This window comes from Panthera tigris, chromosome C1 (assembly GCF_018350195.1).
Source record: "Panthera tigris isolate Pti1 chromosome C1, P.tigris_Pti1_mat1.1, whole genome shotgun sequence".
NCBI lineage: Eukaryota > Metazoa > Chordata > Mammalia > Carnivora > Felidae > Panthera > Panthera tigris.
In genome coordinates this window covers 188,256,732-188,328,820 of record NC_056667.1, presented here as the reverse complement: position 1 = coordinate 188,328,820, position 72,089 = coordinate 188,256,732, and the positions used below count along the sequence as shown (strand labels likewise).

Here is a 72,089-nt window from a genome sequence, read left to right as displayed (position 1 = left end):
ACATATATGATATATACAAGAAAATTTCAGTATAACAAGACCAACGAAGTACTATTACTATGGGCAATGGAGCATTGGTCAGAGCATAGAAATATTTTCATTGGACTAAATTTTGGGTTTCACTGGTGTTTGTAATAACAGTATTTGTCTTATAATAATAATGTACAACTCCCTGTGGTGTAATAAAAAGCAACATTTCCCAAAGTAGGAACTGAATTGAAAACACAAGCATGAGGTTGCAACACATCAATGATACCAAAAGCTACATGTGTGCATGAGTCAGCTGAGAAAGTTAGTTCTCAATGGTGGATATTCGACAGAGTTCCAGATAATATCTAGGGGTTTCATTTATTTGTCCATTCAAGACATTTATTTAGCAGCTTCTATGTGGTTGGTATCATCCTAGGGTCTAGGGATTCAATAATGAACCAAAAAAGAGCTTATGCCTTTTGTGGAGCTTATGTTCTAGTAAATAACTAGTAAATAAATCTGGAAAATAAACACAACAAATAAGAAACTATATAACATGTTAGAGATCTATAATAAGGAAAGCAGGACTAGAAGGGTTTGGGGGAACAATGATTTTAGAGTGGAAATTTAAGGCTGCCTTTATTTTATTTTAAAAAACAATTTTTTAAGGTTTATTTATTTTTAAGAGACAGAGAGACAGAGTGAGAGCAGGGAAGGAGCAGAGAGAGAGAGGGATACCAAATCTGAAGCAGGCTCCAGGCTCTGAGCTGTCAGCACAGAGCCCGATGCGGGGCTCGAACCCACCAGCCATGAGATCATGACCTGAGCTGAAGTCGGATGCCCAACCGAATGAGCCACCCAGGTGCCCCATATTTTATTTTATTTTATTTTTTAAGGCTGCTTTTAGAATATAACTATTAAACAAACACCTGAAATAAAAAGAGGGAACTAGCAAGGATACTATCTAAGGGAAGAGAATTCCAGGCAGAGAGAAAGGAACAAGGGAAAAGGATCTAAGGTGTGAGCATGCCTGTGTGTCTACAGAAATCAGACCCGTATGACTGGAGCAGAGTGACCAAAAAAGAGAGCTGTAGAAGGCCAGAGGGTGTGGTAGGTCATTGTTAGAGCTCAGAAATCTCTGAGGGGCTTTGAGCAAAAGAAACACCAGGAGCCACAGTCCTCCCCAAGCAGAGGTATGGGCAATGTAATGCACTGTTAGCACAACACTAACCAAGTTATTTACCTTCCTGACTATAGTATGATGATGTATATGAAAGTTATTTTTAAATAATGAAATATCAAGTTTTTATTAAGGAGATTATTGTCTTATTTCTTTTTTTAATTTAAATTCAAGTTAGTTAACATACAGTATAGCCTTGGCTTCAGGAGTAGAACCCAGTGATTCATCTCGTACATAGGACACCCAGTACTCCCCCTGAAAAGTGCCCTCCTTAATGCCCATCACCCATTTAACCCATCCCCACACCCACCTCCCAACCAGCAATCCTCAGTTTGTGCTCTGTATTTAAGAGTCTCTTATGGTTTGCCTCCCTCTCCGTTTTTATCTGATTATTCCTTCTCTTCCCCTGTGTTCATCTCTTGAGTTTCTCAAATTCCACGTATGAGTGAAATCATATGATATTGGTCTTTCTCTGACTTATTTCACTTAGCATAATACCCTCTAGTTCCACCCACATTGTTGCAAATGGAAAGATTTCGTTATTTTTCACCACCAAGTAGTATTCCACTGTATATATATAGATATGGATATGGATATAGATATAGCTATAGATAGATATAGATATGCCACATCTTCTTAACCCATTGTGTCCTATTTCTATTTGAGGCTGAGAATAACCTCTTCTAGAAGCTACAGGATCCTTTAAATTGTTGTTAAACCTAAATTGGTCAGATTATCAGAATTCAAACTAGTTAATCCCAGCTATTAAATGGAAATCATAGGATATAATAAGCATTCATAATGTATTTATGGTACTGTTTCTCTCCTTTCAAGGACATATCTCATTTTCAAATTATAAGCAAGTTAACTGAATAACGGTAGAGTACGTTGGTCAAACTAACTCACAAAAATAGTTATAAAATCTGGAAAACAATATTTAAATACAAACACACCCAACTATTGAAGGCTCAGGAGGGTGACCAAAAGCAAGCAGAAACTAGAGGAATGTCTTCTCTGGAAAGAGGCACTGTGAACGTTCAGATTTGCAGGTGGCATTTTATCTAAAAGTACCACCTAATCTACAAGGGGCTCAAGTGACAGAAAACTGCAGCCTTACAGGTTTTGTGGGTGGCAGAATAACCACATAGAGGGAAATCATGGAAGGGAGGGAGTCTAAGACAGGCTGAGACCTCAAATCCACGTTAAAAAATCTAACCAGGCCCCAGGCTGTAGACTAAAACACTCATTTTTAGAGGAAACCCTGGGGAAGTCTGTAAGAACAACCAGCATCTAGAAGCTAAAAAATTGAGCAGAGATTTCAGCTCCTGCTTGATACAGAGGAGATAGAATTTGGAGTTTGAGTCCAGCAGAGCTAACTGAATTATTTAACAAATTTCACTTTTCGGAGAGAAAAATAAAACCTTGGGTCTCTCCAACATATCGTTTATAATGTCCAGTCTCACTGAATATGTGAGTCACTAAACGTGTGAACAACTAAGAAAATGTGACTCTCAGGTTCTGACACCCACTTCTGACATCCATGGTGTTTTTTTCTGCCACGCCAAATACACGGTGTCTTTTCCAATACCAATCCTCCCGTTCTCAGACATGAACTGTCTGGAGTTGGTGCAGACTCCACAAGCTAAAGGGCTTAGCCTCACAAGCCTGCTCCAACTTCAGATGCCAGTCTTAAGTCTCAGTGGGGGCCAACCACACTTCTGACTGACCAACTATAAATCCAGTTGATAATTCTTCAGAAAGACTCCTAGAACTCAAGAAAGCGCTTTACTTACTACTACCAGTTTGTTATGAAGGCTACAACTCAGAAACAGCCAAATGGAAGAGGTGCATAGGACAAGTAATTGGAGGTGGGAGGTGGGGAGAGAGGGTCATGTCACCCTCCTGGCACTTTCATGTATTCACCAACCTGGGAGCTCTCCAAGCCCTAGGGTTTAGAGGTTTTTATGGAGGTTCCATTATGTAGGCACGATTGATTAAATCATTGGCCATTGGTGGTTGAACTCAATCTCCAGCCCCTCAACCTCCCCAGAGGTCAGAGGGTGGGGCTGAAATTCCCACCCCTCTAATTGAGCTTTGTTTTTCTGGTGACCAGTCTGTACCCTGAAGCTATCTAGGAGGCCCTCAGTTAAGAATCATTTTATTGGCATACCAGACACTCTTATCACTCAAGAGATTCCAAGAGTTTTAGGAACTCTGTGCCAGGAACCGGACAAAGACCAAATATTTTTTATTATATTACATACCAAGGAAAAAAAAGCAGTTATTAGAACCCAACCTTAAAATGATCCAAATGTTATAGTTAAATAGACAAAGACTTCAATGTGGACATAATAAATATGTTCAAAGACAAAGAGGGATGTGTGCAAGTTACATAAACAGATGGGAATCCTGGCAGAGAAACAGAAAATTAAAAAAGAGTCAAAAGGAAAATTTAAAGCTAGCAAATACAATAATGGAAAATTTTAAATTACAAAATGAACTTAAGATTGAAGACAGAAGAAAAAGATTGGTAAACTAGAATGTGGATTTAAAAAATGTATCTAAAGAACACAGAAAAAGATTGGAGAAAGATAAAAAGAACCTTAAAGACCTGTGTTACAATATCAAAAAATTAGAATATGTGTAACTAAAGTTCCAAAAAGAGAGAATAGAGAGAATGAGAAAGAAAAAATACATGAAGAATTAATAGCCTAGAGAAATACCACATGATATCACTCATATGTAGAATCTAAAAACAGATGAACATAGGGGAAGGGAGAAAAAATAAGATAATAACAGAGAGAGGCAAACCATAAAAGACTCTTAAATATAGAAAATAAACTAAGGGCTGCTGGAGGGGAGGTGGGTGGGAGGATGGGCTAAATGGGTGATGGGCATTAAGGAGGACACTTGTGATGAGCACTGGGTATTAAGTAAGTGATGAATCTCTGAATTCTACTCCTGAAACTAACTAACTAATTAATTAATGGCTTGAAACTTCCAAAATTTGGTGAAAGACATCAATTTACAGATCCAAGTAGTTCAATAAACCCAAAGCAGGATAAATGCAAAGAAAATCAGAGAAAAGTATGTCACAGTTAAACTTCTGAAAAACCAATAATAGTGACACAATCTTGAATACATGCCAAAAGCAATGATACACTACATACAGGAGAACCATGATAAGAATGATTTCTAACTTCTCAAAAGAAACAGTGGAAGCCAGAAGACGATGGTACATTTTTGAAGTGCTGAAGTATAAAAACTGTTAACCCAGAATTAAAAAACTATTAAATATCCAGTTAAAATCTTTCAACATTGAAAGCTTATTTTAAGATGAATAAAAACTACCATTTATTACTAACAGATTTACATGTCAAGATATACTGAAGAAAGTTCTACTTGGCTAAAAAGAAATGACACTGTCATTGAAATAAAAAAATGAAGATTTCAAAATAGCACATATGTGGGTAAATCTAATGTATATATATGTATATATATATGTGTGTGTGTGTATATATATATATATATAAAACATATATATTGCAGAAATATATACAGATATATATGTACACACACAGATACAGTGCTTTCAGACAAAACACTATATATTTTGTGTGTGTGTGTGTGTGTGTGTGTATATATATATATATATATATATATTATACGTTTCATATATATAATATAGATATAGTAGATTCTTGTTATTCCCAGTAGTTGTATTCTGTAAACTAGCCATGAACACTAAATTGGCAAGTATGAAATCACTGCTCCTAGGAGAAATGCAGTTGGTTCCAGTGAGCCTCTGCTCAAAACCTTTTCATCAACCAATCAATACGTAATGTTGTTTTATGTGTTTTTGTTTAAAGACAAATTACTGAATATATATTTTTGATCCATTAGCATTGAACTCAACTGACAGCATTATAATTCATCCCTGAATAAAGTTTGTTTATCTAACACACATATTTTCTCATCTCCTTCTTTCTCTTAAGAACACATACAATGGAATGGAGAATCGAGAAATAGACGTACACTTATGTGGCCAATTGGTTTTTGACAAAGAGCCTATATGTAGAATAGTCAAAGAATTCGATTTTTAAAATGCACAGAGGACAGTCACTTCACAATACAAATAATCAAGAAGTACATAAAAAGTATTCATTATCGTTAGCTATAGAGGAAAAGCAATTAAAACCAGAATGAGATCCTACTACACACCCACACAAGGTGTGCAAGAAGACGGGCAAACACCAGATGTGAAACAGGATGGAGCACTCAGAACCTTCCATACACTGCTGGTGGGAATGTAACTTCATATAGCCATTTTGGAAAACCGTTGGGCAGTTTTTTATGAAGTTATGTGTGTACCTATTCTTCGACTCCATGATTCCATCCCTGGTTACTTGTCCAACTGAAATGAAAATAGATGTTCACCAAAAGACATGGTCCAGAGTGTTTATTGTAGTGTTCTCTGCAATAGCCAACAAGTGGAAACAGTCCAAGTGTCCATCAAGAGAAGAATGGATAAACAAACTGTGGTATAGTCATACAATGAAATACTACTCAATAAAGTAATGAACTGCATATATATGTAAGCCTATGGGCAAATCTCATAGACATTATGCAAAGTGAAGAAAAAAGACAGAAAAATACACATTACGTGATCCTGTTAACATGATGTTTTAAAACAGACAGAAATGTCTTTTAAAATAGGAAAAAGTGTCTGAGATGACTTCGTAGTGTCTTGAGGGGACTTTCTGGAGAGATGAAAATGTGGTATTTATGATAGAGGCAAGAGTTGCATGGGTATATCCGTTTGTTAAAGTTGTGCAGCTAATATTTGTGCATCTCAGGATACATTCATTTTAGCAAAACCATACGTAGAAATTATACTCAAGTAAAGGGGAGGAGGAGGTAGAGATATAGACAGAACAAGACTAGCAAAATGTTGACGACTTAACACAGAGTTATGGGTATACAGAGATTCCATATTTAAGTTTATTTGCTTTGTAGATGTTTAAAATTGCTTCTGCAAAATTGTTTCTTAAATGTTTAAAAGCCAGAAAATCCAATAATTTAGAACAGAGACACTAAAATCAGGCCATTGTCCTCAATTTGAAATACTTTATCTATGACTTTCTAAACTTTTTATTTTTAAGTTCTTTTAAAGAAAACAGTGTCCGAGTTGACCTTTTTGTGTGTGTGTGAGGTCTTACCACTAGCGTACCATCAACAAATATCTCAGTGCCCACCATGTCCAGGTTCTCTGCTCAACACCTTTTAGGAAAACCCTCAAAGGTGTGGGTGTCCCTGGGAATGGAGAGCTGAACAGATTTTCTTGGGAAAAGCATTGAAGTATTGGGATTAAGTCACTTAGGGACTTCAAAATGTCTGTTGTCTGAGGGGTTTTACCTGAAATAAGGGCACCCAGGGAATGGGTTCCCCGGAGACATAACCTGCCCCACCTGTTGCCATCCTTGGATTTCCCTGGTGGCACCTGCCCTCACAACCTAACCCAAAGAGAGGGTGTGTGGTTGTTTTTTTTTGTTTTTCTTGGAACTTTATAGACTCCTGTGTTCTTTACCCAAATCCTGTGAGGATATAAAGCGTTCTTTGTCTTGCCAAAGCAATTTTTTAATATTCGTAGGGCTTCCCCTAAGAGATTTTTCTAGAAAAAATAAGGGATGAGGTCTCTTCTGTTGACATGACATGAGCATTAAGTTACAGCTGGTTCCGAGCTCACACTTCTTTCTCATCCACTGTCCCCAGACCTGGTCCTCCTGGAAGAAGGATGCAGCCTGCAGGCCCCACCCTTCCAGGTGCCATCTGGTCCTTGCATAGTAAGAATACAAATGGAAGTAGATAAGGGGACACAGATGGCTGATGTCACATTTCGTGGTGCACAGTTTGGAGACAAAAGCTGTTATTGCCAAAACTACTTCCCTCAGAGGGACAGGGAGAGAAGAAGATTGGAGGGAAAAAAAGAAAAGGGAAAGACTTGACACAGGGTCAGCATAGTAAGTCTTAGGTACATCCATCAGTGGTACCAAAGGCTTATGCACACGTTCAGATGTAATGGAGCAGAGACACTCGCCCTCCCTCCCCAATGGAAAGAACATTTAGCTTTCCTGGGACCTTTGCGTGTCTCTGAATCAACAGGTTACAGCATTTGAGGTGAAGGAGAGAGGGCATTCCTAGCAATGCCCAGAAATCGCTAAAAACAAGGAAGCCTTATCAGTTATGTGGACAGAGATGTGCTTTTTTCTCCGCTCACACACTTCATCTCTGTACCAGCGATTGTGACTTCTGCAGTTTCATTTGGCTTCAAACCATAATTCACTTTATAAAGCAAGAGTTTATCCCTTTTCCGTCGGCTCTCCCTCCACTTCCTCACCACTAAAACCCCAAATATTTAATTAAAATTAAGTTAGCTTTTCTAAGAAGGTTGAGGGAATCAGAGAAGGAAAGGATCTAGGAGAAAGATCTAAACACCAAAAAGAGCAAAGAAAATTGTTTGAAACCAGAGAGAAAACTGTCCCTCTCATTTCCTCTTTCTTTCTCTTTTCTTTCCCCTGCCAAGCAAACGTTTGCCTGATTACAGTAAACACCTTCTTAACAGATCAAAAGGAGCGATTTTAAAGTGAGTTGCTTACTCACAAAATTCATTATGGTAATGCCTCATCATATTTAGCTGAGCCGGCTCCCCAGGCCGCTTCCCTTTGATCTGCCACTGTGGCCTTGTGTCTGTTCCCGCAGTTCATCTACATTTTGTTGGCGTCAGACTTTTTCAGTACTTATGCCTCAGGTTTGTGAACAGCCCGGTAGAATAAGAAGAGCCAGCCTAGAGACAGATTTTTTTTCTCCCAATACCCTCAAAATATATGTATTTTGAAATGTCAGTAACAACACATGTTAGATGTTTAACTCTTCCTTCCCACCCCTGCCCCCAAGAATTCATCCTTTTTACTACTTCCTATGAAATTCACCCCATGGTGGATCTCTTTTTCACCGTAGCTCATGTCTGCAATGCAGGTTTCTTGCAGAGCTTTATTTATTATTAATGATACAACAATTTATGGTGTGCCAGCCTCCTAAACCTCACAGTACCTTACAGATGCATAACGAAGGCACTCAACCCACTAGTCTCTGCACTGAAAGAAGCCACCAGATGTGCAAGAAACTACCTCCAAAACGAGAGTCATTTTGCCTGTGTGGTCCCCTAGGATTGCTCGGGCTGGCATCAGTACCATGGTGGAGACTGCAGACAAGTGACTGGGACTCTAATTTGCAATGACATAACTTGACCTTTGGGAAGGCAGAGCGTTTTGATCTGATTTCTGCAAATGACTTACCTGGGGGTATTTCTCTGTTGCTCAGTGTCCTGCTCAATAAAACGGATGGAAAATAACACGCTTCGTTTTACCATCTACCTACATCCCTCGAGTCACCAGTTGCTCAGCTCGGCCTCCCGGATGCCATTTCTCAGTTCTCACTGCCCTTGATCTGTCTACAGCATTTAGAACTACTGACCATCCTCCTCTCAAAATCTGTAGGAGTCTGAGCTCTCCTGGTTTCTATAATGCTAGACTCTCTGTCTCCTCTCCTCTTGGCCATTTGTTTATTTGTCAACACTTCCCAGTTAGGCTGTCCATTTTCTGGTCCCCCTTTCTTATCCCTCCATGACTGTTAACACAACTCTCCCCTCGCTACCAATGAGGATATGATGGTCAAGTCAATTCCTTTATGGCTAGGTGAGCTTTCTATTTCCAACATTTCCAAGTTATCTCCTCATACGTCACAGAAACCCCCTGAACAAAGGTGGGACACTTCATCACATCTCATTGTTACCACTTATGTAATGTTCCATTTCTCTAGATTGTGTTCTGTGGGGGGTGGGAACCATATCTGTTTTCATTCATTTTGATAACCCACCTGACCCATGGTAGAAGATGAAGGAACAAATGGGTTAATTATTGGCCTTCTTTTATAGATAACACTGTATTTTACACATAACCCCAATATTTAGAGATTTGCCCATAGTCACAAAGCATAGGAATGTCAAATATCATCTAGGTCTCTGACCCCAAGTCCTTTATCTTTATACCTAACCTAAGTTGCAAAATGCAGCAAAATCTGAATTTCTCTCCATCACATTATGTTACTAACAGTCTTCATAAAATCATGGGAGAAAAACTTAGAGTTTCTCTACTACTGTTTCCTGGGTTTACCTGGTCACAAGTGTCCCTTGAAGCGTATGAGAATAATGCCCGTTTCTGGACCCCTCCCAAGTTCTACTGTATATGAATATTCAGAGGAAGGGCCTAGAAAATTGGATGTTTAAACAGCTTTTCCCACTCCATCATTCTGTCCACATCACTCCTCTGGGGCTGCTGGGGCTGGCTTCAACTCCAAAGAGGGGAAATGAAATCTGTGAACCCAAAGGAATCCACTTTACAGCAGAGATAAAGGAAGAGAGACCCAAATCTACATTTGTAGATGATTCTCACCAATAGGAACATTAAGGAAACACGATTCAAAACAGTGACTCTTAAAGTGTGATCCCAAAACCATCAGCATCACTTAGGAACTTGTTAGTAATGCAAATTTTCAGGCCCAACCCAGACCTGTTCTATATGAAGATGAGGGGGTGTGCTTTAACAAGCCCTCTAGGTGATTCTGATGCACCCTAAAATTCAGGAAGGGCATCCTCAAATACCATCTGAAACAGATGAGATTAGTTCTAATTTACAAAAGGACATAACTGCCTCTTCAGTAACTCTTTCCAGGGATTGTCACAAGGGACCTAGCTCCCTCCTGCTCTTCCTGAAGTCCATTTTTGTTGTTGTTGTTCTGAACCCAGCACGTCTAAATTTGGTGTTTATATCTCTTGGGGAATCAGATAGTTCATATTAATATTTCTTTAAAGGTATTTTTAGTACTTAATTGTATTGGTACTCTTGTGAGAATCTCCTCCCAACACGTTAATATCCGATCAAACAATTATGCAGATGTCTTGACCATTTCATTACCATCATATGCAAACATTGTTCAACACTGGAGCTGGAATGGACAAGGAGCTCAACAAGTAATTATTAAATTTAAAAAAAGGGATTATTTGGCTGTGGTATGGTGTTCTGATCAGAGGTTGTCAGGAGGACAGAATTCTTAGGGTCTTACTCTTCTTGATCTGCAGGCCAGTATTGCTGACTCTGTTTTCCTTGTTTCCCATCATGATTATTGCACGTATTTTGTCCTCCCCTGTACCTTCCATTTGCCCCCTGTTGCTTGCTGCAGACTCTAGGACACTGCCTTTTCCTGCCTTTCATTTGGGTCCAATCACTTCAACTCACTTAACAGATTTCTGATTCTGTTTCCCAAAGTATGGGTGAACCCATTCTCTCCAGTTCACTGTTACCTACAGGTGCAAAGAGTTGGGTGTCTCATCCTTTACTCCAAAGTAGAGTCTGTTGGCTCATCCTTCTTTCTCACCCCCTTTGGAGCTTAAGTCAGTTTCAGCAGACTCAGAAAACTCACGTGGATAAAATGGCAAGGAAGGAGAAAAGGGGTACATGCCAAATTGAATCACATGTATGTGGGTAGTCTGTTATTAACATGCATTAAGCACTTGGGCATGCTAAATGCTTATATATGTCACTAGTTATAATAGTAAGGCACATCTTGAGGATGTGGCATTGTGTTTATACCCTCTCTGCCTGGATAGCTATTTAACATGGTCAGTTGGACATCTGGACTCAGGCCAGTTGGTACCCAGTTGATCTTTGCTAAGAAATGACTGCAGCTGCTACAGCCCATGAAACCCTTGTAATGCTGCCCAGTGCCCAGCAGGGAGATGCAATTGTCCAGTGAAAAGATTTAAGAAAAGGGCTAGGAATAGAGTTTCCCAGGCAGCAGTTGAAAAGCTAATCCTTCCCTTTCTAACAACAACTACAAAAGAAAATGAAGAAAAATGCAGTATACTGTGAGAATCAATTGAGATGGGAAATATTCAATAATTTATAGCACTTTTCTACAGCATGTTTTCCTATAAAATAACTAAATTGAATCTTCATTTTTATATCAGAGAATCTTCCTACCACATAACCACATGGCTATTAGGTATGTGCTTAGTTAGCTGGAAGATCGGAAGGAAAAATGATTATTGATGGGTTAGAGCCTTCCCATAGAGAGGGGTGGTACTGAGTCAGTGTATGACATGGGAAGGGAACTTGTTGGCATCAGGACATCAGGGTTTAACCATAGCCTTCCAAAATTACTCGTTTCGTAATATTCAATGGGTCTCAAAAGCTTTCTGAGCTTCATTTGCTTCCTCTGTAAAACGATTCCTCCCACACCTATTTTGAGAAAAATGAGAGATAATACAGACATACAGAAATGGATACTCAGGTCTTTCTCTAATAGTACTGCATAACAAATATCCCCATGATTTTATGGGTTTGGGGTTTGGGAAACCATGGTTACAATTTCCAATAATATTTATTTACATCGTTCTTGTTTCCCATCATGCCTTTTGCACATATTTTGTTCTCCCCTGTAACTTCCATTTGCCCCTGTTGCCTGCTGCCCAGACTCTAGGACACTACCTTGTGGGTTTTTGGAATCAGCTGTGACTCAGCTGAACTTGGCTGAGCATGGATTAACCTCTCATTCCATGAGCCAGGTTGAAGGTGTAATGGCCACTTAAGTCATGCTCTTCTCGTGGCCATGGGCTGTGATGCAAGAGAACAAGCAGAACTTTACTAAGACTGTTAAAGTCTGAACTTGATGGTGACACACTGACTTCAACACACATTCCACTGATCAAAGCAAGTTACACGTCCAGGCCCAATGTCAGTCAGGCAGTAAAGTATCCTCAGCCCATAGAAAAACCGTGGCCTGGGTGGAAAGGAAGAAAGAATTTTGAACAAATATTATAATATATCACAGTGCATGGAATTGTTCTGAAAACTGCAAGATAACATTTGGATGTTGAGACAATAATGATGATTACTTTAGCCTTGGTTGGTTAACAGTTGGAACTTGTCTAACAAAAGATGAGATTTGGAGCTTTGTAGAGAACAAAGCACTCAGGCACATACTTCTACATTTTTTTTTGAGAGAGAGAGAGAGAGAGAGAGAGAGAGAGAGAGAGAATCTTAAGCAGGCTCCACACTCAGCATGGAGCCTGAAGTAGGGCTCGATCCCACAAACCTGGGTTCATGATCTGAACCAAAACCAAGAGTTGGGCATTCAACTGACTGAGCCACCCAGGTGCCCCTATAGTTCTTTTTTTATTTTTTTTATTTAAAAAAAATTTTTTTAACGTTTATTTATTTTTGAGACAGAGAGAGACAGAGCATGAATGGGGGAGGGGCAGAGAGAGAGGGAGACACAGAATCGGAAGCAGGCTCCAAGCTCTGAGCCATCAGCCCAGAGCCCAACATGGGGCTCGAACTCACGGACTGCGAGATCGTGACCTGAGCTGAAGTCGGACGCTCAACCGACTGAGCCACCCAGGCGCCCCTATAGTTCTTTTTTTAAATTTTATTTTATTTGAGTATATTTGACACAAAAGGTTACATTAGTTTTAGGTGTATAACAGTGATTCCTCTTCTCTATACGTTATGCTATGCTCACCACATTACCATCTGTCACCATACAATGCTATTATGATATCATTGACTATATTTCCTATGCTGTGCCTTTTATTCCAGTGACTTATTCATTCTATAACTAGAAGCCTGTATCTCCTACTCCCCTCCAACCATTTTGCCTATACCCTCACCACCTTCCCTCTGGCAACCATCAGTTTGTTCTGTATATTTACAGGTATGATTTTGCATTTTGTTTTTTTATTCATCAGTTTTGTTTTTGAGATTCTGCATATAAGTGAAATCATGTGGCATGATGTCCTTCTCAGACTTATTTCCCTTAGCGTTATACCCTCTAGGTCCATCCGTATTATCACAAATGGCACTGCCTCATCCTTTTGTATGGCTGCATAATATTTAATTGTATATAAATGTTACAGTTCTTGAACATAATCTCAAAGTCTGGATATCCAGCTAACTAAGCATGCAACTAATAGCCAAGCAGATACAGATTGGAATATCCTGATAGAAGGTCTGATCAGTGAACACAGCTTCTTGAGTTTTCTCAATCTTTAACGGAAGATGTGTTAGAGTTGGTGGATTCTGCCTATTCAGGAGAAGGAACTGCCAGGACACAGGATGTTCCAAAGTGAGGCCTTAGCAAGCCTCTTCTATTGCTAGCTATGTCACATGAAAAGGCAGTCTGGGTCCTTCATGTAGTTTTGTGAGCCATGTCACCTGTTGTGTATTTCTACAACAGGTAAATAAGGACTAGCCTTCCCATCTTTCAGTGTACTCACTGCTACCATATGACATCAGCCAAACTGAGGGCGTGAGTGACAAGCCACCTCCTGTGTTAACACGCCCAGGAGGGGCAGGGCACAGACGGTCTGGTCAGGGCTCTCTACCCATTTCACAAATGCTCCTTAAATTTGCAAGTGCTTGCAAACTGGCATAAATGATGGTATCTAGGATCAAAATTATAACTCTACTTGGCAAATCAGGGGAGTGATTGGAAATAAACAGGATAAATTTTGATGGTGACACAGGGTAGTAATCACACAGGGGTGCAAAACAAAACTGAAAATTTCAGAGGCAAGGGTGAGCCAACTATACACAAAGATGACTAGAAAAGACAGGAAGTCCCACGGCAAGGCAAATGCTTACTGTGATTTTCCCAAATGACCATGACCCTACCCTAGAGCAGCATTCAGTTTCCAGCCCAGAGCCAAAATAATAAACACAGAGAGAATGCACCTTTTTTTTAGGAGGATAGAGTACAGAAGGACAGAGATTTTAAAAGAACATTCTGCAATATACACATTATTTATTTAAAATATATTTTATCTGGTATCTATTTTGTTCCTTGCACGGTGCTAGGTGCTGAAGACACCAACATGAGTGACAAGGTCCCTACCCACAAGTATGTAGAGCCCATTACAGCCCAGTCTGTGTGCATGACCATGTGTCCAACATGTGTATGAAATGTGGGAGGTGGACATGAAAACAATCTTGTAAAACACAGTGGTTATGTGCTTGCCTAAAGTTTACCACAGTAATGTCTGTCTTCTCTCTTAGTCATCATTAACCAAGAGGAAACTGGAAAACTGGGCAGATTGGGGGTGGTTAGAGCTAACCCAGAGATTTGGATAGTCTTCAGGTTGGGCTGGGTCTTAGGGCAAACTGGACCACTCTGGATAGTGGACCTAGGGGTCCTAATAAGATTAAAGTGAGCTAAATGGCTAGAATAATCCAGAGGAGAGTTATTGTCACTATAGGAGTCTGTCTGACTTTGGGCAGAGGTCACATTCTCAGCCGGGCCTAACAGAGAATATGAGGATGTGTACAAAGTGCTCCTGCCCTCAAGATGCATATGGTCTGGGGTGGGGAGGGGGGGTTACCCATGTATCTTACCTCCCTAGCAAGCTGTAACAAGCTTGCAGATCCTAAGCTGTGCGTCATTCCTTTTTTACGACTTCCAGCCTCTAGCAGGTACCGAGGTTGGAAAGAAATGGTTAACACAAGAGAATACATGAATAAAAGGCGTTGAAGGTGAGACGAGTATAGATGAATCTGAAAAGTCTGAAATTTAGCTACAATCCTAGGCCAGGGCTGGTTTTGGAAATATGTGCCCCCTGGTGCTTTGGTTCTTGTCCCTAGTGCCTCTGTAACCTGCTGAAACCATGGCGTGGCCACCATACCCTCTCTAGGGTCAGAAATGGAGAGAAGACATTGAAATGGTATCATACGTCCATTTCCTAATCTGTACAATGAATATAAGAATATCTATTTTGTAAAATTGTTATGAGAATTTAATGAGATAATATATGTGGTATTTAGCCCCACGCCTGGTGGATAGTAAGAGCCTAATGTCAGCTCCTTCTCCTTCCACCATAAATAGCGGTGTTCTTCAAGTCCTGAATTTAAACACAGAGACATAAAGTTAATCACACATAATATGTTTCATAAGGAAACTTGCTCTCCAAAAGATTCACTATTAGTTAGCACGTACTCTTTCTGTCCAAACCTACATGCCATATGACAAAAATATCACCAGGAGAAGGATGTGTATCTATAGATGTGTGCATATCTATAAGTCATTAAGAGGATTACATGAGTTAATAAGTGGAAATGGTTTGAACGCTGCCTGGTGCATAGTAAAAGCTCAATTATTGTTGATTATTATTATTATTATTACTTTCACTAGTAGTAGTGGCATCATTATTATTGGCTGAATTGGCCACAGATTTCTTGCAAACAGCTGACTGGTCTCATTACAGATGGATCCCAAGCTTTATAACTCAAAGGCTCAGATGGGTTGAGGGTGTCCAGGAGAGAGAAAGGGAGAAATGACTGTTTTGGCTCTGAACAGCCCTGTTTCTGGTACTGGGGCACTGATCCTCTTTATGGCTACCGGGAAAATTGAACTAATATGACAGTCATTTGTGGACCATTTCCAGGGTGCCTGCACTTGCCTTAGAAGGAGGCACTCTGGCCCATTTCCAGGAAGATTGACAGAAAATCCCGGTTAGTGGTTCAGGTTTGGGATTTAACCCTTCAACTTCTCTGAGAAGGAGGCTTTTTGTTGTTGTTGTTGTTTTAACGTAAGGGCAGGAGAGCTGTAGAAATAAAGCCCAGAAGAAACTTAGAAATGATAAAGCATAATTGCCAATGCTTTAAACACCATTGTTGCTATTTTATTTTTTGACTATGACTCTTTCATTATCAAATGGCCTGTGTGTAGCCCGTTTCTCCACGTTCATGGAATTTGGGAGAATGTCATTGCAAGACTCACTTTCTCACAAATGGAGATAAAGAGGAAAGATCTCTCCATCTCTTTACCTATGCGAGAACCAGGCCTGGAACGATCCTCCTGGTAATATTACATAGCTCCAGTGGCTTTTCAGTCTGTCCTTTTGGTACACTAGCTCATAAGCTGACATGATTCTGAAGGGATTTTAGTTGTAAGGGAAAAGGAAAGGTAGCAGGCCGACAGCTTACATTTTTGTGACCAGTTCTCCACACTGCAGCAAGAATAAACCGGATTCAGGCATAGTAGCTCAGATTCCCTCACAACGTGGGAAAAGCAGTAAGAAATGGAGATAATGGCTCTTGCCCATCTATCCTCCCCATCTTACTTATCTCTACTCCTTCCCAGGAAAGGCGTATCCATCGCTAAAACTCTTTACGTGGGCTCCTAAGTCCCCTTGAGGTAAGAATTTGAGACCAGAGCTTCCTCTCCAGGGTTCACGTGGAAGCAAAGGACTCTGACAGGGGCACACATTCAAAAGCCATTTTAAAAATATATAATTATGTAAAACCTCACAACAGCTTAATTAAGTTTGAGAAAAATTCAGGTTGGACACCAAGAGGTTGACAGTTTAAGTCATAGAAGGGAGTTCTCAGGGGTCTAATGAAGTCACCCCAGTTTTGGAGAGCTTACTTCTGAGCCCCAGTATTGTCCTTGGACGGCAGCTGCCTCAGCTCCAAGCAGCAATGAGCTTTGTGTCATGGCATTAGTAGTGTCTCGGCCAAGGCCATATGGCCAGACAGGAGCCATGTCCCTGGGGAAATGGGGCCCGGTGGGATTGTCAGATGTGGGTCCATTTTCACTGTAACAAATTTTCCTCTCTGCTTCTTCGGCTGTTTGCTCTCTGTCAGCAACTTCACAGGTGGCCTTGACTCCAAAAGCTGGTCATCAAAGACCATGATCAAAGAGAACCCTTAACACAGAGTATGGACCACCTGCCTAGAAAATGCCTCAGTGCGCGTCCTCCCCCTTCCATTCCCAGTGACCAAAGATTCACATGATTTTCGATTCTTCCCTCTGATGCAAGCTCCAGGCATCAGTCTGTGTTATTAGATTTAAGTAGCCAGGTCAACAGCATACATCGCCAGCCCACCTCACATCTGGGAGGACCGTTGCTGAGTCTCTTTTATACTTGATGTTTTCATTTCAGCTCATGGCTTCCTCCTTCCAAGGGCAGTGGCATTAAGGATCATTAGGGTAAGGCAGCTGAGAACATGAAGCAGGGTTGATCACGAAACCAGAGACTAAATCTCCATGCTCACCAGGCCTGGCACGACCTTGTCTACCTCTGGGCTTCTGTGTGCCTGGAAAGGAAGACTCCTGCTTTAAAGCAGTTGTTCCCCAGTGGCAAGGGGCAGTTGCTGCTGAGATCAGATGTGCTGTGGCCTTAATGCTCTGAATTTACAAAAGGCTGTTTGTGAAATGCCCTGCAGCTTTATTTCTCTCCCCTGGATGCATGAAATCCTGGAAGGTCCAAGGATTGGGCTGGTATTAATAGAGTGAAACCTCAACTAATTGCAGAGCATGTACCGCAATACCGTCTGTGACACAGAAACTACGTTAGCAGAAGGAGAAGTAATATAGAGACACATGGAGGCATTTAGGACGTCAGAAAGAGGGAGTTATAAAAATAAATTAGTTAAGCTAGCAACAAATGAGCTGGAAATGTAAAACATGCATCTGAATCTCTTGGGTCAAAGGTAGGGAAGGAAAGGAGATTGTTTCAAGTCTGGTGGAGGCAGGGGGGTACAGCACAAAAAAAGAAAGGAAGAAAGAAAAGAAAAAGGGAAATGGCTGGAGTGTTTGGAGAGCAGAGAGATCTCTCCGAAGGGGAGAAAAAGCTTCAGGACAGAGAGAAAGCTGGATGTGTCAGCTGGCATCTAATAGTCTACGGGGCACCTGGGTGGCTCAGTGGGTTAAGCCTCGGACTCCTGCTTTCAGCTCATGTCATGATCTCGTGATTTGTGAGTTCGAGCCTCACATCACGCTCCTCATTGACAGTGCAGGGGCTGCTTGGGATTCTCTCTCTCTCTCCTTCTATCTATGCCCCTCCCCTGTTTGTGCTCCCTCTTTCTCTCAAAACAAATAAATAAACTTGAAAAAAAACATGCCTAAGACATCAGCATCTGGGAAGAAGCTCCAGAAGCCACACCTTGCCCAAACACTGACCCGTCTTCCACCTGGAAGTGGGAAGAGCTGGGAAAACACATTCTGAACCCAGGGCAAAAGACAGAATTAGCTAGACCTTCAGGGCTGGCTTTGCTGACAGGACTCCCTCTTCCTCTGCTATTCTTATTCCTCATTTTGAAGGTTTAAATGACAAACACATGCACATGTGCACACACACGTACTTACACACAATACCAATGCTCCCCTCAGAAAATAAAAAGAGCCACTTTGGGGGAGGGGCAAGCGGTTTACTGGAATGTGTAACAGTAGTAGGTCTTTGTAAAGAGATGGTTCTTACGGGTTTTCTTAGTTTTTATTTTCCCTCCTGAAAAAAAAAAAAACTATGTGATTCATTTTTATTTTTTTATTTTTTACTGTAGTAAAACAAGTAGAATTTTAGTTTTGGTTTCTTATTTCCCTAGCTGGCTTCAGTTACTTTTCAATGTACATAAGTAGCTGTAGATTCCATTATTTAAAAGCGTTCTACTGCACTGGGAATGCAGTGGGGGAAGGTTCACATCTGATTCACCCCCAATGGCCTCCGTAAGCGTTTGCCTCATCCCCCTCCTGGCTGCGATCTGAGTATACTTTCAGAGCTTTGTGCCACAATCATAGACAAAGTTGTTAAACACACAGTCCTGGTTAAGTGACACAGTGACTGAAAGTCTTTCACTTTGATCAGTCTGTCAGTCAACAAGGGTAAGTGACTGAGAGAAAATTCCTTTCAGTTGGGGAAGGGTTGTTTGGAGCTCCAGGGTTTCCTAACTGAATTCCTCAAGCACGGATGAGAGGTGATGTGGAGTGAGAAAAAGAAAAGGTGAGGAAAGATATATCAAGGATACTAAGATTTTGTCATTTGTGCTCCTTGTCCAGAAAGCAGACATAGAGAAACTGTGGCTAGTAGCATTTAACTCACATACTCCCATACTGCATTATTCATACAGCTTTGTGTTTTGTTTTCATTTGTTTAGTATTACAAGCCGAGTTCATTCATTCGACAAATACTTGTTGAATGTCTATGTACAAACCATGGTGACAAGGTAGGTCTTGTATTATGCACTTTTTGACAAATAAATAAGTCTTTTTCTCAGTGACTTTATTTGGTAAGAGCAATACTGTGAACGAATGCAGATGTTTAGACAACACAGAGAATAATTCTCTAGGACTCTGTACATAAACTCATAGAATCCCTGATTTATCAAGGACATCAATAGCCATTTGTCCTGTTTTCCTGATACATGATTTCACACTATCACTCCATTAAATATGTTCCATGGATGCTTCCAGTGGCAAAGAACTTACTATCCGTCAAGACTACAATCTTTATGGCAACTCTGATTGTTACAGAATTCTTCCTTATGTTGAGCTAGAAGTTCTCTATGACTCCCTTCACTGGGTCCCCTTTTTGTCCACCAGCACTATTCAGATTGTTTAATCTTCTCCCTGATGGAAACTGTTTCTTTATTGGAAGATATCCTCATGTATTTCTCACCAGTGAGTCTCTTCTCTGGACTTAACATGCCACATTTACGCAAGCATTCTTTGTACATCATGGTTTTCAGCTTCCTTTGCCAACCTTGGTGATTTACAGTTTACCCAACTGTCTTCTGAAAATATGGCAAAAAATATTCCAAGCACACTTTCTGGCCAGCTTAGACATTAGTGGGGCTCAGTCCCCTCGTTCAGAATATTCCTTCTTTATTAATACAGATTAAGTGTGTTTTACATTTTTTGTATGGCTGCTTACCTGGTTGGCTCACACTAAGCTTATAAGAAATCACGGTTCCCAGGTTGGTAGTGAGCATGCCTGCTGCCCTTCGCCCATATCTTTGCCATCTGTACACATTCACTTACTTTCTGCACTCAAACACAGGTTCTTTCCACTGTTAAATTTCATCCTGTTAGAGCAAACACATTGTTATACCTGGCTGAGATTCTTTGGGAGTCTGTTTTGTCATCAAACACGATATGTATGGCTCCTAGCTTCACCTGCTGATCTGCCATGACCAGCATGTCATCTACATCCTTGGGCAACTTATGACAACTGTTGAATAGGACAAGAGTTCAAGAGAGACTCCTTTATGAGAAAACCAGACCATCAGTGAAAACAACCTGAAGCCCCTTCTCCATTCTGGACCCTGTCCAGTTCTAGACTGAGCGCTGAACACATCAATCAGTGTTGACTTGATGACAAAATAATATGACAATTAAAAACCAGTGCAACTGATTTATTTTGGCAACCTGGTTTGTGGTAAATTATACCTCAACCAGTTTGTATCAGACTTTTTTTTTATGGGTTAGGTCTCCTTAAAAAATGTTCTCCTTGGGTGAATTTGCCCAAGATTTCCAAAAAATGGCTGGTCCCAATGATTCCAAAGTTACTGCCAGGTAAGACCTCTTCCAAATTGTAGCCTACCAATTCTGATTTCTGGATATCATAGAATTTTCTATTTTGTGTTATATTTATCTATGTATGTATCACCTCCCTTATGACGGTATAAGCTCCTCAAAGGAGTCACTGCATGTGACTCGTCTTTGCATCACATGTAGAATCTAATATAGTAACTAGATGCTCAATAAATGGGTGTTGAATGACTGAATCACTGAGCTGATATAGACAATAATACCATTTTAAAGAAGGCTTCAAAGAGGGATTTATGACTGTGTAGTACTTTGAGGTTCTGACACAAAACACAACCTCACGAGTACACATTCTTCTTCCAGATTCAAAGCAAGCTTATGTCCCTCAGCTTCATGATCTCCGAATAAGAAGTATTTGCCTTCACAATAGCCTGAGGCTTCTCATTCAGCACAGCAAACTTTTTTTCCTAGTATATTCTCCCCAGAATCAGTAAGTTTTCCATCTAACCTGCCCGAAACAGTCAGTGTCTCCCAATCTGCAGTAATTATCCTGACAAGGTCAATTAGTATTTAAAAAAATGATAACAGTCACTTGGCTGCTGATTTTCCTTTTACTCCTGTTTCTCAGCAGAATGCTCCCGGCACCAATTGATGTGGAAACTCATTGCACCAGAGGAAGAAATTGTCTATGTCGATGCCAAAAGGAGGTGTCCTTCAGGCAGAGAGAGAGAGGGAGAGCAGTTCACAGGTGCTCTGGGAGGCACAGCAGCTCCAGGCATATCACCCTGTAACTACACAATGTTCTGAGATGCTGGAGACTTTTCCCTTCACGGTTTAAGTGCCTGAGGAGGCTTTCCAGATGCCAAGCTGGAAGTTTAGAGCCGAGAGAAATCACTGCAAGTGGGAAAAAACATCCTTTGAGTGGAAGACTTTTAGAAAACCAGCACCAAAATAATACCTCTCCTGCTGGCCTGTGGAGAGAATGGATATCAGATCAAGCTTCAGTCAAACACTGAATCTTTACCTCGTTTGGGGTTGTTTTTCTCATGCCGCAAAATTCCTAAGGGTTTGCTAAGTTTGCCCGTGAAATGATCTGTGTCTTCTACTGCCTGTTACAGGGGGCTAATGTGATCTAGGCAATTTGTTAATAATATTTTATCTTTCATGTTAATGTTTGCTTAATAACATCTAGAATAAGTTGCATGATTTTTAGATCCAGGTTTCAGTTATGGTTAGCAGCACAGTTTTATTCATATAGGATGTTCAAGGTTGCCCTTCACATCTACATTGAAGGATATGAATCCAAGATAAGGAGGATTCTTCAGGCAATAAGATTAGCCACTGTAAGATGGGGAGTGGGAGCTTTGGGAGAGAATTAAAGGGGTTGCCAATAAGAACCAGACAACAGATTTTCTCCTAGAGCACTTCTGTTCCATGTGGTATATTCTCACCACATGGGTCTTCTCTCCTTTAAAACGGAGCTGGTCCAGAGCAGAGTTTAGGGAAAAGGGGTTATCAGAGAATACTGTCTCTGATGTAGGAGTCGTGCAAAGTGTGGCATAGAAGCCAGCTCTACTCTGAGCGCTGCCAGAACGCCTGCTTCCTCCTTCCTGAGTGTGAAGATCCCGATGGCCAATGGACAAGACACAGGGACAGTCAGTGTCACCTGTATCTGGTGCAGGCCTCGAGTTAAAGGGGCAATGGGACACTGATTCTATAGGGCTCTGTTGAGGTGGGGATGGCCATATGAAGCAAATTTCATAGGATTTGGGCCTGGGACACCAGCTACATAAACATGAATAACACATATCATAGCCCTATCAAGAGGAAGATTAAATTTCCCTCAACTCTGGGAAACAGCACAAGAGAAAAATTAGGTCCTTGAGGTACCTTTCAATATTGATCGAAAGGCTGACCTGACAAAGAACCGCCTAAAATCTTGTTTGCTGTTGCTTCTCTCCAGGGTCCTGGGATAATTTGTAATTCAAACTTGGAAAGAATCCTAAGCTATTTCCTTCAGATTTATTCTTTCCACATGTGAAACGAAATAATTAAAACACCTCATCAGCTTTTAGAGCTTGAGTTTAAAAAAAAAGGCAAGGAATTGCTGATTGAATCCATATTCCCCCCAATCTTCCACTAATTTAATTTAATGTCAAAAATTATTTACTATAATGAATAATGATTTTGCATACAAATGGATATTCGTAAGTGGATTTTTAATTTATATTTGTTAGTAAATCATAATAAGCCTATCATCCTCATCCTTATTACTCAAGATCAGTTCCATAATACTTAAGGGTAAGAGGTCTCATGAATATTTGAGTTCACTTGGGAGATAATCGTTCTATTAGGCCACAGGATGCTAGAATTAGTTGGTACAGTATCCAAGTGCCTTCATGTGGACATTTGCAATGGTCATTAGGCTAAATTAAAAAACATTTTATAATTATGGTTATTTGGGACAATTCCAGTTAACTCAAGTTTCTTATATGGTATATATCACATTTATAATAATAAATAATCTGAACATAAGAAATTCCATGCTAAGATACATCTAATGGTCCCTTCAACCAAGAATCCTATCTTTGATACAGACACAAGCAACATCTTCTGGGAGACCACGATGAACATGCCTGATACCAATTCAAAAGTTTGTTCAGGGGCGCCTGGGTGGCTCAGTCGGTGAAGCGTCCGACTTCGGCTCAGGTCACGATCTCGCGGTCCGTGAGTTCGAGCCCCGCGTTGGGCTCTGGGTTGATGGCTCGGAGCCTGGAGCCTGCTTCCGATTCTGTGTCTCCCTCGCTCTCTGCCCCTCCCCCATTCATGCTCTGTCTCTCTCTGTCTCAAAAATAAATAAACATTAAAAACAACTTTTAAAAAGTTTGTTCAGTGTTAACAAATGTCTCTAACTGTTCTTTAACAACCCCCAGATATCCTCACATTACACTTAATCCACATCCTCTTGAATTTGTATAGATTTTCAACCTGCTTTACTTCTTGAAATTGCTCCTTCAAAGATGTCTTTACACCTTTGTAAGATTCACCACCCACACCCTAATGGCTGTACTGTAAACAACAGGACAGCAAGGTCTCCAGCTGTATTCACATTCACCTTTGTTTCTCTAGGACCTAGCTCCACAGGTTCTCAAAACAATAAAAACAATAACAACAACAACAAAACCCAACAAATAAACAAACAAAAAACACTTGTTGTTTTTAATAGATTGTTGGTACTGACCACTCATCCCAAAGAAACAAACAAACAAAAGAAATGTGTGAGTTATTTCCTTTTATCTTTTACTTGTATGAGATCTCACCAGAAGCACAGCAAGAACCTACTCACAGGTTTCTTTCAGTATATTGCCAGACTCACTCACTGTAGGCACCTTCTTTCCCAACGCTCCCTTCCCTCCCCAAAATACTACACACACACACACACACACACACACACACACACGCACGCACGCACACCACCGCGACTGGGATCTGTGTGAAACTGTTGGTGGCTACTTGTCACTTCTAGAATAGAGTCTGATCTTCTCAGTCTGGCTCTCCATCGTTTTCACCTGATCCCTCCCTGCACCCTCCCCTCAACCTGCCCACTTCACCTTTTTCGCCTCACCTCCCACTGAGTCCCGGCCCACTCAGTGCTCAAGCCACTCCACGGAAGTCACCTTCCCAGCTGTGTGTTGGGAGTCTGGCCCGTGCTTTCCCACTTTCCTACGATGCCCCTCCTCAGCTTCACCCTGGGATGTCTGGCACATTCCCATCCATCAGTCCTTCCACATCTAACTCAAATATTACCTCCTCAGAAGCTTCTAGATTGACTCCCCTGGACGTTCTTATGCATGCCTCAATTGCAGTGACTGCGAATCCTGTGGCTATACGTTAGAATTATTTGGAGAGCTTAAACAAATGACTGGGCCCCACCCAAGAACAATTAAATCAGAATCCCCAAAGGTGAGATCTAGTCATGATATTTTTAAAAAACTTTCCAGCTGATTCTAATGGGCAGCCAGTTGTAATCTTTTTTTTTTTTTTTTTTTTTTTTTTTAATTTCTGTTTGTGGTCTCCTCCTCTCTTCTCACAGGCAGGGACAATGCCTCATCTATCTCTGTCTTCCCGGAAACTGGGATGGTTCTTGGCATATAGTCGGTATTCAAGCATTCTTTGTAAATTGAAAATGAAATACTCATGATGGCAAAGCTACCTTGACGGAGCTTAGAAAGTTCCTAGATTCAATTTACAGTGAATCCTATAGCTCAAAACTTTTCATAGACATATCCTTCCAGTTTCCAATCCAGAGCCCAGGCATAGAAGTGCTTGATTTTATTTCTAAGCCGGGTCATAATTGTAACTGAAAGCTGAAGTAGTAGCAAGGCGAGCGATCGTTTCTCTTAGGTATGTGCTCTAAAGAAGGGTGTTATTTTTTCAAAAGATGTAAAAGCTAGTCTGTTCACATGACAGTTTTTTTTTTAACGTTTATTTATTTTTGAGACAGAGAGAGACAGAGCATGAGTGGAGGAGGGGCAGAGAGAGAGGGAGACACAGAATCCGAAACAGGCTCCAGGCTCTGAGCTGTCAGCACAGAGCCCGACGCGGGGCTCGAACTCACGGACTGCGAGATCATGACCCGAGCCGAAGTCGGCCGCCTAACCGACTGAGCCACCCAGGCGCCCCGACATGACAGTTTTAAGACTACAATTAAAGAAAAAAAGCTTTCGTGAAAACAGTGGGAAGCAATAGCCAAAGACATATAGAGAAGCAACGTACAAGTGGACCCTTTTTAACATGGTTCCTCCTCACCCCAGTAATCCTTCCACATCCCTCATTCCACATCCCTTTGTTCTTGCCCCCATTCCGTGTGAGGATGTGGCTGATGCTCCCTCCACTTGCCCTCAAGTTGGTGGGGGTTATAGGTAGAAGGTAGGTAGGCTGCAACTGGGTCACAGGTTCTGGTGGTATCCCCTTGCCCATGAGATGACCTCACTAAACCTCAGCTTGCTTCCCTGTTAAATGTCAACAGCTTCCTCAGTGGGCTGTTAAAAAGATTAAAGTGTTTTGTATTTAACCTGTGCCTGAGATGTAATAAATGCTCAGTCAATGGTAACTGCTATTATTGTTTGGTTGTTCTGAGAAGACACTGTCTCATCACATGGCAAAACGGGCCAGTGCTGCAAACAGAAGCAAAAAGAAACTATTGGCTTTTCTTCGGAGAAGAAGAGAGAACATTTCCTTATATAAAAACATACTTTTACTTAAGTTCAGACATTATGACCTTTTGAAATGCATTGACAATCTACTTAACACACAAATTTAATTTCTGATCTCCAGACATGATAGAAAGGAAACCATGCTCATTTCAATTGTAAAGATTTGAAGCATAGTATTCAAGTAATTTAATCAGTTAGAAAAATAGAAGTGCTTCCTGAAAAAAAGAAAGAGCTTTTCTAAATTGTTTTTTAAAGCAACTAATATACTAACACAGAAACAATATTTCTGTTTGTTGAATATCTGTCAAGCCCAAACTAGGCAATGACTGAGTTCACTGTCTCCGCTGGGGGAGAAGGGTTCTTCACGTGGACTTTCCCTGCTTTTCTAATCATGTTCTTTCTGCTCTCAGAAAGGACTCATTTGTCTTCCTTCCAAGGCCACAGCTGAGGTTGGCGGCTCCTGCCCCTTGTAAAGTCTCTTCCTCTTCCTTCAGTGAGGGGAAGGCTCTCTTTGGGACAGCCGTGGGCTGTGACCGTAGGCTGTCTGCACATCCCCCACTTTCCACTTTTAACATATTCTAATCTCCTTATAAATCTCCCTTCTTGGGCTGGTCTGCATTTTGACTACAACACAGAGAGACGCCTCTGCCCTCTCCTGTGATTCCCTTGGATCCAATGTAGTTTCCCTGGATTGGTTTTGTGATTCTTCAGTCTCCTCGGTTCTTACCTGTGAACTACCCCCCATCAAATGACCACCCCCACACTGACACCGTTATTGGAATTATAATAGTAAACATTGAGCTCCTAGAGTCAGAGCAGAAAGGACAACCCTGTGGGGTTTGCCACACAATGGAGTTCTCTGAGGTCAGGAGATCTGAAACATGTTTACATCATTCTGTTAACCCTCAACTTCCTTGGTTGAGGTATCATTTGTTCACTGGGCAGCTTCTTCATCACCTTAACAACATCACTTGTATTAATACACATCAAAAGCCCTATACTCAGCATACCATGGACACACAAATTCTATGTTTAGGCATTTATTCTAAGAAAATAATCACAGATGTCATCCAAGATTTCCTTTAGATTCAGGATTCCTTTTGGATGAAATTAACAACCATCATGAAGAGTTCCGTAGCAACATGGGAAATAATGTAAAAATCTGAGCATAATTAGTATTTAACTAATAACAGAATTAGTTAAGTTGTAGTCCAAACATACAATGGAATACCTTATAGTTTGTACAATATTGTAGAATTCAAATTCTATGGCATAAAAGGCGTTTGTTAAATTACGTGATCAACCAGGCCACACTGTAGCGTGAGTTAAAAAAGCACGTCACAGAAGACTGGCCACATTCAATGTGATGTGACATAAATGGAGAGATGACAGATGGATAGACAGATAGGCAGACAGATATAGAGATTATGTAATATGTCAAGGAAATAATAAAGACAAAATTCAACATAGTGATTCTCTCCCCTGGCCAAAGGAATTGATGCAATGACACTGGTAATGATTCTGCTCTTCAGTTGGTTGATAGGTTCACTTTTAAAGTTTTTGCCTTATGGGGCAAAAAACTTGCATTTTTATCATAAGTACTGTTTTGTATATATCCAATATTACAATAGGTGCAATTATCCTCATTTTCAGGGCCACCACGTGCGGTCACACCAGCTATCCTCTGACGGGGCACAGAAGACACGCTGGTAAGAGAGTATTTCAGGTCAGAGGGAAAGGTGCTCTTTTTCTAATTTGCATGAAAGTACTCCCCACCTGCCAACATGCAGCTAAAGGGGCTACATCTGCTTGGTGGGGTTATCTTTTTCTAACGTGATCCCCAAAGAGAGATACTTTTTTCTATTTCATCTACAGGTGCTGTATGTGCTGACAGGAACACGTGTGCATTGGTGTGTGTGTGTGCTTTCTGTGTTCTCGATTTATCACCTACTACTTTTAACATGAAAAAAAATTTTAATGCATATTTTCAGGGAAGGGGTTTTCTTTCTCAGAGGGCAGCTGACCTTAAAAATGTATCTTCAAATATGATGCAAATCCATTAGACAATTTCACATCTGACCTAACCTTTTGGTCTCAACTTTGCTATTGCCCTCCTTCCCCCAAATCCTACCTTTGACAGAACTCCTTCGTTCGTGAATTGAGACAGAAGATATTCCCACAGAAGGAGCCCGTCTTTCCAAACATGCTATGGCACCACCCTTTACACTGTGGACATTTAAGAAACGCTGTGATTCTCAAATGTGTGTCAGCATATTGTGGCTCTGGCACTGAAAGATATCAGGGAAGCCAACACAAATTTTGCACGTGGAAAAATATGGAATGAGAGAAAGGAAGAGCTCCCAAGGCTAGGAGAGAATATTTTTAAAAAATAGTTGCGTGGCTAATTTAATCTAAAATGTCTGGCTTATTCATGTGTGCATATATGTAACAAAAGGATGCAGAATCTAATAAGTCTTGTTCTTTCCTTAAATAGAAATGGCTTGTTTCTTTAAAGAATTAAAAAAGTAATCTATGTTTAAAAAAGTTATGAAATAGAGGCCTAAATTTTAAAGAAAGTAAAAATCATCTCAAACAGTTAACCCCTATAGTAAATGACTACTATTAGTGTTTGGCCAGTAAGGGGGGGTGGGGGGAGAAGGGGTGTCAATCCTTCCAAAACTTTTTTTTTTAATTATAATTATAACTAGTATTTATTGAGTGCTCACTGCAAGTTAGGCACTTTGTTAAACACTTTTTTTATGTTATCTCTTAAACTCCTATAAGAACCCTGTGAAGTATTATTCCTCACCTAAGGTATTAATAAGAACTATCCCCCATAAGAAAACTGAGGCACCAAGAATTAAGATAACTTGCCTGTGGTCTACAATCAGCCAGAGGCGGAACCAGGATCAAAATACCATTTGTCTGACTGTCCAATATAGCTACAATAAACTCTCTTTTACATATATATTTGTATAAATACATATTTTAATAAAATAAAAATAAAACCATATGTAATGGATTGAACTGTGGATCCCAAACTATGTCTACCTGGAACCTCAGAATGTGACCTACATGAAATAATAGTCTTGCAGATGCAATTAAAGTGAGGATATTGAAATTCAAAATGGATTAAATACCTAAATGTGAGACCTAAAACCATAAAACTCCCCAAAGAAAAAATAGGCAGTAATCTCTTGGACGTCACCCTTAGCAACATATTTATGGATAGGTCTCCTCAGGCAGCGGAAACAAAAGCAAAAACAAACTATCAGGACTGCACCAAAAATCAAAAGAAACTATCAACAAAACAAAAAGGCGACCTAGTGAATGGGAGAAGATATTTGCAAATGATATATACAATAAGAAGTTAATATTCAAAATATGTAAAGAATTTACACAACTCAATACCAAGAGAGAGAATTTATTAAAAAATGGGCACAGGACCTGAATAGACAGTTTCCCAAAGAAGACATCCAGATGGCCAACAGACACACGAAAAGATACCCAACATCATTCATTATCAGGGAAATGCAAATCAAAACCACAGTGAAAGATCACTTCACACAAGTCATCTAGTATCAAAAACACAAGAAGTAACAAATGTTGGCAACAATGTGGAGGAAAAAGAACCTTGTGCACTCTTTGCGGGACCATAAACTGGTGCAGCCACTGTGGAAAACAGTATGGATATTCCTCAAAAAAAAATTAGAAATATCGTGTGACCCAGTAATTCCACCAGTGGGTATCTACCCAAAGAAAACAAAAACACTAATTCAAAAAGATACATGCATCCCTATGTTTATTGCAGCATTATTCACAGTAGCCAAGGTATGGAAGCAACCCAAATGTCTGTTGATAGACAAATGGATAGAGAAGATATGGTACACATACACAATGGAATATTACTCAGCCAAAAATAAATAAATGAGATCTTGCCATTTGTGACAACATGGCTGGACATAGAGGGTATTATGTTAAGTGAAATGAGGACAAACCAAAATGTATGTGATTTCACATACATGTGGAATCTAAAAAACAAAACAAATGAACAAAGAGACTCTTAAGTACAGAGAACAAACTGGTGGTTGCCAGAGACAAGGTGGGGATGGATGTGAGCAAAATAGACAGAGAGGAATAAGAGGTATAAATTTCCAGTTCTAAAATAAATAAGTCAAGGAGATAAAAACTACAGCAGAGGAAACACAGCAATAATGTAATAATTTATCATGATGAGCATTGAGTAATGTATAGAATTGTCAAATCAGTGTGTTGCACACCTTAAACTCATAGATGGTTGCATGGTAACTATACCTCAATTTAAAAAATAATAATAAAGCCAGGGTTTCGAGAAGAGACCCTCCTGTATTAGAGTGGGCCCTACATCCAATGACAGAAAGAAGACATGGAAACACACAGGGGAGAAAGCCATGTGAAGATGGAAGCAGACGAGGGAATAGCATGTCTTTAAGCCAAAGAATGCCAAGGATGGCTGGGGATCACCAGAAGCAAGGAGGGAGGCATGGAACAGGTTCTCACTCTGAGTCTCTAGAAGGAACTAACCTTGCCTGCACCCTGATTTTAGACTTGTAGCCTCGAGAACTGTGAGATAATAAAGTAGTTTTAAGTCTTCCAGTGCGAGGCAATTTATAATGGCTGCCCTGGGAAACTAATAGACTGTGTTATCCAGATTATTTGATGATTGCTTTTTTTATTTATCAACACATCAGAAGGATCTTTATTTTTTTTTAAGTGTAACTATGTATTTTGAGAGATACAGTGTGAGTGGGAGAGGGGCAGAGAGGGAAAGAGAGAGATCCCAAGAAGGCTTGGCACGTGAACTCACAAAACCGTGAGATCATGACCTGAGCCGAAACCAAGAGTCGGACGCTTAACCGACTGAGCCACCCAGGTGCCCTCAAGCATCTTTAATTTACCAGCAAATCACAAACATACATGTGAATAGCATTTCCGTTTAAAATAGCTAAGTGGAATTCTATAGTGAAGAATTTAATGAAATTTAATCAATCCCATATTGGTGGATTGTTAGGGTATTTTCAACTTTTCATTTTCACAAACAATAGTGTGACTAAAATTCTTGGTTGATCCCATCATTATTAATTTTCCCCTAAATCACTTCCTCAGGATAAATTTGCCAAAGTGAATGCCTGAGTCAACTCTGTACCCCCAGTTAAGGCTTTTGATACATTATTTCCAAGCCACATTCTAGGAAAGTGGTACCAATTTATAATTCTACTAATTTTGATAATATATTTCTTGAGAATGTGGTTGGTGTAGGCATCTTTAGTATAATCCTCTTCCTTCTGGGGCTATCATTATCTAGCACCAAAGGTGGGATTCTGGTACATTAAAAACAATGATGCTGTAACGTACAAGTTCAAAACCTCTAAGTCTAATGAATATAGTCTTAAATTGAAAATCAGGAGGCTCATGCTGGCTAACTAGTTTGTTCATATGATACAACTTCTTCGTATCTGTGTTCTGTCTCCAATATGTGGAATCTCATAGGACTGGTATGAACTCCGGAATCAAATTGCCTGGGTTTAAATACTGTTTTCCCTACATTAGCTAATGTGCCCTAGGAAAGTTACTTAGACTCTCTGAGTTTCTATTCTCTCACACAAAAAATGGGAATGGATTAGGAGTCCTTATTTCACGAGGAATTGAGAGACTCCTAGGGGATAATCCCCTTAAAGGCACTCAACAAGAGCCTGACACATAGTAAGTGCTCCATAAATGCAAATGTGTATTCTTCTTCTTCTTCTTCTTCTTCTTATTATTATTATTATTATTATTATTATTATCGTATATAACAGTCTTGCCATACATGTGGCCAGTTAGTGCAATTGACTTACATTTCATTCCCAGGAGGCTAAGGTCATAGGTTCAACCCCAGTTTACTTGGCCCAGTTCCATAGTCACAGATTGCATCCTACCCCTAACTGGCTGTCTCCTAGGAAGCCTGGCAAATGCATGATTAAATCATCAAGGTCTATTGTCATATCATCCAGGAGGAGGGCTTGGAGAATCTGCTCCCATTGAGGACATTGTCTGTGAAGATGGAAGCTGGGAGAATAGGGAATATTGAAGGAGACCAGCATCTCTGAGCCAAGCAGATTAGGGCAGAGCTGAGCTAAGAACCTTGTGGAAATAATGTAGAAGAGGTCTTGGTTCCGAGGGGAAACGACAACAACAACAACAAAATGGTAGGCCTTTTTGTTTTGCCCTGTCACCTTCACCGGTAGCTCCTTGAGTGAGTGCTGATTCTGATGACCCCTTTCTGAACAGTCTGAGTCACACTGAACTGACTTCATCCATGTGAAGGGTAAAGAGTAAAATGTCATGTGTTAGTTGGTGCAGTTGTAGCCAATTGATACCTGTTTATCTTGGACCTACTTACCTCTGTTTTTGGTCTGAAAGGGAAAATGAATGATCTTTTCTGAATCATTGAATTTTGGGGATTCTTTGTTACAGCAGCTTAGCCAGTACCTTACTTAATACATCATCTTTCTCATCCATTCCTATATTCCTTCTGCTTTGGTTGACCCAGGACTGGTTGACTGTGCTGTCTCCTTAATCCATTAATGCCTACTCCACAATATGGCATTTAATTACATTTGATGACTTTGAAGGACAGCAAAACTAGTTCCCTTTGGGCAAAGGATTATCTCAAGTCAGAGCTAATAGCCTTAATGGTTTAAAATGGCACTAAATGGTTCTCTACATTTGGGCAAGGCCATCTGGTCATTTGCAGATAAGCATAATAATAAGCACGCGGGCAGATTTCCACATATGGGCTAAACACAGACATGTTCCAAATTATATAAACTATAAAATTTACTATCCTTCACTAAAACCCAAGCCACAAACTATCCCTTACTTGAATTGCAGTAATGAGTTGTCACTCAGATAATATGACTGAAATGAGTCTGACTACAAACAAAGCTCCAAAACCACAGTGCCCAGATTCCAGTTGGGGTCAAAATGCAATTTTAGTTCTGGGGAGAGCTCCTGAGCTTGCACGTCATTAATGGCCCTGTAACTCTGCCCAAACATGTACGCGACCAATGGGTTTGTTTAACACTGAGCTGTAACAGTTGCGTGGAATCATATATTTTCGCTCTAGGAGCATTTACATTCTCTGAATGTGATTGATAAGTAATAAAAGCAAATTGAGGAAATAATGAAATAATTTTCTTTGCAATCATAGTGTTTACTTCCATTTCCTGCTTCCCTTTATGTCAAGGTTTCAAACTAGACTTGATATAAACCTTCAATCTCTAGTAATGAAATTATTATGGTCATGTCCTATCCATGTTTCCTTTTGTAATTCAAAGTAGATTAATAATGAAGCTTAAACTAAGGAGTGTCAAGGAAAGTTCTGAATTTTATCATGAAGACTACTTGGTATTTATGTATCCATTAAATTTAAAATTTAGGTCTCTTAAGCCACACACTTCATCTGCCCATTGAGTCATCCAATAATGCCCCCTTAGACCTGTGGTACACTGATGACAATTCTCCATTTCCATTTAAAAATCTCTCAAAATCATAAATTATTTAGAAAAAAACATGTCCTTGTAATGGACAAAGCACCAGACAGAGAGACCAATGACTGGCAATCTTGAATGCCCTTGGCAACCATGCCTCAGCTGCTTAATATGTAAAAGAAGATAGACCATATGACTGGCTAGCCACTTCCCTGAAAACACTGTTGAAAAGAGACACTACTGGGAGAATAATGAAAGAATACTTGCAACCTATCTTGAGTTACTGTGAATGAAGCTTCTGTATGCATATCACCATGGCTTTATTTCTTTAACTAAAAAGCATTGGCCGTGAACTTGAGATAATGGTTGAGGTCTTACAGTTCTAGTAGATGATTTTTGTTTTATCTCTACTACTAAAACGAAGGCAGTGAATGGATTGAATTTCCTTTGTGAATGGCCTGAGAACATGGAAGGCTGAGGCCAACCAGATCTTTATCAATTTTATCAGATGAGGCAGGCCAGGACCAAATGGGCTTTGCGCTGCCCTAGCATATTTTAAACTCCCACCTCATCTGCCATCCGGTATAGCACCTGGGTCTCTTTTGGCACCAGTGTGGTCCAGATTTCTTTGGCCCAATGAATATCTGCTTTTTGAATTATCTTTCCCCAGATGTAGTTTCCATCCAGCCAAATTTAACCTTGTTTTATTATTTCCTGCCCCTCATTTCTAACCTCTTTGGGGACATTGTGATCTGCTGGGTGTTGACAATGCTGCCTAATTTAGAAGCATCTGTGATTTGCATCAATAAGAGAATCCCTCTTTTCAATTTATTAATAAAGACACTGCGAAATAATATTTCTATCAAAGACTATGCTCCATATTTGAAAACACTGGCATTTCTCACAGACTGTGTCACTTATTAAATCCCAGCCTATTTCCAAACCACAATCTTCTCCAGTCCAATTTGATTTTAGTGCCAAGCAAAACATTGAAACACTGGTTTTGTGGGAAATGATCTGTTCATCTCCAAGCACATGCAACTTTGCCTTCATCGGCTGGTGGTTGGGAGAACCACACTGTGAAAGTGACTTTGGGACCGTCTGGTATGGCCAGTTTTTCACATGTAGCTTGTGACTCCATTTTCCTCTTGAATTTGATGGAACTTTCCCTTTTATATTCTGGCCTATTATTTAAGTAGAACATGACCCTAGTAAATCTATTGTTCTCTTGTCTCCTGGAGTTCTCCACCTCCTGGAACCCACTGGAAAGAGCTAGTGCTCATTGAACACATTTTTGCTAACAATTTATTAGGCATCTAAGAAGTGTTTGGGCCTTCCAGGAACCCATTTATAATTAGATATATGTTATCTAGATAAATTCTCAGTGGATGTGGTTCCTCCCTTTCCTTCATCCCATCACCATTGCCAACAGCTCAGGTCAGGCCACTGATCTGATTAGGGCCATCCTCTCCCAACTGGTCCCTGCTTCCAGCATTGCTCCTCTCCACTCCATTCCCCACACTATCAACCCTGATCATATCAGTGTGCTACTTAAATCCATCTGTGGCTCTACAGTTGCTCTCAGAATTAAGTCCAAACATTTTAACAACTCCTATAGGTCCCTGTTTGATTCCCTAGCCTCATGGCTTGTCACTCGCTTGCTCACACACTAACTTTGGTCCTGCTAAATAGTTTGTGGTTACCTGAATGTGCTCTGATCTCTCTCACTCTAGACCTGTGTGATGATGGTTCTCCAGCCTAGAATAATCTTATGCTTCCCCCACCCCCACTCTCTAACCTCTCTTTGTCTTCTTCTTCTTCAGTATGGCAAACTCCTGTCCCCTCTTCAGGTTTCAATTCATGTGACATTTCCTCCAGGAACCTTAAGTAAGAGTCACCAAGACTGGATTCAGTGACTGGGTTAGACTCCCCTCTCATACCGAGCTAAAAACCTTTCTATAGAATGTTGGCTCTGTATTCTAATTCTAATGGTCTGTTCCAATGGCCTGGTAAACTACAAATTCTTGGAGGACGAGATCTGTTGCATTGTTCACTGTGAACACCCAGCCCCGAACAAGAAACTGACATTTAGGTAGGTGCTTAACATATATTAGATTCTTTGTATGTAACTTACATAGAAATGCTACATGAGAACTAACTTGATTTTACTAAAATTTTTATATCCAACTGATTTTTTTTTTTTTTTTTTTTTTTTTTTTTTTTACTTTGACAGTTTTTACACCGTGGGCGTTTCTTTTGTCCTTGGTCAGGTCTTCCTGTTTCTCCCAGATGTCTGCAGATGTTCCTTTGGAACAGACAAGCAGGAAAGCTAACATGAGATAGAGACACAGAGTTATTATGAGGGGGTCTAGCTGTCTTATAATTTACACTGCCCCTCTCTCTAATGCAGAAGGGCCACCAGGTTTTAAACCACTGATCAATTTTTCAATTGTTTTTTTTTGTTTTTGTTTTTGTTGTTGTATTTCCTGCTTGGGTGCATTGGAAATCAATTCCACAGGAAATGGAAGTTGCTGTATAATTCCAGGTGACTTTCTGCTTATGATAGGAGTTGCCAAAATGAAGAGTGGTGTGGTTTTGTGGATAAAGTGTTCTTCTAAACATATGAAGCAGAATGAAAAAAAAAAATATGGCTTCTGTGGCCAAGGATAGGCATACTTGACTTTCTCTTGAGCAGGAGAGGAGGGGGAGGGGAAAAATAAAAAAGGTTTTCTGATTCCTATTTGGCCAAATTTTCTTACCTCATTTTGCCAGCCAAAACTAGCCTTGAGAAGTGCCTGTATTTTTCATTTTACTCTGTTTATTTCCAGGTAGGTTTTTTTTTTTTTTCTCTCTAGAGCTTTGCCTATCCCTTTGGCTTATCTTCACCTTACCTCCTCCCCCACTGTAGTACCTCCAAATATTAGGTAAATGCCTTCTTCTAATCCCTTTGGTTGGCATGCTTTTGGTCATCCATTCTATCTGCCTGCAATGTTTCAATCAAAGCAGCACATTCTTGTTTGGCTGTATTTCTAGGGGGCTTCTACCTTGTTACTCCCCCCGCCCCCCGCCCCCCTCCATCTTCTTCTTTCCTCTTACCTATAAACTTTTATTAGACCTTTGTGAAACCAATTATGATAGCAGGGAATATACATGATAATTCATTTGAAGAGGAATCTGCTGCATTTTGATGACAGAGATGATTTCACAAGACTTGTGGGAAGCACAGCTATTGTTGCCCCTTCTGACCGCGGGGTTGGAAAGCCCCAGCCAGCACTGGTCTGTTCTCACCCTGCCTTAGCAGTCTGCTCACATACGCGGCCTGGCACCAATTGCTAGCCATATCTCACCCTCTATGGCAGGAGGCGATCAATAGATGGATTAATCACACTTTGGGGAGCTCACACCCCGGGAAGGAGAGAAAATGAGAATTGGAAAAGGAGGCTGTTTGCCAACGTGTTCTGCCTGGAGCTTACAGACGGGAGCATACAATGCAGGACCACAAAGAAAACCACTTTGCCCACAAGTGCCCACTGACCAAGACCAGTTGTATAATGAGAGCTTCTGGAAATCTACCATTAGCTTGATCTCAGCTGATCAGCAGTGCTTTAAAAAAATATATGGGTTAAAGACAGCTCAAAGCCTTTAAAAAAACAGTATAATGAGACCTAAGTGAGCTAGTGAATAAGGTTATGCTTTTTCATGCAACCAATCTCCAAATATGCATACTTTTCAATGTGAAAAAGAACCCTGTGTGTGTCTTTTAAGTGTATTTTTAAAGACTCAGAAATTGGAGAGGGTGCAGGGTTTTTTTGTTTATTTGTATAGCTTACGTATTTATTTGTAACTGGGAGGTTTGCAAATTAGGAACCCTAGCCATTAAAAGTCAGCTCCTGAGTGCTTATTTGGGGCAGGGCTAGGGCAGGACTTTGTTAGAGAGAGAGATCTTGATTATTGAATAAGAGGCTCAGAAATGCAAGAATCCAAGATCTACTCTAGTAGAAGCTATTGTATGTGCAAAGTACCTTGCATTTTGGATAAACTTAAGTTTGAGTCTTCCCTCTGCTACTGACCAGCTAACGGAAAGCAACTGAATTTCTCCCTGAGTCTCAGCTTTTTCATCTCTGTAATGGATTAACCTGTCTTTGGAAGTTGCTAAGAGCAGGCAAGACAGTGCAAATGGAAGTATTTCATAAACTGAAGGGAGCTCTGCAAATTTAACCATTATTACAAAGGAATGTGCTTAGAGAGGGTAAGGAGGGAGAAGTGCCTGCACATTTGGACTATCATCCCTTGACTGGTCCTCTAACATGGATGTTCAAGGTAATAAGACAGTCACAGAAAATGGTGTTATTTTGAACTTAAAAAACAAACAAAAAACCCTCTACTGACTTTTATCTTCCTGAGTAAAGCTATTTGCTTCCACCAACACTTATTCTCAAAATCCACTTTGGTTCAAGGGGACTCAGGGCTCTGTCCCTGACTGTTTTACCTCCCACCCCGGATAAAATCATTATCATTTACAAAACGGTTTGATTAATGTTTGATTAAGGAGTTCTGACCTTTTGGGAATTAGCATCATAATTACAGGGCTGCACGTAGTCCCCAGCCACTCGGATGGCTCCCTGGTTGAGACCTCTTTTAAGCAGCAGTGAGTGACAGGCATCCATGAGCAAAGCTCCCCTAATACCGTAATCACCAGGTACCGCTAAAGTGCGGCTGACACTTTTGCTGCAGACCGGAGAGCAGAGAGCAAATAAAGCCGCCGTTTAGGGCTTTGAGTCCTTTTCCATGTGTTCCATTTCTGCTTTTAACAGCTTTGTTAATTCAATCACCACCTCCATCCAAACAATAGCCAAAGGCGGCTGGGAGGAGGGTAGGAGGCAGTTCTGGGGCTGAGTCAAAACTTCATCACACTTCTCTGAAATGGCTCATGCGCTGGGAGGGAGGACCAGCTGGGCCAGTTGGCTGAGATGCTGGGCTGCAGAACCAGCAGCAGGTGTTCCCAGTAACGGCGACACGCTTGAACCAGGCGTCACACGAAATGTGGAGCAGGGGCCTTCTTCTGCTTTTCCCTTTCGCCTCCAGAGCCTTCACAAGTGTAAGGGAAATGAATCCGAAGGTGAGAATTAGCCTGTTCGGTGGGAACTGTCATGTTTCACTGCTCTGTCTTCTCCCATTGGTGAGACATGATAAAGGAGAAAAAAACACAGCCACCCGAGCCTGACCAGGCTCCTCAGCCACTTAGAAGTACCAAGTAATGGTGCTGCAGAAGCAACGTGAGGATTACTGTCCAATGAGCGCAAGTCAACTGCGCCATTTCGTCGCATGTGTGTGAGATGCAAATAGGGGTCACCTGAAAAAAAGGGTCCTGGGAAAAAAACTCTTGGAAGTTCTGGATCAACGAAATTTAAACAGGTCGCTTCACTGCAAGACTTCTCAGGGCCTTGAATTCCTTAATGTGCTTAGTCTCTAAAAGGAAGGTAAGGAAAACAGTATGTCCTAAACTGGGCTGACCCACAGCCCAGTTTTCTTTCTTTTACCCTCTTTTATGTAAAATATCATTTGGGAAATGGTAGTCTAGTCCAGTCTGGATTTTTTTTTTAAGAATTCAGGTTTTCTTGACTCTCTGGTCTGGACTTCCAATTTTGTTGCTGTATGCGTATGTGTTTTTAAAAAATGGAAGTATGTCTCAAAGCATTGCAGATAAATAGTAGCAGCAAAACATTCTAGCGACCAGGACTTGTGATTTGCTTTATGTAGAAGGACCCCGATGGTGTGGTGGGTGCTGACCTCCCACGACAAGCAGCTTAAATCCTGGAGCCATTTGTACCTTCTTCCTGCATAGAACTGCTCTGAGAACATAAACATGGGCAGGGAAGAGATAAAAATGCAAGATGTTGTGGACCTTTACTTCCTAACCACAAGTGCTCTTGAGGGAAGAACGATGTCATTGTAAAGAGTAAGGGGCTGTGAACTACATAGGTTCAAATCCCAGCCCTGCCTCTCATCAGCTACATGGCCTTGGACGAGTCAATTCATCTCTCTGCTCTTCTATTTCCTCGTCTGTAAAGTGAAGTCAACAATATAGCGACCATTAGAGGTTGGTGTAAGGGTGCAGTCAGACCTTCTCTGACAGCTTCAGGAAGGCCTGCTCCTCATCAGAAGCCAGTTGCTATCATGATGCATAACATGAGTGCAATAAGCAACCGATGTTTATGTAACCAAATTGGATACTAGGAATCTAAACCTCCAGCGACATTTCTTTCGGAACTTTCCTGGCCATGCCTAGTAAGGAATCAGCGGATGTTAAGTGTCCAATGTTGCCGGAATGCAGGGGGAAGAAAGAGAGAAAATTAAATACACTCTTCCTACGGTTATTCAAGATGTTTCTCTTTATAATTTTTTTAAGCTTCAAAAGTGTTCAGGGGCTCCTGGGGGACTCAGTCCATTAAGCGTCCAACTTCAGGTCATGATCTCATGGTTTGTGAGTTTGAGCCTCGCATCAGGCTCTGTGCTGACAGCTCAGAGCCTGGAGTCTGCTTCAGATTCTGTGTCTCCCTCTCTCTGCCCTCCCCTGTTCATGCTCTGTCTCTCTCTCTCAAAAATAAACATTAAAAAAAAATTTTTTAAATGTTCATGTGATTTTGTTATTGGGAATATAAAGAAAGAAAAATTTTATTTAATAAAAATGTTTATGGGGTGCCTGGGTGGCTCAGTCGGTTGAGCATCCGACTTCAGCTCAGGTCATGATCTCACAGTTTGTGGGTTCAAGCCCCGCATCGGGCTCTGTGCTGACAGCTCAGAGCCTGGAGCCTGTTTCAGATCTGTGTCTCCCTCTCTCTCTCTGCTCCTCCCCTGTTCACGCTCTGTCTCTGTCTCTGTCTCTCAAAAATAAACGTTAAAAAAAAATTTTTTTTTAAGTTTATAAAAGAAAATGTTTAGCAAACCTTTACTTATACTGGCAATAAATGGACACAAAGCAACCTCTCAGTAATAAATGACTAAATTATGTTATAGCTATATGATGACATATCGCACAGCCATTAAAATATAATTTATAAAGAGTTTTATAAAGAGAAGATGATTATGGTAGAATATAGTGAAAAAATGAGGTACAAAATGACACAGCATGTGATCTCCATTACACAGAAATAAGAATAGAAAAGATCTGATGAAAACAACCCAAATGTGAACAGTGACTTATTTGGATAAAGAATTTTTTAGCTCTAAATTTCCAAAAATTCTATAATAACTCTGAATTGCTTTTGTATTTTAAAAAGTTAATTTCATTAAAAAAAATAAAAACAAACTTGTGCTAATTCTTCCAAGCATTCTTTTTGATTCCTGGGCAAGGGACTGTTCAATTCTAAGCAGCAATGACAACTCAGATCCAGGTGTTGTCTGTTGGCTGGAGGTAACAGCTGAGGAGAAGCAAGCATTTGTCTGAGGTCCACAGAGGAGGGACATAACATGTGCCTGATATGTCCTTCAAGAGCAGATTTCTTACCCATCACCCAGTCATTTCCATAAGGTCTATGATCCTAATCTGTCTTTGGAAAACAGCTTGTTTTATAGGAGTAAGAAATATATTCTCTCCTGAGGCTCTTTAAGTTTCACCCATTGCTAGAAAAAGTTGTTTCCTTAGTTTAGCACTCAGGGCCCTCTACAAGCTAGACCCCAAGTATCTTTGCAGAATCATCTCCCACTCCTCCACCCCACAAGTCATTTGCAACAGTTAAGCTGGTCTATTTGCCAGATCCAAGAAGTACCATGTAGAATCCTGCATGTATGAGCACAGCAGAAATGTAGCTGGGGCATCCCCTACATGTTTACTTAATAGATAGTGGGTGCTTAAAGAGAAGAATAAGGTAGAGATGATATTTTAGCTGTGAAGTGTTCACAAAAAGGAATAAATTGAGGCAAAAATGCAGGGTAGCTTGTCTATGTTTTCTCTCTTTGAATATTCCCCATAGCATATTCAAATATCTAAACTATCTTATGAATTTGAACTCTTAGGTATTCACCCAAAAGAAATGAAAACTTATACTCACAAAAAAAATTACATCTGAATATTTATTCCTAATTTCCCAAAGATAGAAATAACCCTAATATTCTTAACTGGTGAATGGATAAATTGTGGTATGTCCATACGATGAACTACTCAGCAATAAAAAGGAACAACCCACAAAATCCACAATGTGAAGGAATTTCAAATGCATTATGTCAAGCGAAAGAAACCTGACTCAAAAGATCACATAATGTATGGATCCATTCATAAGACATTCTAGAGAACAAACTGAGGGTGGCTGGAGGGGAAGGGGGTGGGAGATGGGCTGGATGAGTGATGGGTATTAAGGAGGGCACTTGTGATGAGCACTGGGTACTTTATGTAAGTGATGAATCACTGAATCCTACTCCTGAAACCAATATTGCACTGTATATTAGCTAACTAGAATTCAAATAAAAATTTGAAAAGAAAAAAAAATAAGACATTCTGAGAAAGATAAAACTATAGGAACAAAAAACAATTTAGTGACTGCCAGGGGCTGGAGTGTTGGAAGAGATTGAGTACAAGGGGGCACAAGGGAACTTTCCGAGATGATGGAAATGTTCTACAACTCGAATGTGGTGGTTGACACATGACTCTGCTGCATTTGTGAAGACTCATAACTGTATGCAAAAAAATGGGTGCATTTTACTGTATGTAAGTTGTATCTCATTAAACTTGACTTAAAAAAAAAGAGAAGACAACATGAAATACACATACACACACATATAAGCCTGTGGTTCTCAAAGTGTTTGGTTTCAGGACTCCCATACACTTGTTAAAATGATCGGTGAACCCAAAGAGTTCTTTTTTATTTAATTTATATCAATTGATATGTATTGTATTAGAAACTGATACCCAGAAAACCATTTTAAAGACTTATTTGCAAACTCAATTAAAATAGTAGATAATAACCTCATTTCATGTTAACCTAACCGATTTTTTTTAATGAAAAGTCACTCTATTTTCAAAAACAAAAAAAAAGTACTGAGAAGAATAGCATTTTTGCAAATATCTCTGACGTATGGCTTAATAGAGGACACAGGATTCTCATATCTGCTTTTTCATTCAATCTGTTGCTATATATTGTTTTGGTTGAAGTATATGAAGAAAATTCTACTTCATGCAAAAATGTAGTTGGAATAGGAAAGCACATTTTGATATTTCTCAGATAATTATAACTATTCTTTTTTTTTTTTTTTTGATGCTATAACAAAATTCTCCAAGCAGTGGTTTTTTTTCTAAAGATGGTTACAGGAAGACTAAAATCATATCGTGAAACTTTTCATACTCTGTTACATTAAAATCCCTTGGTCTATCTTACACGTTGAATGAACCCATTCATAGTTTGGTACCATCAGGCATTAGTCACTTGGAAAATACTGACTGAGTTAGGCAAATCTGCCACATTTTGGCCCATTTCATTATTTTATTTACATATAATATATTACATATATGATGTGTGTGTATATATATATATTACATTCATTAATATCATCACCTATCTCATCAGAAAACTCTTCAAGTATTGGGAAGCTGTCAAGCTTATGGTAGCAGATACGGTTTGCCAAAATTCTCATTTTGACTTGAAATCTCTCATTTTACTTTTGGCAACAGACATTGCCAGTTGTTTTCCTTGAAGTGACACGCTCACTTCCTTCATTTTCAAGAAAATGTCTGCCAAATATCTAGGCCCGAACAGCCATAGTTTGTCTGTTTGTCATTTTTTCAAGAAAAAAAAAAATGTTCTGTGAAGAAAAAGCAGCTATTTCTATTTCAGGTTACAGCTCAATCACACAAGTGCTTTTCTCCCAGATGATCATCCTTCAATACACAGCAGAAGTGTGTTTGGTATACTTCCCACTTTATCACACAGCATATTAAAAAGATTTGTGCTCTAGAGCTGAGAGTTAATCAAATCATTTTCTTGTTTCATCAAGAACATTCTTAAGCTGAAATTGGCAATTTGGTTAAACTGCGAGTGTTTAACAGTGAAGAAAACTCATATGCCCCCGCGGCCGCCCCTACGGTTTAGTACCCTTGCAGTTCCACCCAGTTTTTTCCACTATCAATACAAAGGTCAACAGAGTGAAAAAAGGCAAAGCCTTGCATCATTATAAAAATAGTTTTGACCATGCAGACTTCTTGAAAGGATCTCCAAGACGTTCCAAGAATTTTCTGACCATACTTGGAGGACCACTGATCCAAGCTTTTCTCATTTATATGTCCTTTTTGAAATCTGTCTCCTTAAAATCTCCCCTTACTAAACCATTCTGCAGCCATCACCCTTGCATCTGTATTCCAAAAACCCTGGTCTGCTTCACCCTTAGGGGTCGTATTGTCCACTTTTTACCTCTGCCGTCTCTCTAGTTACTTTCCAGACTTCTTGAGAGTGAGGAATGTTTCTTTGAATCCTTGCCCCACCCCTGGCCCAGTAGCTTCTAGATATTTTACACATAATAGACACTATAAAAGATTTTGGTGATTTGCAAATGTTAAATATTATGCACAGGTGGACAGCTCTGGGTACATAGACACAATGTCAGTGTTAATCTAATTTAGGAAACAAGTATTACTGAGGGCATCATCACATCGGAATATTTTCAGGCTCCCAACACCTAAGGCCAGCCCATTTTAACCCCAGTCTTTCTCTGGATATTTTCTCTTTAGTCTGCCTTTACTCTCGGCATAAGCTAAAGAGGAGACTGTGGTGTTATGCAAATAGCCAATGTTTTAGATTGCAAAAAAACAAAAAAAACGTGGGTTCATGTTTTACTCTCATTGACCTGACCTTACTTAGCAAGATTCTTTAGATCTCTGAGCCTTACATCTGAGATGAAGACAGAAACTGCTGCCTCAGCTACTTCATACGGTTGTAAGGATTAAAGGAGATAACAGCTTAAAAAGCACTTACTTAGCTCATAGATTGGCTGGAAAGTGCTAGTTCCATTGGCCTAAGTTCCATTTGACTTTCTCTTCTGGGAGGGAGCAGATGCCTTCTCCTAGCTGAGGTCCAATGCCCAGGCCAGCTCCCCAATTATTCCAGAACTTTCACAGAACTCTTCCTACCCTTGTCTGCTCATGATGCTTCCCCTATTCCCTAGTCATTTTGTCTTTGAATTAGCAGAGCTCACTCATTCAGCCTAATGATTTCAGTCTTTGCATTTAGGGTCAAGCCATCATCAGGTGTCTTACCAGTCACTGGACAAGGGGACAGATGGACCCCATAAGGCAAGAAGACTTCTACCAAATAATAATAATAATATTACTATAATTATTAATTATATTTATAATTAATATAATTACAATTAATATTCTATTATTATTATTATTACTATTATTATATAGTTTAGTTTTCTTTATCTAAGAAAGGAAAGGTTTATTCATTAAATACTTTTTCAGGTTTTCCAAGGTTTGCAATTCTTGCATGTTTTAGTGGTGGAATTTTGTGAGTATGTATTTTTAAGTCTTGTTTGTCTTAAAACAGGGGGCTAATTTGTTTTGTTGTGTTTTTACTTATTCATCCAACTAGTATTCTTTCAACAATTAAAAAAAATACTACTGTGTGCCTGGCACTACACTGCAATCATTAGGAACAAGAAGAAATTCTCAGTTGGTAGGATACAAGTCTGAGCCGGTTACTAAGGGAATAAATAGCTTCAGCATCTCCTCTACAGCAGTATTCGGTATCATCCTATTACATTTAAATGCTAATCCACATCCTGTAGAATTCTGATTCACCGGAGGACTAATGTTGCTGATAGCTGCACAGATAGCCTAGTCTGATATTACATTCTGAGCAACAGCAGAGCAAAACCCTCTCAACCTTCAATTCCTCCAAAATGCCCATAAACACAGCTTTCTGGCTGAGCTGGGAAATATCCACAAGAGAAGAGACATTCTGTAAGTAGATACAAAACACGATGAATTTTAAATAACAGATATGCATTTTATGAACATTGCTGGTTTCATTATTTTAAAATTTGACTGAAAGTTCATTATGCTTTTTTGTTTTAAAAAACAGGAGGTGTAAAGATAAGTTTATTCCACTCTTCGGTTCACAGAATATTGGCACCATCAGTTGGTGACAGGCTCTTTATCAAATTTTACTTTATTATTTTTTCCCTCTCCCCCTTCTGCATTTCCATACTTTTATTTTCCTCACCCTACAAGGACCCAGTCAGATTTATCTGATATATGTCTTTATATATGTATTTATTCTTATAAAAATTTAATGTTTTTCCCATGTATATGTATTTTTAATTTATAAAACTGGTATTATGTTATAAATCATATTCTGTTCCAAATATTTCTTGCTCAACACTGTGTTTAGATATCAACACACGTTTCTGTGTGCATTTTGAGTTTTTCCTTGCCCTTTTTGCAACAAGCTCCAGAACATCCACATTTGATCTGTACATTCTCCTACCGAAGGACCCATAGGTTACCTCCAACTTCTCCCCAGGGCAAATGATTCATCTATGACCATCCCTGCACCTGTTTTTTTATGGACTTCGCAAGAAGACTTCGAGATAATGACTAGATTGGAAGCACCAGATTGTAGGATATATATGGACATACACGGATCCCCCCCAGGTTGCTGTCCCAAGTACCATTTTATTTACACAGCAGGGCACTCTGTTCCTACATTCTCACCAGCACTTGCTATTATCCACATTTTTAACTTTGCCATGACTGCTGTTGTGAAGTGGTATTTTTATATTATTCCAAATTCTCTGATCACTAAGCTAATGTGAGCATCTCTTCACATATCAGTTATTCTTTCTTTGAGGGCCTCCCCTTCTATGAACTTCCTGTTTATCCTGTCTTCTTTGTTCATTTATCCATTTGATTGGTTTACTTGCTTGCTTGACTAACAAGAGTTATTTGTAAATTTAGATATGTATTCCTTGTTGTTTTGATGTTGCAAATAACTTTTTCTGGTCTAATATGTATCCGTTAAATTTTTAAATGGCATCTTTAATAGAACAAAAATATGCTATTTGATATAATCAAACCCATCAAATTTTTACTCTGTAGTTTGTGCCTTTGGGGTCTGTTTCAAGAGAATTTTCTCTATGCAACGATCATAAAGCTATTTTCTCACAATTTTCAGCACTAGGTTTTCAGTTTTACCTTTTACATTTATACTTTAAATCCATCTGAAATTCACCTTTATATATGGTATAAGGTAGAAATCCAACTTCATTTTTCCACATATACTAAACTAATTGTTCCAATACCATATCCTTTATTTAATGTTTATTTTGAGCGGGGGGAGGGGCAGAGGTAAAGGGCCAGAGAGAATCCCAAACAGGCTCCACATTGAGCCCAATACAGAAGGGCTCCAACACAGAGTCCAACATGGGGCTCCATCTCACAACTGTGAGATCATGACCTGAGCCAAAACCAAGAGTCAGACACTTAACCGATTAAACCACCTAGACACCCCCCAAGGCCATATTCTGAACAACATTTCCTTTTCCTATTGCTTTTGGTGCCGTAATTACAAGTTTATACACATACACACACACACACATATATAAGTACATGCATGTGTATGTTTCTGAGCCGTCTAGTATATCCCACTGGTCTTTCTGTGTCTGCATCTATTACATACTATTTTTGATACTATGGCTTTTACTGTGTCTTAATAAGATCTGCTAACATGCATCTCCCTTCTTTGTTTCTTTGTTTTACTTGGGTATTTATACTCATTTATTCCTTTATCATACTTCCTATTTATTTATTCTATTGTATTTATTTATTATTCTATCTGGTGTGTGTGCACCAGAGTGGGGGGGGAGAGACAGAGAGACAGAGAGACAGAGAGAGAATCTTAAGCAGGCTCCATGCTGTCAGTGCAGAACCTGATGCAGGAATCGATCTCAGGAGCCATCAGATCATGACCTGAGCTGAGATCAGGAGTTGGACGCTTAACCAACTGTGCCACCCAGGCACTCTCCTCCTTTATCATAATTTCTAAAGTGAATTTGTCAAGTTCCTCAAAATCCAGACAATAATTTGATAAGAATTGCATTGAATTTATAGATTTTTTAGATGGGGAGAATTAGATTAGGGGAGAATGGACTGCTATGATAAATCATCCCATCCTACACATGATATCTCTTTTATTCAAATGCTTTCTTTTTTTTTTGAGAGGGAGAGAGAGAGAATGCATGAGTGGGGGAGAAGGGCAGAGAGAGAGAGAATCTCAAGCAGGCTCCACGCTAAGCAGGGAGGCTGGGTTTGATCCCACAACACTGGGATCATGACCTGAGCCAAAATCAAGAGTTGGACACTCGACTGACTGAGCCACCCAGGTGCCTCTCAAATGCTTTTTTAAATGGCATTTAACAAGCTCCTTCATAAGGTATTATGGATACCTTATGTTTACTTTTGAATATCTTATATAAGTTGGCAAATTTTTTACGTAAAGGATATGATAATAAACATTTTAGGATTCATGGGCCATACTCTCTCTCTCTTGCAACCATTAAACTCTGCAGTTGAATCAGCCATAGGCAATATGTAAACAGATCGACATGGCTGTGTTCCAATAAATCCTCACAACAAATAGACAGTAAGCCATGAGTATGTCTCATGGGCCATAGTTTGCCAGCTCTTATAACTGTTGTGAATGGTATTTTATTTTTGTGATATTTTCTGGTTTGTTTTGCTGATAGAGAACACTATAGATTTTATTAGATAATTTTGTATCCATCAACTTTATTGAACTCTTGATGCTTCTAATGATTCATTGATTTAATTCTATTGCATTTTCAGTGGCAACAATCATCAGCAAAACATTATAGTTTTAGCACTTCTTTTCTAGAACTTCCTTTTTTTCTGGTCTTATATAATTGGTCAGGACATCTAGCATTATGTTATCGGTAGCGATGATAAATATATCTTTTACCTGATATTAACTAGGATAAATCTAGAGTTTTTCTGTTAATATAATGTTTACTATAGGTTTTAGGCATGTAGACTTTATCAAATTAAGAGTGTTTCCTTTTATTCCTCATTTACTAATAGGTTTTATTATAAATAACTCTGATGAACATATATGCTATATATAACGTTATAATCCAGCCTGATTTCTCTGACCAGGATTGGTCACTGTGATCTGAAGTTATCCTTATAACTAAATAAGATGCTTTCTCCACATATATTGAGATAATCAATGATTTTTCTTCTGTAGTCCTTTAATGAGGTGAATTTCTGATGTTAAGTTATTCTTTCATTCTTGGAATAAACACTTCTTGATAATAATATAGTTTGGGGATTTGATTCAATTTGGTTGATATTTGATTTAAGATTTTTGCATCTATTTTCTAAGCGAAATGATCCTGATTTTTTCTTTTCCTGTACTGTTCTTATCTAATTTTTGAACCATAATTATGTTAGACCCATAAGATTACGGTGACAACATTTTTTTTCCTTCTGAAACAACACATATAAGCCAAAGATGATCTATTTCCTGAAATGTTGATAACTCTATCTGTAAAAATCATCTGGATCAGGGACTTTGGGCAACAAACACAGATAATGGATTTACAATTCAGTTTCTTCATTGGGTATGCTCTATGTTATAATGTAAATATATATGTAAATATATATATTTTTACAAAATTATACACACAATATATATAATACACACTTGCACATACAGATATCAGATACAAGTCTTCTTTCAGCTTGCAGCTATGTGACTACAAAATAATCACATTTTTATGTTTTCCCCCCATAGGGTTCCAAGAATTGAATAGATGAATATTATGTATGAACACTAAAATGCAAAATCTCTAGCTCTTCAATCCATTCAAATAACAAAGTAATAATTATTTAAGTTGTTTTTGCGCATAATCCACTTGAGGCTCAAAAACAAAATAAAACAGTTTGGATGAATTTTGTTTTGCTTTAGGGCAATGATTCTCAAATCTTAGTGTGTAAAATCACCCAGATTCCTGATTAAAATTCTGAGGCTCTAATCACAAACGTTTTAGCAATAATTCTGAGGTGAAATTTAGGAATATTCTAATGCAATTGATTCACAAACCACACCTTGAGGGACATAGCCCTAAGCTATTTTATATACAATGATCTTTTACCCACAAAGATACTAGAAAGAAGTGGAACAAATTTCTGGCTAGTTTGAACGTGAGCTGCAAGATCAAGATCTCAGCAAATCAGGATTGAAGCTTAAACAACGTGTTTTTTGTAGTAGAGAGACCAGGGTCAGAGAGAGAGGACTTCTTCTTCCCAACTATATGACCTTGAGCAAGTTACTTATTTCCTCAGAATCCCGAGTTCTCTTACATATAATGAGAAGAAATAATTAGATGATTTTAGGTTTTGTTTCAATTTTTACATTCTGCTGTATGATTCTATTTGATAGTATGACTCTACCAAGGAATTAGATCAAGTCAAGGTTTGCAACTCCATTTAAAAAATAATCCTAATGCTGATTCTTTGTATATAACATTTTTTCTTCTTATACAGCCTTTGTCTTTTTAGGGTGGCATCCAGCAAAGAGTTCTCTGTTCTTTCAGTCTCTAGTAACAAGAGCTTTCATATCTCACATTCAAGGCCCATTTGCTGTAGTTAGCTCTATAGCTTTCTGACTTCTAATAAGATATTCCACCCTAATCAAACAAGACCGCTTTCTACTCCCAGAACACACCATGCTTATCCCCAATACCGAATCTTCAGTCATTACAGGTCCTTCCAATAAAATGCCCTCTTCCTTCTACTTCTCTTGACTGAATTCCACTCATTGTTCAAGTCCATAGTCCAGGCTACTGTACCTTAGATGCCCTTCCTGAGCCCAATTTCTCTGACCTGGATCAGTCATGGCACTCTGACTTTTTATAGCATAGAATTCGTAACTCATATAATAAATGTTTCAACATTCAGTCATACACTGCCTTAAACCCCTAGCTAAAGTGTTCTGTGTAGGAATAAGATTTTAAGCTCCTCTAGTCCAGGGCTCAAATAACCTAAGGAGGATCCCAGAAAAGTGCTAAGCACAAAACATACCCAACCAATTCAAATTCAAATTCTTTTTTCTCTTTAGCCTTCCTCTCTCAAATAGTTCCAGGAGAAGACTGGAAATATGCTGAGAAGAGAGGAAACCCAGCATTTAGCACACACAAACTTTTCCGTGGCTCTGAAACCCATTTTACCTCCAACTCATAGCACCAGACTAGCTTCCATTTCCTCCTGATTCTATTTTCAGGTTTATTTGATCCCATCTTAATAGCTAGATGGAAGCAGATTGCAAATGGATAATATTTTCCACATATTTTTTAATCTACTGTCAAGGTTTCCGTTAACATTTTGGACTTCTCAAAATGTCTCAGTCCAAATTTCATTGGTTTCCAAGGAATAATTTCACCCCACTGCCTAACCACCATCTGTTTTGCATTTTTTACCCATGACTTTTATCTGTAAGCACAGTTCACCCACCAGATAATTACTATGACCACTCTCTTAAGTACATACATTAGTTTCTGAACCTTTCCTTCTATAACCTATTTTTTATGTTTCCAGAGTTTTCAGCCTCCAAGGGACCAGTTAAGACTTACTTTGCAAATGTTACTTCATCAGAGAAAAATGACATCTTGACCAGGGGAGGGGGCTTAAGTTAGAGTTCCTGGGTTCACATCCCATCTCAGTTAAAAACCAACCATGTCAGAATCCAGAATATTAAAAGGTGAAAGAAAAATTTGAGATAATTTAGTCCAAATCTTTTGTTTTATAGCTACTTAAAAAAAGTCCTTGTGCAGTTTACTTCTCTACCACTAATTTAGAAGTACTAAGCTCCATTTGAGAGACAGTTCAAATAAAGTTAAATTAATTAACTTTTGAAAAGAATTTCATTTCATTTGTCCTTGGTATCAGATGAAAGAAGATTAAAAAAATAAATCCAAAGTGTTAATATCAATTATCTTCAAGGAATGTGAACAAAAAATGAGAAAGAGGGAACGAGTGGAAAAATAGCTCCCTAGTGCAGCTTAAATTCTTGATCATACCTGCAGACCAAATAAAATGAAAGAGGCATCACCCTCATTCCTCAAAAACTTTGGAAACCTCAGAATTTTCTGATAGTGCAGATTATACCTGAAGGAGCTATAAAATATGGCACTTTGTGGAGATGTTCTTAGATTAGGTCATAAGATATGGCAAAAATCTCATTACTATGCAAAGGATTTGAACAGACATTTCTGTAAAGAAAACATACAAATGGACAATAAACACATAGAAAGATGCTCAACAACATTAATTTACTGAGGATATGCAACTCAGACCACAACAAGATGCTACTTCACACCCACGAAGATGGTTATAAAGACAAAAAGGAACAAACAAAAAGCAAGTGTGATAAGAATGTGGATGAACTGGGGGCGCCTGGGTGGCTCAGTCAGTTGAGCATCCGACTTCAGCTCAGGTCATGATCTCACTGTCTGTGAGTTCGAGCCCCGTGTCAGGCTCTGGGCTGATGGCTCAGAGCCTGGAGCCTGCTTCCGATTCTGCGTCTCCCTCTCTCTGCCCCTCCCCTGTTCATGCTCTGTCTCTCTCTGTCTCAAAATAAATAAACGTTAAAAAAAAAAAAAAAGAATGTGGATGAACTGGAACCTTTATCCATTGCTGGTAGAAATGTAAAATGGCGTAGCTGCTATGGAGAACGGTCTGACAACTCAGGTAGTTAAACATAGTCAGCATATGGCCCAGCAATTCACTTGCAGGTATACACCCAAGAGAATTAAAACCATATGAATAAAACTTGTACATATACAAAAACCTTACACACAAAACTTTACAGCAGCATTATTCCTAATTGCCAAAAAAAATGGGAACAACCCAAATTAACTGATGAACGGATAAAATTGGTATACCGATATGATGAAATATTATTTAACCTAAAAAGGAATGAACCCAGCATGTGTTGACACATGCTACAACACAGATAAACCTTGAAAACATTATGTTGAGTGAAAGAAGCCAGACACAAAAGGCCACACATTGCATGATTCCATTTATATGAAATGCCAGAATAGGCAAATCTACAGATAGAAAGTAGATTAGTAGTTGCCAGGATCTACAGGGGCAGGGGTAAGGGAGTGACTACTAACAGGCATTGGGTTTCTTTTTGGCTTGATGAAAAATGTTCTGGAATTAAATAAGGGGGATTGTTTCACAACTTTGTGAATCTACTGAAACAACTGAATTGTATACTCTAATTGTACGGCGAAATGTATGTGTGACAGTTAACTTTTATATCAACTTGACTGGAGCCATGGGGAACCAGATTAAACCTTATTTCTGGGTGTGTGAAGATGTTTCCAGATGAGATTAGCATGTGAATCGGTGAACTCAGTCAAGTAGATAGGCCTCCCCATTGTGGGTCAGCATCATCCAATTCTCTCTGAGAGCGTGTAGAGGAGAAAAAGTGGAAAATTCATTCTTTTCCTGCCTGCCTGCTTCTGCTGGAACATCAGTTGATGGGAAATATACTATCGCCTCCCCTGGTACTTAAACCTTTGGACTCAGGCTAGAATTATACCATCAGCTTTTCTGAGTCTCCAGCTGGCAGATGACAGATGGTAGAACTTCTCGTCCTCCATATCCACCTGAGCCAATTCCTCATAATCAATAAATTAATCAATTCTATTGGTTCTGTTTCTCTGGAGAGCACTCTAATGCAATACGTGAATTATAGATCAATAAAAAGAAGCAATTATCTTTTTTAAATTTTTTTAATGTTTATTTATTTTTTGAGGGAGAGAGAGAGAGAGACAGAGCACGAGCAGCGGAAGAGCAGAGAGAGGGAGACACAGAATCCGAAGCAGGCTCCAGGCTCTGAGCTGTCAGCACAGGGCCCGATGTGAGGCCTGAGCTCATGGACTTCGAGATCATGACCTGAGCTGAAGTCGGACACTCAACCAACTAAGCCACCCAGGCAACCCTAGAAGCAATTATTTATTCTGACCGTATAAATTCAGTCCCTTTCCAAATGCAGCAGTGACCCTATGCCTCTCCCTATCCTTGCATCTAAAGAGTCACTGAGCAACCTGTATTCGTCAGATGGGCTTCCCAATGATTCTACCTCCACAGCCATCACCCCAGCCCAGATTTTCATCATGCTATACTAGATTTACAGCAACTAGTTTCTAACTAGACTCTATTTCCACCATGAACCATCCCACACATAACCCCCCCAATATTTTTAAAATATATGTCATTTGTTCTTCTATACAGGTATTCTCCAACGGACTGAAAATCTGTGAGGCCTCCCTATTACCAAATTATCACATTTAAATCTTGTCTATGAGGGGAGACCTATATTAAGCATCAGATCTTCTCCTGCTCTATAAGTTTCCTCTCCTTGTCATGGAGATGTACCCCATATAAGTAGCCATGCCAGTCTTCTCCATATCTCTCACATTTAACTTGTCAATCTTGCCCCTGTACTCTATTGCAGATATCTTTTTCTGAAATACTCCTCTCTTTTCCTTCATCAGTCTATGACTCCTATTTTCTTTAAGACTTTACTTAAAGCTTCCTTCCTTCAGGAAGCTTCCCCTATTCTGAATAATACCTTTTGACAGTAAAAGTAGTAATTACTAGTTCTAAATATCTACTGCATGCTAATACTGTACTAGGAGATTTACACATGCCATTGCAAAGATCTGGTGAGGTAGATAGTACTGTTCCTACTCACAGATGAGAAAAACAATGCTCTGAGAAGTTAAATCATACACAAAGTCTCACAGCAAGAATGAGATGTAAAATCATTGCTCTTAGCCCCTAAATTTCATACCCTTGTTTCCTGGAATATCATATGATACATTCAAGGTTGTGTTCAAGAGTCTTCTTTGAGAATGTTGCTTCCTCAGACTACATAATATTTTTCAAGGGAAAATATTGGGTCTATGAGTACCAGTTAGCTTTCTTGGTAGCAAGCAATCGAAACTATCTCTAGCTATCTAGGAGAAAGCAATTAACTGGGTCAATATCAGAAATCATCTTGAAGACTATAGAACCAGGCTCAGAAAACCAGAAAGACCAAAGGAAGCCTAGGCAAAGGAGAACATAGCCAAGGTCATTGCCCCAGGAAAAATCTGGCAAGAAACCTACTGATGACATGACTGTCCCTCATTTGATAGCACCATTGCTGAGGGAGTGATCTCTCTCACTGCTCCTTCTTTGAGAAGGAATGTTCCAGAGCCATCCCCTCTGGATTGTCTAGTGACCAAGCCAAGGCAAAAGCCAGAAAAAGAGATGTCTTACCTCTTTTAGCATCTGAAGTGGGAGGTGGAGAGCTCTGAATCCACCAAGACCCACTTTAGAGGGGTTGTAATAGTTTGGACAGTGCCAAAAATATTCACTTTTCTTTCTTTCTCATCACAGGCTTGACCATACAATTTGCTTTGGCCAATGGGATATCAACAGGAGTGACACGAGCAAAGACTTGACATAAGTCTGCATAATGGGTCTTCCTTCTGTGCCACTGCTATTGTCACGAGAAGAACATGCAACGAGCAGTGGCTGCCCATCAGCCTGAACCCAGATTGATCATCTGTGGAGCAGAGCCACCCCAGATGACTCAGTCCCATAGTCAAGACAGAGATGCCCAAGCTAAACCACAGAATGGTGAGGATGATTATAAATGCATATGGCTACATGCCTCTGAGTGGTTTGACAAACTTCTCCCAAATAGAAAGAATGACACACTCCTCCCAAATGTCCAATGTTCGCTATACTGCATCTTACTCTATTGTATTCTCTACTTCCCAATTCCTTGCATAGGGACCAGATAGCACCCAACACAAAATATTCACTCAGTATGTCTTTGTTATCTATCTAATGATAATACAGAGTTTCTGATTGCAATTTATAAAAAGTAGAAAGCCGATTTTGACATTCTTTTGGGTCAACAAGGCCCAGGGCTTCCCACGTTCATGAATATGGAATGTAAAATAATTAGTAATGCTCAAATAAGCAATTTACTTCTTAGATTGGCAGGCAGAATTCCATCGAGTTGGCAATGATACCGTAAGTAGAGAAGTTTGGTGTGGAGAATTTAGTTACATGCCTTTGTTAGTGTGAATTAGACTTTACGTGTGGTCCCATAACCAGCCAGCTATATCTGTCCATCCTAGTCAAGGTAATCAAGTCCAAATGTCTCTCACTGAGACTAAAGCACGGGGTATAAGAAAATTAAAAATTGTTAAACAACATTAAGAAGAAATCTTGCCCTTGTTCCAGTTCTAGACCAATCAATCAACAAGTGTTGACTGATCTTCATTTAACTACCCTGTACTAGGTCTGCCCCTAAACCCTACAGGGGCTGTGTTCAGAGTAGAAATAGAGATCCTCATATCATATATCTAAATATTGAAAAGTTAAAAGTCAAGCTAACATACCACAAAATAACATATGTTCTATCCTCCTACCTTGACAAATATACTTTCATAAAAACATAGAAAAATGACAACAAAATGGAAAGATGCATAGACATCTATGGTTTTTATATGGTTGAATTTTAAATGACAAGATTTAAATATTTTGCTCATGCTTCTGTGTGCTGTTGATAGGCTCACAATTTGGGGTGAGTAATAAGATACATATATGATTCACAAACAGTTATACATTTATTTTACATTTCTTTTTCTTGCCTTTTTTCCATCAAAATCACTAGGTTGATAATAATCGAGATTTACATATAACTTATAGTACTAACAATAATAGCCTAAAGGATTAAAAAAAGGAATATTGGATTCTAAGCCAACAATTTAAATGTATTTTTATTAAAAAGCAAATTAAAATAAAAAGTATACACTTATTCTTCACATTTCCAAAATTTTACTTTTTCAAGATATTTTAAATTATCTATTAAGAATAAAAGATGAATTCAAATTGCAATTAATGAATATCAAAATTTTAAGTCAATGTATTTAAATAGAGCCGAAACTTTAAAAGTGTTCACAAATTTAATTAAATCTTGCTAACAATTTTATTCCTAGGTATGTACTCAAGAAAAATAAAAACGTACATCCAGAAAAAACCATCAACATGAATGCTCATAGCAGCGTTATTCATAATAGCTAAAAAAAATAGTAGGAACAATCTAAATATCTACCAACTGATGAACGGATACACAAGATGTGGTGTATCCGTACAACAGAATATGATTAGGCAGTAAAAAGCAGTGAAGTACCGATACGTGCTACAACATGGATGAACCTTGAAACCATTATACTAAGCGAAAGAAACCAAGTCACAAAAGGCCCCACGAGGTTGATTCCATCTACAGGAAATGTCAAAAACCGGCAAATCCGTAAAGACAGAAAGCAGATTTGTAGTTGCCAAGGGCTCAGGGGCAGGGATGAGGAGATGGGGCACGACAGGTAAGGGAAGCAGGGTTTCTTTTGGGGTGATGCAAATGTTATAAGATTGAGGTAACAAATGCACAATTCTGTGAATATCCTAAAACCACTGAACTATACACATAAAATGAGTGAATCATGTGGTATGTGAATCATATCTCACAAATACATTAAAATATTAACTATTCTTACAAAACTAGGAATATTTACAATTCTAGCATTTGGTGTCCATCCAGTTACCCAGGTAAAGAATTGGTATCATGTCTCATGAATGATATATTTAGGCTTACATATATGAAAATTAAAAGGAATATGAGTTACTTAACATTGCAAACTGTTGCTTAGCCATCACATACACACAGCCGTGGGTACCTCTGAAACCACAAATCGGGACGTGAGAGGAAGATAGTGCTCTACACTATTGAAAAAGAATACTTCGGGGCGCCTGGGTGGCTCAGTCGGTTGAGCGTCCAACTTCAGCTCAGGTCACGATCTCACGGCCCGTGAGTTCGAGCCCCGCGTCGGGCTCTGGGCTGATGGCTCAGAGCCTGGAGCCTGCTTCTGATTCTGTGTCTCCCTCTCTCTCTGCCCCTCTCCCGTTCATGCTCTGTCTCTCTCTGTCCCAAAAATAAATAAACATTAAAAAAAAAAAAATTAAAAAAAAAAAAGAAAAAGAATACTTCATGATGTGAGAATCTATTTCAAAGATACTAAAAGGGAAAAATTGACAGTTTTTTTTTTTTTACTCTAACCTAAATGTTTGTACGGACCAAATCCTCCTCATAGTTTAAAGCAAGGTCCATCATTGTTGTCAGCAGAATAAGCCACAAAACTTCACAGCATTATGATGAGTGCCATTGTCTTTTGATTGAAGGAGGCAGGGCAAGAGATTTGGAGAAATATTTCTCTGTGTCCTAAACAATATTAATCACTAGAACAGATGTGTTAAGTCACAGGTCGCACTGGGCTGGAACTGAACACTGGATTCTGGTAACAGAAAGGTCCTTGTGTTCTTTATTAAATTTATTTGGGAAAAGCAGAGTAATCCATTTGGCTGCCTGTAGAGGTATGAAAAACAATTTGTCAGCCCTATGCATCCAAGGTTAGAATGAAGGAAGCAAGGCTGTGGAGGACCCAACACCTAGCCAGAATGATCTGATCCTGGCTGTTTCCTTGTCTTCTCAGTTATCTCTGTGTTTCTTTCTACACATTCCATTCCCTTCTAAACCCTGATCAGGTAAAAATGCTGACAGGGTGCACAAAACCTATTTTCTTTTCTCACTGGCTACACAGCTAAACTTTGTATCTTTGTTTCTCTTGCAGTCCGATGGGTCCTTATGACTGAGTTCTGGCCAATGGAAATTTAAGGAAAGTGTTTTCCTGCCGGTGCTAAAACTACTCATGTAAACTTCTATACTTGGTCTCCTTGTCTTGTCTGCCAGTCAGATTCACAGGAGCCAGTGGAAGACTCCAAGTTCCTAGAAGACGGTGGAACCACATCATGGAAAAAACCTGGATTCCCAAAGGAATGTGTGGAACAGAGCCCTTACTCCAACCTGCAGTTAACTGGGATACTGGCAAGAAACAAACTTGTATTATGCCAATGTCCCAAGGTTGTTTGCTACAGTAGCTAGTATTACCTGCTCTGGCTAATACATCGTCAAAAATCATTAGATAGGAAATAAGAGGCTTTCTCTAATTACGTAAACTAGTACTTCATCTACTTCAGTTCTGCTATTTTGAATCTTTTTGTCTCCCCAGTTCTGAGTTATGAAGAATTATTCTAAGGGCAAGGTGGGTGGAAGACACAGCCATCAGGGTTAGATGAAGCCCTCAGACCCCAATCTTGATAAGAGTTACTTATCTTGTTCTTTGCCTTCTCTTGCCTGTTAAATGATGAAGATCTTAGAAATCGAGCCCCAGTAAAATCTGAAAAGCAGAATAGAAATTATGACAACGGCACCTGGGCTGATTTATCCTGAGATAATCTCACAGTTGATGGAACCAAGGAAGCGCGGTCACTGCTGCGGAGATCGGCAGCTCTGTGACACATCCAGAATCTTGCCATCTTCGCACCACTAAGACCCAAAGTGGCCAGCCCCAGGCTGGAGAGGAGTCTCTTTAAGGGTAAGACCTTACAGAATTCCTACCAGTGAATACTCAGCTGTCACTGAGAAACATAGATGGCATCAGGACATTCTCTGGTCTGAAGAAGGCAGATCAGTGATCCCTGTAGCACAAGGGCTGCTCCAGAAGGGGCTGAGAAATCACAATAATGAGCCAAAAGTTAAAGAAAGGGCAGGCAGGCATTGAGCTCTTGTTTTAGGATGATTCTTGAGCAAGGGTTACAAACTCAAATGCCTACGTGAAACTGAGCCAGTAATGTAAATCTGTAAAGTGGGCTACGTGTTTTCCTCATTATTTGTGGCAGACGTGGTCTAACTTTTACATTCCCACTTTCAATAGAAATATGGATAAAATAAAGAGGAAAGATAAACATTTCCTATGAGAAAAACAACAACACAAGGAAAATGAAAATGGCAACGACCCTCTGGTTTCAGTGTCGGGAGGAAATAAGGAATGTCAGGCAAATGGAAAAGCATGAGCCCTGCTCCCCATGAAACAGGTCCTGTATGGGGCCAGCAGGATTGTTTTCATTTGGGATGGTGAGCCCAGTGTTTCTGGATCTTCAGATTTTATAATGCATACAAAAATAAAAATACATATTAAACTATTTTTATGTCAGTGACATTATATTTTTTGGAAAACATGGGGTGGGCCAACATTTGCCGGGTGAACCAGGATACCTAGATGGGTTTCACCTGGGCTTGGGGTGCAATGCTACCTGCTTTTAACCTCTGCTATACAAGCTAGACCAGCTTCAGTTGCTTCCATTTCTTTGTAAGGGTGTAGAGAAAATGAAGGAGAAGAAAACTGGAAATACTTCCTCCTTTTCTGGAAAGTTTCTACGATTTGTTCTGTGATCTGGAACTCCTGTGTCCAGCGTGGCTCTACAAATACAATGTGAGTTGCATATATAACTTCAAACCTTCTGGTAGTTACATCAAAAAAAGTAAAAAGGTACAGGTAAAGTTAACTTTAAGAATAGATTTTATTGATGGACTAAAGGGGTGATGGGCATTAAGGAGGGACCTGTCATGAGCACTGGGTATGAAATGTAAGTGATGAATCACTAAATTCTGCACTGGAAACCAATTTTACCATATATGCTAAATGGCTCTAATTTAAATAAAAACTTGAAATCAAGAAAAGAATATATTTTATTAAGCACATCTTTTCAACATATAATCAATATAAAATTTTTCTTTTTTAAACGCTTATTCTTGAAAGAGACAGAGAGAGAGAGATAGCACACAAGCAGGGGTGGGGCAGAGAGAGAGGGAGGGAGAGACAGAATCTGAAGCAGGCTCCGGGCTCCAAGCAGTCAGCACAGAGCCCGACACGGAGCTCAGACTCGTGAATTGCGAGATCATGAACTGAGCCAAAGTCAGACTTTCAACCGACTGAGCCACCCAGGCGCTCCAAGATAAAAATTTTCAATGAGATGTCTTCTCTTGTCTTTACTATATATACTGTTCCTGAAATCCAGTTCTGAAATCTAAGTTTTACACTTAGAGCACATCTCAGTTTGGACTAGCGACATTTTTCGTGTTCAAGTGGACACACGCGGCTGGTGGCTTTCGCATTAGACAGTAACGGGTCTAGAGTGCTGCTTCGGGAGAACCCTCGAGCTGGGGCTTGAACTAACAACTGGTAGGCATCATCTAATGCGGCGTCTGTCAAAGTGGGGTTCAGGAAATGCCTGTGTCCAGCTCACTTAGGGAAGCTTATTAGCAAGAAAGATTCTTGGGACCTCACCCTCAAAAACTATAATGAGCAATATCAGAGGAGAAATTGAGGAACCTGGTCTTTTATCGGGCAGCATCGATACCAAAGCACAATAAATTTTGAGAAGCACCGCCTTTAAGCCGTGGAACAGATATTTGGGGTTTATTTTGTTTTTAATAATGTCTTTGTGGCCTGGATAATTTTATCCACTCAGAATAAACCAGAAGTTGATTGTTGCCATGGCATCAAAACCACAGCTGCTGTCAGCCAGTAATTATTAAGACTCTGCTCCACCTGTGCGATATGAAGCCTATCACAGCAACCTCACCTCTGGCATAATTTCTCTATCTGAAAGGGGACCGATGGCACTCGTCTATGCCACTCCGCTCCTCCTGGGGAGAAACCCTTCACAAATGGAAGCTGTGACTCTCCCCTTCCTCACTTGGATTTATCACTGTGGTTTCTCAGCTTCGAATCCTGGCCATTGTTTCATTTGGATTGAAAATGAGCAGGGCTGTATTTTAGTTGTTGTGCCTAGAGTCCTGGTATATTTCTACAACTAGATGGTTTTAGTTTTGCACAATGTGCCAAGAGAACGTTGGGATGCCTCTCTGAGCTCACGTGTGTCACCAACTGCCGAGGTAGAGTTACGGATTCACTCTCCCTCCGAATCCCCACTCACCTTCCCGCAGGAAGCTTACAGCCAAATTTCCTAACCTGTTGATGCATCCTTTCCTCCAAGCGTGGAGGATTCCAGTATCTCCCTGATGCTGTGGCGTTCAGAAGCTTTGCAAACTGTGGTTAACCTGGGATCCTCGCAATTTTAAAGCATTATAACATGGTGTCTGGAGCAATTTTCAAAAATGCCTTATTCGTCATTAATTTCCCAGGGAGGGGTAGCAGGTGATTGTATAAACGCTTGACACGGGGAGGGAAGAGAAACCTACCTGAGCCCTGATTGATCCTGGAACAGAGGGCAGAAGCAGCGGTGGTTGCAAAGGGAATGTTTCGGGGGCGGCTGCCTGGGCTGGGGTGGGGAGCAGCCCGGATGTTGGCCCGGCTCCTTCTACTTGCCTCCTCTTTCCCCACCTCCTTCCCTGTTGCTACTCCTACTTCCTGTTATTCTGTATCACCCTGTCAGTTTCTTCATGGTTCCCCACCCCCTGCCCCAATAAGGTCACAGGAATTCTAAGCTCCTGAAAGACAATTCTGTGATACTAATTACATGTCTGGGAAATGAAGCCCAAGCCTGCAGGTGGTGCCCGCTAACAGCTATCACTATTACTGTTATTATTGTTATTGTTATATTATCACTTTAGCTTCCCAGGACCGAATTATCTTTCTTTGCTTTTGTTGCCTCGCTGGCTTTGTGCGCCTTCATTTGCTTTTTGATAAGGCATGTTTCTTATTCCTTTAGACATCCTTTTTTTCTTTACCCAGAGTTAAATATAGCAAGAAAGAATTCTTAGATATAGTAAGACAGAGGCTGAGAAAATAAAATGCCTCTTTCAAGCCCAGCACTGTTGAGTGGCAGAAATATTAATGAAAAGTGTGACATTTTAATATATGTTCACACAAATATGTAAGGACCTATTCTGTGCCAGGCAATCCTCCATGGCTCTGCAGATAATACCAGTGAACAGGACTGAAAAATGTCTCTGTCCTTCTAGTACCGGAGACAGACAATAAACAAATTATAAGCAAAACGTGTATTGGGGTGATGAATGCTAGGAAGATCTCACTAAGAAAGTGACCTTTGAGCAATGATCCCAAGACAACCAGACATTCGGACTACCTGGATCGTTCTCTCCCTGGATGAGGGCATAGCAGGTGCAAGAGCCCTACGGTAGGACAGTGAGGGCAAAATTTCCAGAACCTCATCAGGTTGGATTCATAGTGGCTTATAGCGGAGGTGAGGGAAATAGCTCTGGGAAGAAAGCATTTTTTTTTAAATCAACCCCTCGGGGAATTTTTTTTTTAACGTGTAAATGACTCTACTTTTGCTTTAGCGAAACTTGTTTTAAAACAGGATGGTAGATTGAGCCTTAATACTTCACCGACGAATTAGGATAAGGTCCCCATACATAAGCCTTCTAGAGACGAGAAAGAAATGGAAGAAATCTCACAGTCATTTCATATTAAGTCTGCCCTAGATGTTGAAAAGGTTCCTTGGAGGCCCCCAAGCCTTCAGCAGTTTGAGAACACGAAGCAGCTGTCTGCTTCCTTGCCCCTACCAGCATACATAGGACTCCCACGTCCAAGGTCTCCTCCTCTGCCAAGCAAGTATTGCTGGGGCCCTGGGAGTGTCACCTTATGCACTCAGGCATCAGCCCGGCCACAGCTGCCCTCTGCTGCCGGAATGCCCTCCTCACCGCTCCCCTACACCCTCACTGCCACCTGCCAGTCATTTGTCTGGCTGCTGCTGCAGCTCACTGGCTGCTGGGCATGGGGGCTGAGGCAGCCTGCCTGTCCTCAGTCCCCAGCATCAGCAGTCCAGCATGAAGGGAGGTAGGCCTTTCTGCTTGAGCCTGATTGGAGCTGTGCTCAAATCTCACGAGCCTGGTGACACCGGACAATATCCTCCTAAGGATGTCCATTTTTCCTTAGAACGAGTGGATCGGAGCAGGCTCAGGAGCATCCATTCAAGCTGTTCTTGAAATCAGCACACCTCTCCAACCTTCAGGTCCCTTCCAGATTCCAACCTTTTCTTCCCTTAAAATAAATTCTGTCTGGATCCCCCAGAGCCCACACCCTGCACACCATCCCCAGCTTACAGTCTGATTTCTGTGAGCCTCTCATCCCTATGCCATACCTCCCAGTCAACTAGACAAGCTCCTATAGGTTGGCATCCTGGTCCCAGAAACCTTTTGAGCTACCTCCCCCTCAGAGGTTCTTAAAACACCAAGTAAGTCAGGAGAACATGCACAGTAGCTCATGAACTTCACATATAATTGTCTCTTCATTCTTTTTAAAATTTTTTTAACATTTATTCATTTTTGAGAGAGACAAAGCGTGAGCAGAGGAGGGGCAGAGAGAGAGAGAGAGAGGGAGACACAGAATCTAAGCTGTCAGCACAGAGCCTGATGTGGGGCTTGAACCCATGAACCATGAGATCATGACCTGAACTGAAGTCAGACACTTAACCGACTGGGCCACCCAGGCACCCTTCTCTTCTTTCTTAAAAAAAAAAAAAAAAGTATTTCATTGTGCTAAGAACACTTAGCATGAGACCTACCCATGAAGCAACGTTTTTTAAGTTTATTTATTTATTTGGAGAGAGAGTATAAGTAGGGGAGGGGCAGAGAAAGACGGAGAGAGAAAGAATTCCAAGCAGGCTCCACACTGTCAGCGGGGAGCCCAACACAGGGCTCAATCTCACGAAATGTGAGATCAAGACCTGAGCCGAAATCAAGAGTCGGACACTCAACCAACTGAGCCCCCCAGGGGCTCCCCCTTAGTGAATCTTTAAGTGTACAATACAGTATTATTAACTAGACGCACAATATGGCACATCACACCTTTAGAGCTTATCCATCTTATTTCACGGAAACTTCATGCCCATTGGCCAGTAGCTCCCCATTTCCCCCTCCCAGCAGCCCCTGGTGAACACATTCCACTGTGGATTCTATACATTTAACTACTTTAGATATCTCGTGTAAGTGGAGCTGGGCAGTATTTGTTTTTCTGTGACTGGCTTATTTCTCTTAGCATAATGCCCTCCAGATCCATCCATGTCACACATGGCAGAATTTCCCTCTTGGTGAACTTAACATTCAAACCCCCAAGACGTGTAAGAGGTTTCCCTTTTTTGTATCTTTAGCCCTAAAATGTGGTAAAATTCTGAGTTCTTAAAACCGCCCTATAGGGACCATAATTCTCTGATTGGTTCCATATGTTTTACTAATGTGGTCTCGGAGGTTAGAAATCAGCATTCGTCTGTCCCCCAAGTTCCCTTCCTGAAGGCCGGAATCCACCAGAGCCTCCTGGTTTGTAGGTTCCACTGGGTCTTTAGAGACCACCTCCTCAATGACTTTATTCGATGCCTTTATCTTATTAACTTGCTTGGGTTGTTTTGTAGTGGTCCAGTGCTCTGAGAGTTCTGGAAGGTGCCAGATAGTTATTAAAAAGCTCTTATTACTTTATGGGTGCCAGTTTATTACTCACTTGCCGATCCCAATCAACAGATGGAAAGAATTTTTCTTTTATATCAGCACACACACTTTGACTCAGGCCCCTTCATCAACTACTTGCTGTTCCCAAATACATCGAACGTGGCACACGCCTTAAGGGCTTTAAGATCCATTGATTTCCCCCTATCCTTAGTCAATTTATTCTTTTTCCACAACCAAGTCTATTTTTCTTCCTCCTAACTGAACTTCCCTCCAATATTTGGGGTGGGGGTAGAGTTGGAGTCTGAAATCACTCAAATCTAAGATAAAACCAAACTAACCCAAATCAGGCAGCACAAAGGGGAAACAAGACAATGGCATGGAGAAAACACCGAGCTGGAGTGAGACCCAGGTTCACATTACTCCACTTATTCTCTGCTTTGATAGCTGGTTGGACCCCATCAGATAATCTCCAGCGCTGACATTTCACAATCAGTCTCTGGACTAACATGTAGTCCCCTCCTTCCCTTGGACTAAAAGGTCCAGCTAAGGAATAACAATAGCACATATTCAAAGAAATGGGACTGTAATAAACAGGAGAGAGAGAGAGAGAGAGAACAGCACCACTACACTTGGTGTTACAATTGTGTAAGAGTGAGACAGTCAGTTTACAATCAGTGTGGCCTGAGAATGACATAACAGAAAGATTTACCTGTGTCTGAATCCCCCCCTCTTATTTCCAGTACCTTGGGTAAGTTACTCAACCTCTCTGACTCAGTTTCGTCATCTGTAAAAAGAAATCAGATGCATCTAAGCCACAGAGTTATTACAAAGACTAAAGGAAATTACATGGAAAACCCTTAGCAAAGAGCTTTAGACAAAGTAGGCACTCAAAAAAATGTTATTTCCGCTTCCTTAGGGAGAAAAATAGTGCACATATGAAGCAATTAGAGAACAAGACAACAGCTACAAAACGCTAAATTGCTGCTAGAGTCAGTAAGTGCTCAAGGAGCCTGAGGAAGGATAGATCAAGCAGCCTGGCGTCTCAGGGAGGGTGGAGGAGTGAGTCAGCCGGGAACCCAGCACCTGGAGCTCGCTCCTTTCACCTCTGGGTTTGAACCTGACACTGCGACCCTTTCGGGACAGAAGCCCTTTGCCCCATTTAGACTTCACAATGTTTAAAAGCAGTGGAGGATGCTAACCAAACCATCGTAATAAGAACGTGAAGTTTTAAAAACAGACAACAAGGCTCCAACGGGATTTGAAACAAAAAAGTGACAATTTGCATCCGGGTCTGTTCGCGGGGACCCTGTTCCATATTTTTCCCTTCCTGGATCTGTGCTGTAGGGAGGATGTGGTGGCATGATGCAATACAAAATTCTCAGCTGCTGATATCAGCAGAAGGGACCAGAAAGGGGGTGGGGCGAGGCAGAAATCATCTTTTAGTTTAAGTTGTTGTAAATCAGACCCGAAAACTAGGCTATACATTATGCTTTTGTTACTCTGAGAGTTAAATTACAAGGAAATGAACTGCGCATAATAATTCCCCACGTCACTGATTTCCCCCCCCACGCTTCTCACTTCGGAGGCCGGCGCTCTCCTTCAGAGGCAGGTTGGCCGCTCGGAGCCGGCTGCGGCTGGGAGGAAGGCGCCCTCTAGTGGCGCCTCGGGCGCGGCCTCGGGAGGGGCGAGCGGCTCCGGGCGCCGAACAAAGGGGAGTCTCATCCCTCGCCTGTCTCCGGACACCTCGGGCCAGGAAGCCCAAGGCAGCGGCGTCCCAGGCAGCTGCCTGTCTTCCGCGGACTTCTCCGACTTGTTGATAAAGGACTGGCGGTGATCTTGTGCCTGTGTCAGTACCTACTTGTAAATTCCCATGTAAAGAGTACATTTAGAGCATGTCATCGAATACTTGCTTAAAGCGGATGAGCCTATGTCTGCCCACCCCTCACCCCCAAACACCCACCCTCCCTCTTGCCCTCTGGCCCTGCCCTCGGTTCTTCTGGGGCTCCATTTGCTGAGAGGACGTGCCCATGTTATTAGAGAAGGCTGTCTAACCGAATTCCTGCCTAACACAGTGAAGGGTTTAGATTGTTCTGGGCCCCGGCAAGCCTTTGCCTGGAATGTATTAGTTTTTCCTCAGACCAAAGCAATTTAAAAAATAAAAAAGTCAGAGTTTCAACCAGAGAACTCATAAAGAGGCTTCCAACTGACTAGGTTTAAACAACTGACCAAAGGTCTAGTTGCAGTGGAGTCTCTCCCCAGGTTTTCCTCTCTCTTCAGGTGACTTGAAGAGGCAGGCCGGAAAGAGATCACCCTCTGTTGCCTGCCCTTTGATTATGACTAATGACATTGAGAGCTCTCTGTGCATTGAACATGCCCTTGCCCATATTCCCCTCCTTCTGGTTTTTAAAAGGACAGGGGACGGAGGTCATGGAGCCACACAGGCCTAAATTGCTTTAGCCAAACTGTCCTTCCCCTTCCCATTCCCCAGCAGATGGAGAGCCAGAACACGTGGTTCTATCACGTCTGATTCCGCCACACTGATAATGTGCTGGAAACACACACACACACACACACACACCCTGGATGAGAATGGGAATTCTCCATTTGCTGGGGACGCACGCACAGCGTTTCATTTCCAAGCCCGGGTTCTAGATTGGGCTGGAGCATGTAGGTAAGTGCACCCAGTGCCTTGTGAGGGGTGGGGGGTGCACGTGGCTCGGGCTGCACAGACCAGCACGCAAATGCAGGCTCTGTATTTAAGCATTACATACGGGCTTAGCCACGGACAGGCTCACACAGAATTTATGGAGAGCCTCATTCAGCATAGCAGCAATGGGCTCCATTTTAATAAATCCCCTTGGTAGTCTAATCATCACTCAGACAGGAACAACTGCTATATGGAGCTCTGCACTCTCTCTCTGACCTTTGTACCTTCCCACTGAAACCAAATCCTTCCCATCTTTTTTTTTCCCCCATTGCACAAAAATTTCACTTTTAAAATGAATCAGTATGTGCCTGGGGAGTGCCGTGGGGGTGGGGCAAACAGGAGGACAGGGGTGGGAGTCCCCAGGCCAGTGAGGAAGGTAGTCTGCTCATTTGCAGGCATGATTTCCCTTCATAAATACCATGAAATGGAATTTCATGTTACAGATTAATGTGTGTGCACAATTTTTTTCAGGCAAACGCTTTGTTTCTGAGAGCGCGCGTAGGCACCACATGCTGCAGTTGCTATGGTAATTACTAGCCTCTGTTGAGCAGGGACACAAGGGGTTACAGAGAAGTGAGCCACCTGGCAAAAGTGCATGTTCCAATGACTAAACCCACTTATTTGTGAAAGGTTGCAAGAGGCACTCGAACCAGAAAATAACGGAGGTGCAGGTAGGGGCACATTTTTACAAAGACCCAACAAAACTACTGCTGTGGTAGATTTTCATCATATTTCTGGAGTTGCAAATGTCAAAAGCCCTTGAGACGTTTGCACATGGGCTTCCATAGGCAAAGGACACAGTCCTTTCTCTTCTTTTTAATATTTATTTTTGAGAAAGAGAGAGCACAAGTGGGGGGGGGGGGCAGAGAGAGACGGAGACACAGAATCCGAAGCAAACTCCAGGCTTTGAGCTGTCAGCACAGAGCCCGACACGGGGCTCAAACCCACATACCGCGAGATCGTGACCTGAGCCAAAGTCAGACACTTAACTGACTGAGCCACCCAGGCGCTCCTGCAATCATTTCTAAAATTAGTACAGTCCCAAGTGGTTGTGGTATTGGTAGCAATAATAACAATAAGGATTACCGTTTACTGAGTGCTTGAGATGTTTCCAGGCCCTTTCCCATTGTATCCCATTTAATCCACACAAAAACCCTGAAAGATATTCATTAGTTCACATTTTCACTTCTATTTATTAAGCAACTTCTACAAGGCAGTGACGTGTACCCTGAAGATATCGTGATGGGAAAATGTGGCCTCCTCACCCAGAACGCATGGCCAGTGGGAGAGACAAGAAGCAGATAGGCTCATGACTTGGCAGGGAGCTAAGGAAGCTCACAGAAGAAAAACTTTCTCATTGGACTTAGAGGCAGTGCTGGGCTTGGGGAAGGGGAAGCCGAGGGGACGTCTGAACAGGGCCTCTGAACAGTGAGAGCCCAGCAGAGGCCAAGGAGGAGGGGTGCTGTAAGCTGAGCGAGAAATCAGCACCAAGGTTCAAAGAGGAGACAGAGCCTGATGGGCTCCCTGAATAAGAGACAGTTCACTGTGGCCAAAACATGGAACCAACTGGGATTGGTGAGAGAGGCAAGAGAGTCTAGTCGGGGCTAGGTTAAGAAGGGCCTTACGGTCTACGAAAAGGGGTTTGTCCCAGGACAATGTCAAATTGGAAAGCATATTTAGTAGTGACACGAGACAGTTTGCGTTTGAGCAAGTTCGTTTGGAGAATGAAATGGAGGAGGATAAAACTAGGAGCGGGGAGATCAGAGGGAAGGCTGTGTACAGTTGAGGGAGAGGCAAAGCGGGGCTGAAGGAGTGGCAGGAGGAAGGCAGGTGTATGGCCACTGACGAACCACCAGTAAAGGGCCTGGCTTGGTGGCTGAGGGAGAGGAGGCCACAAAATATCCAATAAGTGACACTATCCCTGTTTCACCTAAGACAGAACTGAGGATAAGAACAGCAAAGTAACCTCCTAAGGTTCCTGCTCCTCAGTGGTAAGATTTGAACCCATGACCACCTAGGTCTAGAGCTTCCATTCTTTCCAATAAGCCAGATCACCTCTGTGAGTGAAGAGACGGCTCGCTACCATAATCAGCCTGAGAAGCATTATTTACCAACGAGAGAAGAGGTGCCAGCTTTGGCTAACTGAAAAACACGATGTCCAAAGGCAGACTGGGAACTTTTACAGATGGACAATAAGCTTTAGGCATAGAGATGCAAGCTGAAATGTAATTTATACATTTAATAGTTGGTTCTTTCTCTTAGCGTCCCATGGAAATATTTTCCTTCAGTGATATACCATCTGCTTTTTCAAAAACATGTTTTTCTTAAGAAACACTAACATGGAAAACATCATTGCATCTTCTGCAAAGCCAGGGTGAAATGTATTGTCTTCTTTGTCATTCCAAGATATCCCTTCTGTAAGCAACAGCATAATTGACTAGCTAATAAATCAACAAGTGCTATACTTAATTCCAAGAATAATTTAAGATACAGGATTCAATCCTTTTAGAATTGAATGACAACTCTCAGTTTAACTATCCAGGCAAAAGGTTGTTTTTCAGAAACACCCAGAAACAGAGGGAGAGAAAGGGGACCAAATGAAAGACAGTAACAAATTAGATACAGAGAATTCTATAACCCATCAGGTTTTCCTTTGTCTTAAGCTGTGGAGTTTTGTACTTATCTACTTCATTTTAGAATCACCATCTGATGGGTCTTTGCTCTAAATCATTTCCAAGCTCTCGTTTTTAAAAAAAAAAATACTTCCTATATCTTAAAATGTAAGCCACTTCCATTTGTTTTGGGGAAGAGGTGAAAATAAATATAGCAACAATGTGTTTTCTCTATTTGCATCTTTAACAGGACTGTCTTAAAACACTGAGGACTGATATGTGTAAGATGCACAGGACAAGCTTATCTGTGCACTGTCTTCTCCATTTGGACATAGCCCTTTGGAAACCACTGCAGACTGGCTCAAAACCCTCAATACAAGGGGCCCTACCATCAAGTGACCAGAACATGTCAGTCTTAGGCCTCATGAAAGCATTTAAGTGTCTAGTTTAAATAGTAAAACAGTGGACTTGAGTAGGGTTTGAAATTTGTGAATTGAAACCAGAGTATATCTGCTTAGCTCCCCTCTTTTCCCTCTTCTTACAATACCCACCACACTCCTCCTCTTAACCCTGACCCATTACTCATTCCCTTGGTTTCCTAGCTTTGGGGGATGTAGGATATGGGGCAAAAATGATAGCACAAGTGTCCCAGAGAAGAGCTGAGAAAGGAGGCTAATAGCCAGAGGGATTCAGATCAGAGTTGTCAAAGGGGAGCCCATCTTTAGGTGGTATGGCTTCCAAGCCACTTAGAGAGGCAAGCTGATGTTGGTTTTGTGCTCAGTGACTTGACATTTGTGTCATCCCTAGAAAACTCGGCACTTTATACTTTAATCTGAGAAATTCATAGGCCTTATGAGGCTCCTTTTAATCATCATACAACCCAACTGTGAGACTAGAAGGTGGTAAATGATACTATTCTCCTTTGATAGAAGCACATACTGGGGCTTGGATCCATTGAGAGCTGCCCAAGGACACATAGCAGGGAGTGAGTCATTTGACAAAGCAACCCAAAGCAACAGCTCTCCAATTTAGCATTTATCTCCCAAGCTATATTGCTTCCATTTAGTTTAGGAGGCTCTGTTTTCAGTAGCTTGTGATTGTTCTTTTGTATCCTGTGGGGACTGGATAAAACTTAGAACCCTAATTACAGTCAGATAGCATTGGCGATGTTTTCCAGAAAAGTGGATCCCCTCTGCCCTGCTCCTGCCTCCCCACATGAACAGTGGCTGATCTCAGCCTCTCCTGTGTGTCCTTCCCCTTTCCCAGTGGTTGGTTTAGGGGTAGGAATCTGATGCAATTCTAGCCACTGAGATGGGGTGGGGGTAGGGAGAAGTTGGTGTCCCACACCCCTTTCTTCTTGCCTTTGAACACTATCACATGAGGATTTGATGCTTAGAATTGTGGTTCTAAGAGAATTAGAAAGAAGCCACGTGTATCATTTCTGATACAGTTAGGATAGTGTCATGGTTATGCATATTGACTTTAATGAATTGTGCAGTTGCAAGTTTATCTTTCGGCGGCTACATTGGAGATGTGCTATTCGTCATGCATACTTACCTTTCTTTGAGAGAGCAAATTCAGGTTGCCGAGGCTCCAAGCCTTAGCTGGGTTTTCACACTTAGGACTTTTTTCTTTTAAGTCCAATGGAACCAAGGATCATGGCATAGCCAGCGGCTGACCTCAGGCCATCTTTTTGGCCGTGGACCATGGGTGCTCCAGCACCAGCCCTGTCTGTTCTTCACAAGCCCCCAGCTAATTAGACCAGCTTGCTTTTCACTCGGTCCAAGGAAGCTTCTCGTTCTGTACCCACATCTGTGCCTCCCAATTAGCAGGGCAATGTATGACTAGTGCTGCACCAGCCCAACCTGCTTTGCTGTAATGGCTTTCAAATACTGTTGTGACCTCACCGAGGTCCCCCTTTGTTGAACAATTACAGCCTATATGGGCTAGACTTACAATTGCAGTCTGTATCATTGAGTTGTGAGAGATTAAGAACAAACACAATAGAAAAATAGGCAGGAAGCCCAAATACCTGCATTTTAGACCTTTAAAAAAATTT

At 40.6% G+C, this 72,089-nt stretch overlaps 1 long non-coding RNA gene across 1 annotated transcript; it reads left to right on the top strand.

Moving 5' to 3' along the window:
• The first annotated feature begins 35,315 nt into the window (after positions 1 to 35,315).
• On the top strand, positions 35,316 to 58,264 carry LOC122241412. Its single transcript, XR_006221546.1, has 3 exons — positions 35,316 to 35,400; positions 54,772 to 55,014; positions 58,074 to 58,264. It is a non-coding gene; the product is annotated as an uncharacterized LOC122241412 (long non-coding RNA).
• The last annotated feature ends 13,825 nt before the right edge of the window (positions 58,265 to 72,089 follow it).